At 39.3% G+C, this 66,342-nt stretch overlaps 3 protein-coding genes across 3 annotated transcripts; all 3 read left to right on the top strand.

The window, feature by feature from the left end:
• The first annotated feature begins 16,194 nt into the window (after positions 1-16,194).
• On the top strand, positions 16,195-19,938 carry LOC109035273 (uncharacterized). Its single transcript, XM_019048846.2, has one exon. The coding sequence runs from the start codon at positions 16,571-16,573 to the stop codon at positions 17,531-17,533; it is 963 nt and encodes a 320-aa protein (XP_018904391.2). The 5' UTR covers positions 16,195-16,570; the 3' UTR covers positions 17,534-19,938.
• A 21,000-nt stretch (positions 19,939-40,938) lies between these two features.
• LOC109035272 (uncharacterized) lies at positions 40,939-47,023 on the top strand. The gene is made up of 4 exons (XM_019048844.2): positions 40,939-41,593; positions 44,156-44,212; positions 44,784-44,966; positions 45,875-47,023. Exons 1-4 carry the CDS (start codon positions 41,524-41,526, stop codon positions 45,922-45,924), a joined length of 360 nt encoding a protein of 119 aa, XP_018904389.2. The 5' UTR covers positions 40,939-41,523; the 3' UTR covers positions 45,925-47,023.
• Positions 47,024-58,330: 11,307 nt separating this feature from the next.
• On the top strand, positions 58,331-63,079 carry LOC109033303 (uncharacterized). The gene is made up of 2 exons (XM_019045867.2): positions 58,331-60,322; positions 62,778-63,079. The coding sequence occupies exons 1-2, from the start codon at positions 58,352-58,354 to the stop codon at positions 62,862-62,864; spliced, it is 2,058 nt and encodes a 685-aa protein (XP_018901412.2). The 5' UTR covers positions 58,331-58,351; the 3' UTR covers positions 62,865-63,079.
• Positions 63,080-66,342: the final 3,263 nt, after the last annotated feature.

The raw sequence follows: 66,342 nt of genomic DNA, 5'->3' as shown, positions 1-66,342 counted from the left end.
AAGCAAACCCTCATTCTATCGAGACATTATACATTTCCATCTAAAAATGTCGTGAGCAATTGTTGTTTGTATTTACATGTGGACCAATTAACTTTCGGTCTCAATTGGCCAAAACGCGTGAACGTGAACAACTAGAAAAAACAGGAAGATATTTGATTTAATACTCAAATACTAATTCACAGCGTTTAAATTTTCTTATATATGCTGAAATATTTCATTATAATCAGTTTTTCGTGTGACGGATGAGGGAATACTACTCAACCAAGGTTGCTTTTTAACACAAAAATGCAGTGCTTTACAAGAATAAGACTGTTAAATTTCTATTTGTGCCTAATCTACTACATTTTGTGCGTAATTAGAAGAAAAATTATTGAAATTTTCAGTCAGAAAGGCCCAATAATTTTCTAAAGGAAGTAAATTTCGCGGGTAAAAATTTTCGATGTTGAAATTTAGCCACGCCCTTTTGTCTTAAAAACGATGAGTTGTCCCAAAAAATCGATCTTTAATTAAGGCAAATACAAGAAAAGATCGTTCAATACAAAAAACAAGCCAAAATAGGACAAGAAGCTTGCGATGGAACTGCGAGCACGGAGAGGATGCATTTAGAGGTACCAATGGCGAGGCGTGAATGATCTATTATCGATATTTCTCCATTTGAAGCTGTGGTAAAGAATCGATTATTAAGGTGTCCGTTGCGAACACCCTGTTTATCGATCCTTTTCTTTAGGTTTAAATGGCAGATCAATCGGTATATCGTGAAACACGCCACGCTACAAGGTGCATAGGCAGGGTGCATCCTGAATTGGAAATGGTGCTCTCCAATGAGTGCACCAGTCACTATTCATGTTCTGTGGATGTCTGTGTTGCATTTACAAAAATTGAAGGCGCTCCTTTATATTTATCGAAACGTCGAGTATAAGAGCGTCAAACTATACTTGGACGTTTTGCAAAATTTTTCGTCTGAGGAACGACGAGTTGTAGATGGTATTAATTTCTGAGACATCTTGATGGACCAAGAGAAATCAATTATTTTTTTTATATTTTTTTATCGTCATCTTACATGGTAATATTTCCCCACTCCTCAAATCACTGGGGCAAAAAACACATCGGATCTAGAGTCCAGACTCTTAAAAACGTTGACAAGAAAAAATACTCTTGATTCAATCGGATTTTTGCTTGAATCAAAACGAAATCTGCTTAAATTAAGAGGCTTGGTTCTTGATTTAAGCTAGATTCTGATTGAATCAAGAGTACTTTTTCTTGTCGATGTTTTTAAGAGTCCGGACTCTAGATCCAATGTGTTTTTTTTCCAGTGATTGCATAAGCGAGCAACATCATTATTAAGTGTTACGTGGGTAGCACAAAAATGTTCGAGTGATAGGGAAATATTTACACGTGGACATTTTAAAACGTTGAAGTACAGTTACGCCCTTTCGTCTGGAAAACAACGAGTCGAGAGTGATAATAACTTCACGACCCATCATGTCTCGTGCGAGAGAATTTTGTTGTTTTTTGAGCGCAACTTTTCACGTGACCCTCGAAAAGCGCAGCATTAGACGGGCTATAGGGATCACCTCAAATTTCTGTTATTTCCTCACACCGACGATTTCCTGCAAAGGGTGCTTCCTTTGTCGCGCTGCTTTGGGAGCACAACAAAATAACAAATCAACGGAACGAACACTCCTCATTTTACGTTAGACTAAATAAATCTCAAGAATGCGGTGAGGGGGTGAAGCGCGCGTTTTAATGTTAATAACGTGCACACTTGACGTCTCGTTATTTATTCGATGTATTGTTTTCAACTGCTTCAAGAACTCTCTTGCCCTGCTTGAACTTTCGAGACGAGGGCTCGGAGAATACCAACCACACGACATGACGCTCACTCGAGCAGGTTTTGAAGACAAATTCGCGGGAATTCGCCACATTCCCGCCAATGTTGCCAAGTTGTAAGATACAATTTGGATACGTCACATGGGTTGAAATGAGGACAAGTGATGATTTTCAGCACAATCTGGCAACAATGCCGCTCGCGTTAAGACAGGGATATTTACGGAGGTTCTATCAGTTGCATTTATAGACTAATTTTGTGGCTATACGTCATATCCGTGGCTAAAGTGCGAAACCGTGTATCTTCATTGAATTGTTTCTAGATATCTGTTTTTTGTTATTTTTTTCAAAATGATTTTTATTTTTTTTATTTGTTTATCAAAAAACGCAGCAATATCCTAATTATTAATTTTGTGATCGTATTTCTTAGCATATGAAATTTCCACAAACGTAAAGTGGTATGTTGAATGGAACAGCGTAAAATGCAGGTGAGCTGGCTTTTGTTAAATCCGTTACATTCGTTGAATATCAGATTGTTCTTACGAGACAGATCCACTCCAAGCAAGATATTTTAAAATTTTCAAGCCCAGTTTCTCTATTTCTCTCCGTTTCTCTTTCTCTCCTAAAATCTTTTCTCCTAACAGTTTAAAAGAACACCTTCAATTTTGCTTGTATGGGCAAATCATTATTACCCAATCATTTGAATGAAAAATGTACCTAAAATGACTAGATATTGAGGAAGCCCATAGTACCGTGGCATGATTTGCGATAAATCGATTGATCTGCCATTTAAACCTTTGGAAAAGAATCGATAAACAGGGTGTTCGCAACGAACACCTTAATAATCGATTCTTTACCACATCTTATAATGGCGAAATATTGATAATGGATCATTCACGCCGCGCCACTGGAGGCCTAGAAAGAGAGGCCAGGAACCGAATTAATCAAAAAGAATAAAAAACGCACATGAGATTGATCAAAGTAAAAAGAAAAAATTAGTTGTAGAAAGAGACGTTCGCTAAGAAGAGCAAAATGACCGCACGATAAGCGATTCATTAATTCGCAGCGCGTTAGTGACCTACTGTGTGTAGGAGGATGCAGAATTGCGTCTTCCGGATTTGAAGGCGTTCCAGAGCTTTGTTTCATAACGTGCGAGGACCTTCTGAAATTCACGCAACACTCAATTTGATATGCCAGACTGCCCAGGATTACCTCACTCTTTTTGTTATTTTTTGGAAGCTTGGAGCATACATATAGTTATAAATGATGGTGGAAAGGGGAGGAGAGTTGTCATTAAACAATTTTTTTTTATATTAATATACCAAGGTAAAGTTTTTGCTTTTGTTTGAACTTATAAACTTCACTATTTGGAACGTATTCTAAGAACTACTTACAAAGTAAAAAATGTGTGCCGATGAATCCATAAGAATTAATAACAGCCGTCGTTTTAAATTCTTACAAACAGTTAGAGTCCGCGCCAACTCCAATGAATTTACGCTTTTTTAGTCAACAACAGAAATCCGCCATCTTGCTTCTCTCAGATTATTTCTCGTCAGATTATCTTCTGTCGTGGTGTGGAAGTGCGGAAATTTATTTGGCGTGTACTTTATGACCATAATAATTGAGCATGAAAAAAAAACCCATGAAAAATTATTATGACAATTTGAGAAACCTTTTCGGTTTCTTGTTTACAGATAAATGCATGTAATCCGTAGTGTAAAGAAAACGATGTGAGAAAATCGACCAAAAACCCTAGATCTCCCTCCTCTATGAAAATTTCTGACTTTACCTCTGTTTTGGAAATGGCGCTTGTCAGAAATACTTAGTGGTTCCTAATTGTAAAATGAAGTTCAATATTAAGTTAGAAACCGATTGGGTTTCTTAAATGAAAAGAAAACACGGGAAGAACTTACGCAATGTCTGACCAATTTCGTTCAAATTTTGTAGTTTCCCAAACGAAAGATCATAACTCCATCCCAAGGTTATAAAATTGACTCAAACAGTTTAAATTTTTACAAGAATTTACCAGACCAATTTTTCTCTAAAATCTTCTTGATTTTTACATGGTACCACAAGGAAAATCAGTGAAATGTCAGTTAGAAAAGCTGAAAATTCTTCCGGTCAAAATTTAATTTGGACGTATTTTTGTGAAACGGAACTTAGTGCATTAGGACATGAGCGCTGGGACCCATAAGAATATATGCATACCAGGGCTCACTTCATAATGCACATAGCTCCGTTTGACAGAAATACGTCCATTTGTGTGAGAAAATTTGGCAACATTGAAATTAAGCTACGTTCTTTCGTGATGGTCGCATTCTGAATGCGACCAATGAGAGGCCCAATTTGATGGCTCAATTTGATCGTGTAACTGGACCTTGAGAGAAACGATAATTTAAGTGATGAATCAGAAATGTGTGAAGCTGCATCTTTCTTTCAACGATTCATTGACCAAGATTCATCCAGAATGCGTAATTTGGGAGCCGAATAGAAACGGTGCATAGCGGCGTAATCCCGTTCAAATGTGGTGACGTCACCCTACAATGCCCCCTTTTCCGAAGTTGGCGGTCAGGTTCAAGTTCATTAAGCACCCGGAACTCGCAACTGTCACGGGCCAATTTCCGATGGGTGCCAGGATGCTCCTTCCGCTAGTGGTCGATCACAGTTGCGAGTCGGTTGGATTCACGTTATGGTTGTGATTCGACTAGACTAAACATAACACGGTTAGAAATCAGAGTAAAATCCAGAGTGTGCTTCACTCCGTGATATGCATGAAACGTGCATTTTACCACGAGAAGAGTGTCAAGTGTTTCCAAGTTTTCAATGCATGCATATTAAGGTGGCCCACAAAAAATGAATTTCGGAAATTTATAGCCGTAACCCCCTAAATCGGTTACAGCATGTTCAAAAACACGGAAAATGAAAATTGGGGTCAATCGGACAAAATTAACCCGACGCGCAGTTGCCATTTATCCCTGCAAACATACCGAATTTTTACTGTTTTCAGTAATTTTTCGCTCCCAAAAAATGAAGTCGGAGGGGTCTGCAAATTAAACAGATGGCAAAATTAGTTCATAAACTACACCCTAGTGAAGTTTTGGTTATTCCAATATCACCTCTCTAGAGTTTAGACCGAAAAAAAAAAAAAAAAAAAAACTCAGGAGCCATCGAAAAAGTGCGCTAAAACACGGTGATTATACCATGAGTATCTTCTTTGAAAAGTTGGACCACGTAAAATGTTGTTTCGTGGTGGAATAGTTGCATTGGCGCCTACAAACCTAACAGGGATACTTCACTCATTGCGCAATGCATGCAGTATCCCTGTTAGGTTTGTAGGCGCCAATGCAACTATTCCACCACGAAAGTATTGCACAGTATCCAATGTAATTGAAGGCGCACTAACGTATGAAACTTGACTGTTACCGTCAACCACTGTTTGCCAAGTGGTAACTTCACGCCGAGTAAAACATTTTACGTGGTCCAACTTTTCAAAGAAGATACTCATGGTATAATCACCGTGTTTTAGCGCACTTTTTCGATGGTTCCTGAGTTTTTTTTTGTTTTTTTTTTCGGTCTCAACTCTAGAGAGGTGATATTGGAATAACCAAAACTTCACTAGGGTGTAGTTTATGAACTAATTTTGCCATCTGTTTAATTTGCAGACCCCTCCGACTTTATTTTTTGGGAGCGAAAAATTACTGAAAACAGTACAAATTCGGTATTTTTGCAGGGATAAATGGCAACTGCGCGTCGGGTTAATTTTGTCCGATTGACCCCAAATTTCATTTTCCGTGTTTTTGAACATGCTGTAACCGATTTAGGGGGTTACGGCTATAAATTTCCGAAATTCATTTTTTGTGGGCCACCCTAATGCATATGTTGGAGGTAGATAGTCAAATCAGGCATTTTATCGAATGCCTAGGCAAATAGTCAAATATTCTCATTTATACTGAAATTCTGATTACTTTACTAACTGTAGACAAAATAATACTCTGATCATGTGAGAAGGAATTCTCTGAAGACATGTGCATCATGCAATGATAAATTAGTTGTTTTTAGTCCTGGATTGCACATGCATCCCAAAATACACAGCATTTAATAAAATAAACATATTTGGACAGTTGAAGAAATGTGAGGAGCATTTTTGAACGGGAAATGCAATACCAGTCTGTACTTTTATGGATTTTCACTTTTTAAATATTGGAGATTCAGGAGGTCTTTGTGAAAACATAAGAAACCTCGGAACCTCTGAAAATTTGACTATCTGCCTGGGCATTTTATCAAATGCCTGATTTGACTATTTGCCTTTGACCCATATACCAAGTGTTCAGTCAAGGGCTAAAAAAGGGTGTGGCAAAAAAGTGGACTATAAAATTGTGTATCAACGAAAAGAAATACTATTATAGGTCAGCATTTTAAGTCAGTATTATAGATTAACAGAGCGTTCCTGGAATCTAGGGTGGAAGAGATTTTAAAAAAATCGAGAAGCACGTTCATACTTGAAAAACGAAGAATGTGAGAGTACAAGCACAAGAGAATGATGATCATAGAAATTTTGTGATTTCAGTCATTTTGAAAATACTCTCTAGATTTCTGGCACCTTGTCACTAATAGGGGAGAACTGTAGGAAAATTAAATGCTGCGGCGGCGCACCGAATCGGCTGATCTGCCTTCAATTTGGAAGGTATGCAATATTAGCTACATCGGAGTACGAATAGTTATCTCAGAGAATTCCTTGCACCTTGTCGCGTATGTATGAGAGGTCAAAGGCTATTATTACATGTTGTGATGGGTGAGGAGTTACTAAACCAGAAATTACACCGCATTTGAACGTATTTCATGATCATTTGTGGAAAGAAAGATCGTAGCTAATATACAGGACCAAATCTAATGGGAAATTGAATAAATTATTTCCCAGGTGTGAATTATTCCATTTGTAAATTTTGGTCACTGTGCTCTACGCGGAATGTTGATGTGAATCAATTCATTTTGATGTTCGGTTTTCAGCTCTGTTTACTGGCACACCTTGAACGGGAGTACGATTTAAAATTCGTTACCTCCATAACGAGCAAATGGTTACTTCTATTTTCATTTGGGGTCCGTTGTCCTCAGATTTTCTTTCTCATCTAAGTTCATGGCTCCTTTGAGACGGACTATCGAAAAGAGACCGGCAGGTTAATGCATCGTTGCCGTTGTACGAACTTCCGCTTAAAAATCAATTTTCGAGGGTTTGGTCCTTACGCCTTCTTCAAATAATCTGTTCAATTTCGATTCTTCGGGTCCTAGTATAATTCTGATATGCCACGATAGACAAAAAATCTAGCCCGCCAAATAATAAGAAAAATGATATATATATATATATATATATATATATATATATATATAATAATATTTCTGGTTCTCCCCGGTAGGAAGCAGCTTTGCTGACACGCTCAGGGGATTCTCGTCAAAGGCAGGACCTTTACGAAACCGGAAGAGAACCGTTTAAACTCCGAAGTTTTCAATCTCCTCGTCAGCGTGGATTCGCGAAAGGGCGAGAAAATAAAAATCAATTAGCTAAAGGGTTCGCGGGAGTGCTGGCGGCGCGCGGCAGGGAATTTGTGCTCGGCGACCGAAAGTTAATCATCGAGTGTTGATTAAAAATCAAGGCGGAGAAGAAATTAATTTGCTGTTTACATTAGAGTGGAATCGGGTGGAAAAAAAACAGAGGAAACGAATTATCCTCCGTCGGCGATACTTTGTCGCGCTCCATAAAGACCAGCCACCTCGCGGCGTACAGTGGAACGAGTCTTCGGAAGAAGTCGCACATGAAATTTTTGACAACAATTCTACCGTGCTAAGGAAGAACGCCGTATGAGCCTTCAGACGTTGCCAAGTTTCCTTCGATAAAAGTCGAATTTACTGGGCAAATCACGAATATTTTTTCTCAAAATTTTCACACAATTTTGTACGCAATTTAATCTAAAATAACTGTAAATTTCAAGGAAAAATATGCATGAATGTCGTCAAAAATATGTGTTTTATCCAGGGAAATTTGGCAGCTCTCGAATGTTCATACGGCGTTCTTCCATAGCATGGCAGAATTGTGGGATTTTATGTTTCTCTCGTCACAATTTTAATTTTAAGGGGTGATTTTTTAGAAAATTTTACGTAAAACCAATGAAACTACTTTTTAAACATCAAAATTACATATTCATGAAGATATACACGTTTGAGATTTTTTAAATCATATTCGTCCTTTTCCATTGACTCGATCCACTGCGCGTCGCGTCGAGAGCACAGGTATCCTTTATCGGGTGACCAATAGCGCGGATGGCTGCCCTCGCGTCGATGCCAAACATACTGCAGCGTTACAGATGAAAGCAATGGTAGCTATTTTGCAAGTTGGCAATACTCATTTTCTTCCATCAAAACCCATTAAAAATATCGATTTTAGGTGAGGCAAGCTGCCTCACCGAGAATCGATTGTTTTACCAGTGCTCCCATTCTCCGGAACTAGTACCGAATTTCGGAACTTTTGAGATTTTTCTGAATCTTTCCCGGAACTTTTGATATTCCCGTAATGTTCCGGATCTTTTCCATTTTCCGGAACTTTTTCGAAACTTTTGACAAAATTCAAAAAGAGTCCCGGAACTTTTTCGAAACTTTTGACAAAATTCAAAAAGAGTCCCGGAACTTTTGATTTTCCCGTAATGTTTCCCGTGATGTCTTTTACATTTTCCGAAACTTTCTCGAAACTTTTGACAACATTTAAAAAGAATCCTAGAACTTTTTATGGTCATGGAGAGGGAGAATTTGGTACAAAAAAGTGTCGAATCCGGGAACTTTTGACGATCATGGAAAGGGAGCACTGTGTTTTTTATACATTTGAATGGAGGAAAAACTGTCTTGCAACGAAAACCCTAATAAGCGATTCTTTACCAAAGCTCCAAATGGAGAAATATCGATAATCGATCATTCATGCATCGCCACTGATATCAATGTCATTCGATTCATATCGATTTCGCCTAAAATGTTGGCCACGTGATTCCTCTGAATGGATGAAAACAAGACAAACCCATTGGATCCGAATGGAAGTACAGACCAGTGGCGTGGCGTGAATTGCGATGTATCGATTGTTATTCCATTTAAACCTATGGAAAAGGATCGATAGATAGGATGTTCGCAGCGAACACCTTAATAATCGATTCTTTACCATAGGTTTAAATGGCACAACAATCGATAGATCGCAATTCACGCCACGCCACTGGTACAGCCATGTTTTGTTTATTTCCACGAAATACATTTTAGCACACACTTCGAAAAATGTGCAAAAACGTTTAAGTGTATTGTTTCACTTTTTCCTTCCCGCCAACGAAAGTGCGAAAGTTTATACCTATTTCATGCATGTTGTCTAGATGGAAAGCGCGGTGATTTTACAGCTCGCATGAATTATTTCACTTCAGTAAGATGGACATTAATTTTAGGCATAACAATGATAACCTGCCACTCGTAATTTCATAACACTACGAACAGCTCTTTAACTGTATGAACATTCTGCATTAAATTCGAAAGAAATATGATCGGTACAAAAAATGTATATTAATATCACGTCCCCGATGTGTGGCTGTGAATTTCCTCCTATAGTTTTCCCCTTACCTTACAATCGTTATGAATTCAAACTTAATACTTGTAAAATTTACACGTGACTCAATGATGCTCCATAGAATTTTCCGCATAGCCGTTTTCCGCCGTTTTTTATTAATTTTTTTTATTATTATTGTCATGATTCAACCAGGAAGTTATTGAAAAAATAATTGGCAAGAAATTCATTTCATTCAAAGTTGACTTTTTTAGGCGATTATCTCTTTAAAACATACAAGTCTTTCAAAAAGTATTGTTGACAGTCTTTTTCACTGGGGTGATATGACGTCTAGTGGATTATCGTAATAAAATAGTATTGACCAAAAGCTTCAAAACTGACAGCCGTAACCCAAGATGGAGGACATTAAAAAAGTACCCTATAAATGTAAGTGAGAATCGTAACTAATACGTCCTTTCATTATTTCACGAACTTTAAAATGCACTTGCATAGCATTGAGCAAACGTTCCAGTCGGTCGATTACGATATACATTTTGTTATCATTTCCTTCTATTTCGACTTATCTTTAAAATATCCTTTTCACTCTAGTCCAAAGGATGACGTTGGGAAAAATTTGGACAAGAGATTCTGTGCGGTTAAAAAACACCAGTCTTAAACCAACATTAATATTCACCATGATACTACCCTGCGTCGTATCATGTGCGGTTCATATTCAAGACCAAACAACACCGGACAGAGCTATTCCCTTTTTGACGAAGGTATGTTTATCAACAAAGAATCATTCCAATCATCAGCTATTCCATATCATTAATTTCAGATCGGATTTCCATTCCAATGCATTAATCAATCAGCTACATTTGAACTCAATCCCCACCCTTCACGTAGATCATGTGCAGGGGTTAAAAACTTTCTTCGTAAATAGACAACCGAAAAGTATACTTTTTGTTTTGGATGATTTCAGCAGCATCTTGAATTTAATTTTGAGCACTCAGCACTTTGGAAAAAAAGCGCAGAATTTTAGTGAAAGTTCAAAAAAAATTCACCCAACAAGTGATCCAAGTTATAAGAGTCAGTCGTCAACATTACTCAATTATTGCATTTTTCCTGGAGGAAACGAAAGCGGCATAATACGGGATCCCAAACGATCATGCGACATACATCTATTAACCTCTGAACACGATCTAAAAGAAGATTCAGTCCTTTCAGATAATACTTTCAGTCATGTCCGTGGTTTATACACAAACAACGTATGGAATTTCGAAAATTATCTAATATTTTTTCTACACACAACAGAATGTCAATACTCTAGCTTTGCTCTAAAACAAGTGAGAGATATTTTTGAGTCAGACTCAATAAATTTCGAGTTGAGATTTGTATTCAAATTCATGTGGCGGATGTTCAAAGGCCACAAGATTTTGATTTGCATAAATACGGCATGTTACCATTACGAACCCTTTTACGAGAAAATTCAAAAGTACGATGGGGTATATGACAAAGTTTTCTTCGATTTTTCATGGTACTCAATGAATGGGAAAAGGTTGACCATCTCCTTAGGGGACCTTTTCGATTCCGTTTTACCAAACGATTCCTGCTCTATCATCTATTTTTGGTTTTATGAAGCTGCTGAAGAATTGACTCGCCAGCGAAATGGAACTTTTGCCAGGTTAGATCCCGAAACTTTTGGTTTTTCACTGATACAAGAAACTCAAGACTTTGAAGTAGGATTAAAGTACGGCGCTGATTTGGTTGGCACCAGTCCCGAATTACAAGCTCGGTTTAATCTTGAGGACTTTGATGTACTTACGCCTATTGAATCATGTCATCTAATTGTTAGGGTTCCTCGCAAAGACTTTGTGCCTCAGTACATCGCAGTATTCCATTGCTTCTCACCTGTTCTTTGGATGTTCGTGCTTGGAACACTGATCCTTTTTACCTTAATTCACAGCTTCAGTGCTAAAGTTGAAGGAGAATATTTCCCTACCTTATATCCAGAGTCAGAACGGAGTTCTTTTTCGACTTTTCTAAGCATCATCAGATATATTTTGGGCATCGGTCAACCGCGAATCGTCCTGATTAAATTATGGTCCGGGAAAATGCTATTCTTTATCTTTGTATTCTCAATGCTCATTTTAACAACCCTCTTTCAGAGCGGGATGGTCACTCTGTTGAGTGTTAGAATTCGTTACGCTGAAATTGACTCTCTAAAAGATTTGGAAGAATCAGATTTGATGGTGGAATCCTGGAATCCGGAGGCAGATGTACAGGTATTAAGTAGTGACCCACAATTCAATTGGATTAAAGAAAAATTAACGTGTGGCATTGAGTCGAGGTGCCAGGACCTTGACTGCGATTTCTTGTTGTCGGTCGATTTTTTGAATTCGAGTAGTTCTCTCATCGACACAAACGAAACACGTTCTCATCTTTCGGGTAACGATAAATTCCTGGCGGAGAGAGAGATTGCTGAAATATTTAGAACCCGCGCCTACTTAGCAAGAGTCTCGGCTGAATTCGCCAAATATAACAACATGATATTTTATGATGTATCTGCCGGTCGTGAATACGAATCCCATGATGTCGCCGAGAGCATAATGAGCTATCCGATTCTGTATCTCACCGTAAAACACTCAATTTATCTGAGGGACATCAATGATATCGTGTCGCGTTTCTTAGAGGCAGGTGTGATCTATTCCAGGGCAGGCATGGTCACTTCCAAAGAGGACGTGTTCATAGCAGACTCGAAGGATATTTTAAGGGATAACTTTCTAGCAACTGAGAATAAGGGGAGTGGGGAAAAGCCGCGACCATTTTCCCTTACGGATCTGAAGTTAGCCTTTATCTTGCTCAGCGCGGGATTGACAATTAGTGTCGGTTGTTTCATCATTGAGCTTATGCGGAACGTGTGAATTTAGAAAATCCGCATTTCATCAGATTGTCGCACAGCGGATCGAGTCAATAGGAAAGGTCGGACAAAATTTTAAAAACTTTAAAAGCTTGTAATTACGTTTATACAGCAATTGGAGATTATGAAAGTAATTTCATTGGTTCCCTCGTAAAATTTCCTTCTAGATACACCCCTTCAAATTTAAAATGTGACGAATTAAACATCAACATTTGCACTTTTAGTCAAACATTTTATGTCCGACCTCTCAAATTGACTCGATTCACTGTGCGTTGTTTCCAAAAACGTGAATACTTTTGAATGTTACCAAATTTCTCAGCACATTTTTTTTTTTTTACCGAAAGAATCCTCGTGCATTTTGAACTGAAAAGTTCACCAATTTTTCTTCAGATCTTATGTAAATATTGGACAAATTTTGCATAAAAATTGCACATGTATATTTTTGTAAAAAATTGAATTGTTTAAGTGAATTTACCAACCTTGGAATGGGATTATGTTCCGCCTTTCAAGAAACGGTGAAACGAGTCTTCTGTACAAAAAAAGATATTGATCAATGATTAGATTCTTAAGCATTGAAATGCCTCAAAAATCACAATGAGTGCATCGAAAAAAACTGAAATCCCCCCCCCCCTTCACGCACAGATAAAATGACACATTTTCAAATTGTTTGCATCTACAGGAATTTTCCTCCTTGTTGACAACTAAGTTCGTCCAGAATGAGGTGTAAGAACTCTTAACCTAAAAGAACAATCACTCCCGCAAATTATTTCCATTTTTTTTACTCGTAAAGTCCAAATCATAGTAATAAGCAAAATACTATGGTCTAAATACACCAATTTATTAGTCTATAGTTCTTGCAAAATGTAAATATTTTCATTGTAAAGCAAAATGTATTATTGTCCCATGTTGTTAATACCTCCCCCTAGTATCCTGGCTAGATATTAAATGTTGTAATAGTCCAAGTGTATGTGTGTCGCAGGCAAATAGGCAAACCAGGATCTTTATCAAATGCCCAGGCAACTAGTCAAATATTCATCTGACTTTGATCGAAATTCTGATTTTTTTGCTAATTTTAGACAAAATAATTCATTAATCGTGTAAGAAAGAAATCTATGTAAAAGTACGTAATAAAGAGTAGTATTTTAAACGGGCCTTAGTTCCTGGACGAACATTTTTGTTGGAATTTACAGCATGTCATTAAACATAGATTTTCTAAAATATCAATATTTAAATTTATGAAGAGCATTTGAAGAGGAGGAAACAAAGAGAATCCAAGTAAGACTAAGTAGATCCAATGAGTCGTTTTCACTGAAATCTTGAAAACTCGTGAGCGTTACGTCATTAATGTACAAAAGTTCATAGACTGTCAAAATCTGATCATCTGTTTGGGAATGTGATATACCTAATTCCTACTTTGGTCCATGGCTTGCTAAATATGTATTAAAATATGTTGAAATAATTATTTTTCTACAAGAAGATATATTGAATAGAAAATTTTAGAAAAATCCAAATACTTGAAAGTATTTTTCTGCTTGCCTTTTCATACAAAAATATAGGTTTGACTTCCTCGAGCTGATTTTTTTTTTCTTTTTTCCCCCGAAAATACGACTTTTTAACGACTTGAATGCGCACCCTGGTATACACGCGATGCATGAATTATCCTGCAGATTTGCAAGGCGCTAAACTATGCGATGCGCGCACCGAGCTGTACGCGTAATGCATGAAGTATCCTGCAGTCTTGTAAGGCGCCACTATTCGTCGCTAAACCACGCGATGCGCGCACCGAGCTGTACGCGCAACGTATGAAGTATCCTGCAGTCTTGTAAGGCGCTACTAGGTGTGCGTATCGCGCCATGCGCGCCAGCCCCGCGTCACCCGCACTGTGTTTGATGCGATCATTCAAACTTGCGGCGTCAGCGGTTTTTACCTTATAATTTTAAAGTTTTTGTAAAGGTCGTTGGAATTTTTGTCGTTTCAAATGATGAAACATTATATAAAACTCTAATAATAATCTTAAATAAAAGCATGCAAGTAAAGTGACTTTTGAAGGATCATTTGGACTACATCTCGCAATTTGGAACTATAATTTCTGCCTCACTTTAAAAACAACGTATGTATCACTAGTTTCCCTGTAGATGTATATGTTTTTCTACGGACGAGTCAGAAATTGTAGTAGTTTCGACTTGCCAAACGTAGTCCATTAAAAGACGATTCTCCTAGCAGTAGATTAAATGGAGTACATTTTGCAATTTGAAACTATAAATTCTAGCCCGGTTTGAAAACAACGTACGTGCCATTAGTTTCCCTATGCTTGTAAGTGTTTTTCAAGAAGAGCCAGAATTTATAGTTCCAAATTGCAAAATGTAGTCCAAATAGCAGTATCCTAACTTCATCGTGACTGGATCTTATTCCCGTAGACTATAATAGATCGTGCAACCAGACACAAAACAACGGTCACCAAATTATTTTCTATCGCGCCGAAATCTGGGCTCATGCTCGTCCGGTGTCTCCGGCGTTGGGCGTCGCGATCGACGGGCACCGGACGAGGATCCGAGCTAATTTTCCAGGCGCCGAGCATGAAACTGGATTTCGCGCCCCGTCGCGCGCCCGCCCGCCCGAGATTTCAGGGACATCACCACCGACCGCCGTAGCAATCGCACTTGCCTCGCGTGGGAAAAGGGATGCTCATCAGGATCCAACCACCAGCCCGACCGTCCGCGCTTGCCCACTACGCAGCAAATCTACCTCAAGAAAAAGAGAAAAATGCCGGGTAAATAAGGAAATTCGCAATGGAGAATATTGGCCCGGATAAATGTATTCTTCTTCTTCTTCTACCTTTTGACTAGGGCCGTGATCCTGCTTTTCTAGCCTCTAAATTAATAAATAAACATGACAAATATGATACTAAATAAATAAATAAATATGAATAATTAAAAATAAATCTGACAAATAACATATGATGGTGATGAGAGAGGCGGCGGGTTAATTCTCCGGGGATGAAAGGCAGCTCTGTGCCCATTTCTTGGGCGGTCGTCCGGGTTGCCTTTGGCTATGAGGTTGTCCTACCATACAAATCTTGGCAAGCCTTTCCCCGTCTATCCTCTCAACATGTTCCGACCACATTTTCCGCAATTTGGAAACTTTAAACGCTTTTAATTCCGTTAATACAAATTTTTGAGGTTCTAAAGGTGGTTCCGTTTGTCTCCTCATGAAATTTTCTTCTATGAGCTCCCATCGAAATTTAAAATGTGACGAAATAAACATCAACATTTCCAGTGTTGTCGAAATTTTCATGTCCGACCTGCCACTTTAGTTGACTCGATCCGCTATGTGCCCTACTCTGCCGTGCTATGGAAGAACGTCGTATGAGCCCTCAGACATTGCCACATTTCCTTGAATATAAACCAAATTTCCTCGAAAAATTCTAAATATTTTTCTTCAAATTTTTCAGACAATTTTATTCGCAATATAATTTAAAAGGTCTAAAAATTCCAAAGAAAAATTTGCACAATTTCCGTCAAAAATACATGTTTTATCCAGGAAAATTTGACAACCCGCGAATGTTCATACGACGTTCTTCTCTTAGCACGGCAGTACTGCACAGCAAATCTCCCTCAAGAAATGGAGAAAAATACCGGATAAAGAATGAAATTGAAACTGTAGAATTTGCACTGCCAAATTTGTTCCTCTATCTAAAACAGTGCTTCTTGAGCTTTTTACGCTGCATCATGTTCTAATTTGTTGCTGTAATTCGGGAAATTGTAAAAAATACAACCTATCCGATTCCGCTCTCAGTCCACTCTATCTTATGACCATTATCGGACAGTCATCAAGTATCGAAGAGCACAAGGTGACTGTGAGAAAATAAGGCACTGGAAAAGAAAGACAAATAACCGGCAGAACAAAAGGAGTAACTCAGGAGAAAAACGGGGATTTTAACCGAATTACGTCATGAACAAAGAGGGGGCAGGAGTTAATTAGGCGCCTCCGATTTGGGCGATTTAAGCGCGAACATGCTCAATGCAGAGCCAGCAGAGAGCCGGTGGCCGAGTCCTTCGTCCTTTTGCCAAATCTCCGCGAAAAATTTATTGAAATGCTGGAAAATTCAATTAATGTTCGCCTAATCGGCAGCGCGGCGGTGGGGCGCCGCGCCGCCAGCGAGAAAGCGTGTCACAAGTTCTAGCTCTCCGATCAGCCGTGTCTTCAAAACACCGATTATTATAAATATAGGTGGCTAGCGGTTGCCGTAACCAGTTCGAATAATGGCCGCTCGTGCCGAGCACGCCATTCGCTGGTCAGTGTGCGTGGCTTTGTTTTTCGTCAACTACTGCGACCTGTGGAAATGCGCCGTCATCTGCCACGAGATCCGTCCCTCGACCCTCGAGCGGGTCAAACGGGACAGCCTCGAAGGGACGCTCAAGAACTACACCATCCACAGCCGCAACCCCCGCAGCAACCATGACCTCTCGCGCTTCGTCCAGCCCACCTCCAACTTCCGGCACTTCTCCGACCTCAAAGGTGTCCCCAGCCAGCACGCCGTCTCTAGGCGCGACACCCAGCCCCACGACCTAGAGACCGCCGCCTCCCACAAGAAGTCCAAGTCCAAGAAGTACAAAAAGGGAGGCGGCAAGAAGTACAAGAAGGAACACCACTCGAAGCACGGCAAGAAGAGTGACAAGGGCTACAAGAAGAAGCACCACCACGATAAAGGCGAGCACGAGAAACACGGCAAGGAGGAACACTCCGGTTTCTACAAGAAAGAGAGCGGGCACAAGAAGAAACATCACGACTCCGGCAAGAAGTACGGGGCGCACCACAAGGGCGAGAAGGGGCACAAGGGCGCCAAGTACGGGGAGTCGGGCGGCCACAAGAAGGGCCACAAGACGAAGGGCTACCACAACAAGTTCCACAAGGACGAGTACCACAAGGAGCACAAGTTCTACGACGACTTCCACAAGGGCGGACACCACTCGAAGCACGGCGCGCATCACTCGAAGCACGGGAAGAAGGCCGGCAAGCACAAGAAGGGCGGACACCACAAGTCGGCCTACCACGACGATCACTACGGGAAGAAGGGCCACCACGACAAGGGCCACTACGACAAGCACCACAAGGGCCACAAGTACAAGAAGGGCCACGACGAGTACCATTCGCACCACAACGACTACAGCAAGAAGTCCGGGCACAAGGAGGGCAAGAAGTACGGCTACAAGAAGAAGCATTAGATCCTGCAAAAGCACTGTGATAAGAACCACGAGTTTAAAATCGGAATCAAAGAACAGTGTGGCGATTCCAACGAAGCTTTCGGCCACAATATTAACGGTGCCAGTATTTAGTAGTTCAGCGTGAGCCTCGGTGGTATTATACTGATAATTTGAATATTGTGGCTGCTAACTGCATTTGGTCTAATCTTACGACTTCTGGTGCGATCATTACGATGAGAGAAACGGTCAAAGGAAGAAATTCGACCAAAAGTCAGGTGACGGATAGTGTAATGGATTCGCGACATTGTGGACTTCTAAGCGTGCTCGTACCAGCTGCGGGCGTGAAATATCTCTGTGCATTTTTACGAGTTCTTTCTCCCGTTGAAAGTGTCATAAAAGCCAAGATCGCGGACTCAAACCCCCGGAGTGCCTTAAACGGACCGTGTGAAGTGAACGTTGAAGTGTCGGCCGGTGACACACGTGGTCCGTCCGTGATAAAATGACTGCCTTACGACGGAATTTCGATGAGGTTTTCTTTGTAAGAAAAGTGTTAACTGTATTGCTGCCGTGCTAAGGAAAAACGCCGTATGAACATTCGAGAGTTGCCAGATTTTCTCTCATAAGATGTTTATGTTTGTGGAAAAATATAGATTTTTCTCCTTGATATTTTCAGGAACTTTATAAGAAAGTGCAAACAAAATTAAATGAAAATTGAAAGAAAAATATTGACAAGTTTACCAAGAAATTCGTGTTTTGTCAAAAGAAATTTGGCAACGTCTGAAGGTTTATACTGCGTTTTCCCCTAACACGACAGATTAGCTTTCCTCTTTGTTTCTTTTGGTTCAGAGGATCATTCACTCCATATTAAGGAAAATTTGTGTATAAACGTACATTCGAGAGGAAGTCACAGAACATGCGTTTACATGTTAGGAACAAGTCGATGGCCGAAGTGTGAAACCACGTATCTCCGTTCCAGACTTCTTGTCAGACTTTATTTTTTCTTTGGAAAACTGGTTAACTTAATTTCTCGAAAACCTCCTTGATTTTTCTTCTCTATTCGCAGAATATTCCGTAGAAATGTCAGCTTATCGTTAACTTGTTTCTCCTCGGAAAAATAAAATTAGAGCAGATATTTTGAAGCATTGCAATGGACTTACGTGCTTTCGCACTTCAGCCATCGAAGCTTTGAATGAATTTGGAAGAAAAATAGTGGATACTAGGTTCCTGGCCACGTTCGAACTTCAGGAGGTCTGATGTGCAGCCCCGAACGTTTGGCCGTGTTGATTATAATTCTGATAGACCTTACTAATCGAACATTTCATAAAAATTCTCCACGTCTTATGCTCGGTGGTTACTAGATTACTTAGATTTCAAATCAATATAGCCAGGAATCTGGTAGTCCTGCGTTTACTCTTTCTCTACGTGAATGGGTGTTTGAACATCGGACGCAAACCTGTAGTTTGTTAGACTTTGGAAAACTGGGTTTGAAACCCAAAAGCGTACTTTACGTTTCATTGATCCAGTTGTATTTTCAAAAGTTGATTTTAGGTAAACTGATGTTAGCTTTGGAGGAGGAGGGGGTGTTCAAATTTTTGAAACCTATCTCTTCGGGAACTTTCCGACTGCTTTCTTGGCAAAATGTTTCGGCTAAAATGAATGCTCCCATTCTTTTAAAGTTCCTATATTTAGGTATGTCTTTGTCTATAGCTATCATCAAAAGTTTGACAGCAAACCAATTTAAAATTTAGAGTATATCCATAAATGAGTTTATTTATTTTCCTAATTAAATATCGTCACATATAGCAAACTTACCAAAGATCACTTTTTTTACCACGTTCTCAGCTTTTTAACAGTGAGATTTCTTAGGTTTCGATCATTTTTTTATCATCTCTCATAAATTGAAACTAATTTAAATAGTCGCTAAACTAGTTTCATTCTCATTGGTTTTTTATAAAATATAAATTTATTGCAGTCCCTTTTTAGTGTTCAGTAATAACAAAATAACAAATTTTCGACTTCCATAGCCTCTTCATTTTTTGACGCTCTGAAGATCATCATTCGAAATATTCACTGGCTTCATAAATTGTATGAGATGGAAGTGGCTCAATAGCATGACATTTTTAGACCCAAAATTTTATTCTCTAAAACAAAAAGTCATCACAACACTTACGAACAATGACTTTATATGACATTTTATTCTTTACGGAAAATTTTACTTATCAATGATAGACTAAAAACTTAGTCATTTTCAAACCAATTCTAATCTTACCCTATGTAAATACTGCTTTGAATGTAAATATGACTATTTATTTGTGGATAACTACAGGAATCAACTACAACATATTTTGTAAATATTTGTAATTATAATTTTTGATTAATTTCACCCATGACCCGATGTTATAAATACATTGTCATTCTGTATGTGATGTTGTACGTTATTAAATTGATTCATTCTTTCAGTCCTCCTTTGCAGCTCCTGAGAAATTTCAATTTCAGCGCCTGCTTCCCAAGCAGCACAATGCAGCAAAAATACTGAAATAATTATGAAATTCATTGCGATGAAATTGCAATTTTTTACCATGAAATGCCATATTTGCGCATGATCTGGTCAGTAAATGCCAATTTTAAACGATCAGTAAAATGAACTCCGTGTGAGAGAGGTAGGCAATGTTCAATGGAAAAAAATTCAACTCATCCAAATTTTATTGCGATAAATTTCAACAAAAAGAGCCCCTTCAATCAGTGAATAGGCAACAAACACGACACACCGAGACGCTAGCGATTATTTTACCATGTAATTGTACTTTATTGCAACCTGTGCTGCTTGGAATAAGTTGCAGACCTTTATTAAATAGATCGTTCCTCAGTAAGATTTTGCAAGTGATACAATGATGCCAATGATTTTTTAATAAATCAATCCCCAAGTTCAAAATTAAAACCCTCACGATTGAGACTGAAATGGAGGAGCTTTTAAAAAATTCCCATTTTGACACCGCAGAGCCTGCACTTATTTGCAACTCTCATAATACACCCAGTTTAATTTTGAATGCGCGCAGAAATATGCCTTTTGGTACTCTTTCTTCGGCCGAAACAAAGAGATCGTCTTTATACTAAGGAGCAGTTTTGCATCAAGATTCAGTCAAGACGAGTCGTGTTATGTTGTTCCTTGCAAAATTGTACACAGGAATAGTAATAGGTCAAATCGAAAATTTCTTACTTCTTTTCTAACTTGATTTGATTTTTTTTTTTTTTTTTGTGCGCCAAGGCGTAAGTCAATTGCAACGACTCTGAATTGCCGGAAGCGCTTTATTTTTACCAATTTTTTTTACTAATTCCTTTGGGAGACAATATTACCAAAATGACTAAAAAATGTCACTTACCTTTTATATATCCATGATACTTGCCCATCGTACTTCCATAACGTAGATATCAGAGGCCACGATGAAGTGTTTGACATTAGAATTTAGACACTAAAGTATTTAAAAGTTTTTTAGTTAAGTCTCAAGAAAAAAGCCTAAAAGTACCAATTTTCTGATCAGCAAACATGCGGGTACAATCTTCTTTATAAAATGCGATTCGGTATAGACCGTTGATAATATAAATCCCGTTTGTCGGGCGAGAATATGGGCAGAATTGGAGCTTAAAATCCAATATTCAAGTTATTAAGTCTAGCACGATGACCATTAAACTAAAAAATTATAAAATTTGTCCATATTTGATGAGAAATATTTTCAGGGCCAACTTGATAGAACTGGCTATAATTTCCACGCTAAATAAATCCGATCGAATCATGAGTGGAGTTCATGACTGGACCCTTTCCGAGGCTCAGTAATTCGTCACTTTTCGGCCAAACTATCACATGTGCCACGCGACGTTTAAAAATTTCCGCCGCCATTTTATTTCTTTACAGAGAAATTGTTCAACGAGGCTGTCCGAGAATTTCAATGAATTTTCTTTGTGCTGCCGACAAAATTCAGTGAAATTTTCAAACAGATTCAACTAATTTTTCTGTAATAAAATGAAATGGTGGCGGAAATATTTAAACCATGGCGCTTGTGATACTTTAGCCGAAATGTGACGAATTAGCGTAGATCCACAAACAGGCACCACCTCATTTATACTAGTGATCTCTTTTCATTCTCAAGCTCTTGAGGATGCAAAATAATTATGAGCTTTGGAAACTCTTCGATGAGTTACATGGGGTATTACGTTGGTTGGTTTTCAAAGGAAAAATTTAAGTATGAAAGAAAATATGCAACGTCGCAAACGGAGATACCTGGTTCCGAATTTTGGCCATCAATAGAAGCTTTGTCAGCATCCTGTAGTGTCTGACGTGATAGTGAAGAGAGCAGTAAGTGCATGCTGGGATGAACCTCGAGACACATAAAAGCATGTGCTAATCATGGCTCATACCGTAATGCACTTGCTGCTCTCTTCGCTATCGCGGCAGGCGTGATACTGCACAGTGGCGTGGCGTGAATTGCGATACATCGATTGTAATGTCAATTAAACCCATGGTAAAGAATCGATTATCAAGGTGTTCGCTGCGAACACCCTGTTAGTCGATCCTTTTCCATAGGTTTAAATGGCAGAACAATTGATACATCGCAATTCACGCCACGTCACTGATACTGCAGTTGAGTCGTGCAATATACGGCTACGGTGAAGCTTGGAGCTATGTGACCAGGAGGTCCCGGGTTCGATTCTCGGTCAGGTTGTGCGAACTCCAAACTCGGTGGTTTCAAGCGAGAGTTTTCTGGAGACAGTTATTGCGGAGAGGTGACTGAAGAATGGATAAGACCCAGTACAAGCATTGATTAGCTCCTGTGGATACTTTAAATAAGCCGAACTCCGACTTTCAAATAACTTTGAAAGTACATCCAGAGTGAAAATTGCAAAACAATTCGCTCTCGGATTTGAAATGTTCACTCTAAACTTTATTTTTGAGTTATTGCAAACCGTTTCTTGGTCTTTTATGCGCTTGTGTCTAGCGTATCACAAAATAATGGGAATATTGGAAATTTTTGAAAAAAAATCTAAACATATAGAAATCATCAATTGCCTGTCGTACTGTTTCCAAAAGAGCCAATTATCGTTTCTCAAACGTTAAGTTCCTCTGAGACCACGAGAGGTACATTGCATGAGGAAGCTCTAAATGTCAAAGGAACAACTTTGAATGCGATCGTAAGTCCACGGGATCGTATATCGATGGCCAAAGTGGGAAACCGCCCAGTAAGCTCCATTGCAATGTTTCTAAAATACTGCTCCTATTTTATATTTTCTAGCAAAGAAAAGCCAATTTTATCGCTTGAAATTTATACAGAATATTTTGCTATCATAAAAGGAAAATCAAGGTTCTTTTTCAAAAAATTACGTTGACTAATTTTTCAAGGAAAAAATTAAGTATGACAGGAAGTCTGCAATGTCACAAACGGAGATACGTGGTTTCGCGCACACTGGAAAAAAAGTCGCTTGGATCTAGAGTCCAGACTCTTAAAAACATTGACGAGAAAAAATAATCTTGATTCAATCAGACTTTTTGCTTGATTCCAAAGGAATTCCGTTTAAATCAAGAATGGCGCTTGGCTCTTCAATTCAAGAAAAAGTCGGATTGAATCAAGAGTATTTTTTCTTGTCAGTGTTATTAAGAGTCTGGACTCTAAATCCGAGCGACTTTTTTTCCAGTGCACTTTGGCGATCGAAATCATCCTTAAATTTTAAGTGACACTCATATTCCAGTGTGTGTAGTGTCTCCAATCTTGATTCAGTCTCATCTACGGGAATCAAAGACGAAAAAATAAAAGCTGAATCATGTCGCTTGTGCAAAACCCAACGATTTGCGCTTTGTTCGAAATAATGCACAAATCGTTTCAAAAGGATGTGTAATCACTCGACGGTGCGTACACCTGTCTCATATCCCCAACACTCGTCGGTTGAGCGTAAATTCAACATCTCCCGCTATTTTTCGCGAAACGGAGCGAGACGGGGAAAACGTGGTCTAACCTCACAAGGTGGCAATACACAATACATTTTCCGCATACTCGCGTCGTGAACTGCCAAGCTAAGGAAGAACGCCGTATGTGCATTCGAGAGTTGCCAAATTTCCACATGTAAAAAAAGCGATTCACAAGAAAGTTGTGTACAGTTTTTCTTGAAATTTTGAGTTTTTTTTTTTTTATTAAAGTGTGTATAAAGTTGTCTGAAAGATTTGAAGAGAAATATCCAACAGTTTTCTTGAAAATTCGTATTTTATCGGAGGAAATTTGGCAATGCCTAGTGGCTCGTACATCGTTCCTCCGTAACATGGCAGTGAAGGGGGTGAATGGTTTTATCATTGAAAGGAGGTGGTGCTATTCATCGAACGCTTTGCAGGTGTTTTAAAATTCTTTGCATCCAGGACCCATTACACCCACGCGGAGTGGAAAATTGTTTAATAGCGATTGTTCTGTGTATCAATTTTCCTCGGAGTTTTTCCGGCTCTAGCGACTGTTGAAGTTGCTCCTCTGAAGTAGGGGCATATCTCTATTTCCACGTGAGCCACGGAAATCATGGAGTTATATGGAGAACAGGGTTCACGAGGAAATTGATATACACCCTTACGTCAAAGGAGCGAGGATTGTTGGAGCGATTACTGGCTTCGGTGGGTCTCTGGCCTGCGGAAGCATTGACCTGTGACTGGCGAATGCGCACGGTCTCGAGACAATGATCTGGATCAGATCCGACTGGATACGAAACCATCCCGAGCAGACATTGGCAAATTTATATTTTGTGGTGAAGCATCTCCAGTCTTTAATACTGCCATTCTAAGGGAAAACGCCCTATGAACCTTCTGGCGTTGCCAAATTTTCTTGAACAAAACATTAATTTCCTTGTGAACTTACGAATATTTTTCTTCCAATTTTTCAGATAATTTTTTTTTTGCGATTTAATCTACATTATCTGAAAATTTTATGGAAAATTATTCCTGACTTTTCTCAATAATAAACATTTTATTGGAAGAAATTTGGCAACTCTTCAATGTTCATATGGCGTTTCTCCTTAGTACGGCAGAATAGCACATTGGAGCTTGGAACTTGTTTTCAACATATTTCTGGAAATAATATTGTGTTTCAGAGACGGTTTTTGAAGACGAGGGAAAAAACGCAAACATCTCAGCAAAAGACAGTCTTAAAGTCATTTTTTCATAACCTTAAACATATGTGCAGGAGGAATGAGAAATTATTTTCAATGAAATCGAAAATTCGCTTCTTTACATCTGTAAAAAAAACCACTTCTTTACATCTGTGTGTTAAGTCAGCATTTTTTTTCGTTGAGGAACAGCACATCTGGTTTTGATCAATTGAAGTAGACATATGCGTTACTTTATCATATTTTTTTTTACTTACATTCGGTTCTTTTTCGATGCTGTTCGCAAGAGACTTAAAATATGATTAGAAAAAGTTCGAAGTTTGTTATGTATCAGTAATTTCCCCCATTTCAAAAACCCTTACACGTCTTTAGCATATTGCTCAGCGGCGATAACTCATGCGCGACCTGATTTCCTTTTAATCCGAATGCTGACGGCACGCAGCGCGCAGCATCTAATCACCGGAGCATCGCGTGTTGCCTATCCTCGCAGGAGCCTTGAAAACTCTCCCCGCGAAACGCGGGCGAATCGAGCGAGAGCCGACAGCGATCGAACCCCCGATCCCGTTGAAAATTCGATGGCGAACACAATTACTGCGCGCTGCTGCGTCTCGGGCGAAGCTACACCTTCCGATTGGAAAATTATGCAAAGCGATATTAAATATTCAGCCGACACTTATTTGTAAGATTTCTCGGTGATTTATTTGAGACCGTTACGAGTGCAGCCCGGAGAGTATGACTCGACTCCCTTCGTTAAAAAAACCACCCCATCTCGACGCCCGCTTTCGCTCTTCCCCCCCCCCTCCCCCCAGTTCTTATTCAGCGGGTCGATTATTAAATCTATATCGAACGACCTTCATCAATGCTGCTTTCCTAAGGAAGAACGCAGTATGAGCCTTCAGGAGTTGCCAAATCTCACTCGGCAAATCAAGAATTTTCCGGAAAATTTATAAATAAATATCCTCCGATTTTCCAGAAAATTTTGCTCGTAATTTGATCTAAAGTGTCAGAAAATTTCAATATTCATAACTTTCTTCAAAATGAATGGTTTTTGAGAGGCAATTTGGCAACATTCGAAGGCTCATACGGCGTTTTTCCTTATCCTGGATTTCTATCATTCAATGCTATTTATCGATCAAAATCATACGATAGGAAAACTGTGATCGACCCACAAAGCCCCTCACTAAGATCGATCAACGCGGCGCGGGGATGTCTGTGGACTAGTCTGCTGTACTAAAAAAGAACGCCGTATGAACCTCCAAACTTTGCCAAACCTTTGAAAAATATAAAATTTTCGGGAAACTTGTGAATATTTTCCCCTAAATTTTTTCAGATAATTTTATTTGCGATCGGATTGAAAGTATGTGTAAATTTCAAGAAACAATATTTACACCGCTACTCAAAAATCAGCTGGGCCATGCCAGGGTGTTTACCTTCAATGAAAACCGGAAAATGTCAGAAAATTTGATGTAATCAGAAAAATAGGTTACACGGAGAGAAAAACCTCGTGCGTGGGACCCGAAGTTTAGGTTATCTGGATCTCTGAAGTTTTCAGATTGAGCACCTGAACACTTAAGGTCTAGCTGTCGAGGTTCGGATCACACATCTGAAACTTCAGTTCTCACATCTGAAGTACTTCGGTTTTCACATCCGAAAAACTTCGGTTCTCACATCTGAAGTACTTCAGATGTAAGAACTGAAGTTTCAGACGTCAGACCTGAACTTCGGCAGCTAGACCTTAAGTTTTCAGATGCTCAATCCGAAAGCTTCAGAGATCCATATGACCTAAACTTCGGGTCCCACGCACGAAGGTTTTTTCTCCGTGTATAGATTAGGAAATTCCGGGTGGGTCAAATAGTGTTCAACCACAACCAGTTCAGTACATGCTAAAGCGATTCAATCAATGATCAGTAATTATAAATGTGATGTATTCAATTAGTTGATTATACTTAATTTAATTCATTCAATGCTTTGGTTTTTAAAATCGAACGATTGTCAGTTTATTCGCTCCAAAAAGCAGGAAATTCCACTTAAAATATAAAAAAAAATCAGGAAAATCCAAAAATGAAATTAATTCAAGTAATTAAATGTTTTGGTTTTTAAAATCAATCAAGTGTCAGTTTAATTGCTTGAAAAAGTAGGATACTCCCTTTAAGATATTAGGAAAAAATCAGGAAAATATATACCAAATTAAATTTTTGTTTACACCCTGGAGGCTACTCGCTTACGTTAAAGATTGCTAAAATCAGGATAACGGTAGAAGATGGGATCTTACAATATTTATTTGTTTTTAGGCAGGAATAATTTTAATGAGTGAACGCAAACTCAGAAAAATATTCTTTACTTTATATTCTACAGATTTGTATCGTCTTTATTTTGCACAGTTTTTGTATCACAGCACGATTTGGTGGCAATCCTACTCAAAATATTAGTTACCAAAGAGGGTTTGTAACCAAATGTTTTGGGAAAACTCGAATTTTTCGCATTTTCTATGTGCTGCTTAATGTACTGATATCATCATTTTCCAGTCAAAAATCCGTGTCTAGCCGTGTGCAAAGCATTCCAACGTTGCTAATCTCGAGCTCGCAGTTTGCAATGCTCGGAAGTGGTGTCCCTACGCAAAATGCATGAAGTATCCTGCATTCTTGTAAGGCGCTACTATGTTTTGTGCGCGATGCACGAAGTATCCTACAGTCTTGTAAGGCGCTACTATGCGTTATGCGCCGCACTGGCCGCACTGTCTTTAACGCAGTGACACAATTCTTCAAACTTGCAGCGTCAGCGGTTACCTACTTAGCATTTTGAAGTATTTTTATTGTTTGCTTGGATTATTTTCGTTTAAAATGATACAATATTACAAAAAATCCAACTGATTTTCGTGGTGTTGTTGAGTTATCTTGAAAAAAAAATGCAATATTTCTAGTAAATTCTGCAACTTTCGAATGCATTTAAGCTCCTTCGTTTAGAAAACCATAAACCTATACCTAGATGCGAGATGGGAAACTTCAAAGTTTATTCTATAAATTTGGACGACTTCGAGAAAGTTTGAAGGACTAGCAGTACTAGCCTCAGTTTGATGAAATTCTGATTGAATTTTGAATTCAGCTGACTCTGAAATTTTTATCGGAGGAAATTTGGGAACTGTTGAACGTACATGTGACGTTTCTTCTCAGCTCGGCAGTAACCAAGACATAATTTAAATTCGACGTACGCAATAGGGACAGCTCTGTTAAAATCAAAAGAAACGTCGATTGAATACTCCAATTTTTGAGGGCGGGTTTTGGGTAAGTGACGGGTATTTCTGTGACAAATCGGCATCGCAAGATCGCCAGCAACTGTTGAATAGATTTTTTCCTCATACTTCAAATAGCTGGAAATTGATTTTTCAATGAAATTATTTATTTTCACGTCACAATCGAATAAACTTTCACTCCATCACATTAAGGTAAAGTAGATAGGTAACAGTATTTTATTTTTACCCGATGTATTAGCCCTATAAAATGAGTAAAATTAGGCGATACAATTTTACAAAAAATATCAATTTTTAGTGATTTATCCAAAATTTAGAACTATCTTCTGGCACATTTAGTGGAGGCGACTTTTAAAAAAAGTTTCAGTTTTAATGGCTAAAAATATGCTGAAAATTCTACTATACACTTTTTTGTGGTTGAGATGTTTATAGAGAACATGACCTCATGATGATGTGTTTACTGAATCGTTGGGAGAAGACTTACATTTGCTGTACTCATTATTTTACATTCAATGACTTGAAGCTTATCGAGTCGCAAATTCATCTCTATCCCCAAGGGGGTTAGCTCTCACATACCATCCAGTAGCGTGGCGTGAATTGCGATATATCGATGGTTATGTAATTTAAACCTATGGTAAAGAATCGATTATTAAGGTGTTCGCTCCGAACGCCCTGTTTATCGATCCTTTTCCATAGGTTTAAATGGCATAACAATCGATAGATCGCAATTCACGCCACGCCACTGAAACCATCGAAGTCCTCTCCCCCTTAACAACCACCGCTTTGTCCTTGGCGACATGCGTTTCAGCCCATCAAATGGGCTACATTTTGCATTAAAGAACTACAATTTTGGCTCATTTTAGGAGCAACGTACATCGTCATCTACGGGCCAAAGTATGACAAGCGGCATGCGACGTTTAACATTTTCCCCCGCCAATTTATTTTTGCACAGATAAATTGTCGGTTGAATCTGTGTAGAAATTTCACTGAATTTCATCGGCAGCACAAATGAAAGTCAGTGAAATTTTCGGACAGCTGCGTTGAAAAATGTTTCTGAAAAAATAAAATGAAATTTTGAAACGTCGCGTCACATGGCGTTTGTGAAACTTTTGCCGGAAGGTGATGCTATGTCATTAGTTTCTCTCTGCAGGTATGTACTTTCACGGACATAGGTCAACAATTTTAGTTGCCTGTTGCAAATTGATGTCTAATTTCGGGTTGTCTGGCCGGGAATGTGACAACACCGGATACCGAGCTCCCCACCTACGGCACGCAGTGGATCGAGTTAATCAGAAAGGTCAGACATGACATTTTTGAATACAACTGCAACTTTTGATGTTCATTTCGTCATGTTTCGAATTTCAAATGGTGCTTGGAGAGAAAAAATTCACGAGGAGACCTATGGAACCTTTTTTAAGACGTCAAAGTTTTGTATAAACAGAGTTATAAACTTTTAAACTTTCCAAATTTTGCGTCGCACAGTGGATCGAGTCAATCAGAATGGTCAGACATGAAACTTTTGACTGAAACTGCAAATTTTGATGTTCATTTCGTCATGTTTCAAATAACAAGGGTTGGTTCTGAAAGGAAATTTCACGAGGCAACCAATGGTACCACTTTTAGAACCTTAAAGTCCTGTGCAAACGGAGTTATAAGCGTTTAAAGTTTCCAAATTTTGTCCGACCTCTCCCACTGACTGGATCCACTGTGCGGCATCCTGAGGCTCCTCCTTCTATCCGATTGTAGTACTCTCAGTGTCTTCGTCAATACGGTTTCGATTGTGTCGGGTCCTGGGTGACGTCACGGATCCAGATCGTTCATCTGCCGCGGGCCCCAAAGGAAAAACCGCATAACTACTTGCAGTTTACCTCAGAAATACGTTGTTTTGACTCAGCCGGATCCTCCGGCTTGTGCTCGTCTGCCGCTGAGGCAGTGGTCAAAAACCGCATAACTACCCTTAGTTTCTCTCAGAAATACGTTGTTTTGACTCCGGCTTGTGCTCGTCTGCCCCTGAAGCAGGGGTCAAAAACCGCATAACTACCCTTAGTTTTTCTCAGAAATACGTTGTTTTGACTCAGTCGGATATTCCGGCTTGTGCTCGTCTGCCGCTGAGACTGGGGTCATAAACCGCAGATTTACTCAGTATGTTTATTGGCAGATACGTGGTTTTTGTTTCGCGGGGGAGCCAGGGGTCGGGGTCGGGGTATATAAGCGCCCCGGCGACCGTGACTCCGCATTTCAAGGTGAAGTCGGTGACCGGATCCCGTGCTGTGCGCTCCCGTCATGTTTTTCCAGCCCACCGCTGTCGCCGTCCTCCTTGTAGGTAGGTTCGCCTTCGTTTAGATAGATTAATGAGGGCTCATAATCAATACTGATAGACAAAGCGATAGAGAGGGAGGATGGAGCAATCTTAAATTGTTAACAATTTTGGAGTGATATTCTGTGTCAAACGATTTCTGAGAGCCTCTCGGATGAACGGAGGCGTTTTCGTCTCTATTTTGATAGATTTATGAAGGCTGATAATCAATACTGATAGACAAAGCGATAGAGAGGGAGGATGGAGCAATCTTAAATTGTTAACAATTTTGGAGTGATATTCTGTGTCAAACGATTTCTGAGAGCCTCTCGGATGAACGGAGGCGTTTTCGTCTCTATTTTGATAGATTTATGAAGGCTGATAATCAATACTGATAGACAAAGCGATAGAGAGGGAGGATGGAGCAATCTTAAATTGTTAACAATTTTGGAGTGATATTCTGTGTCAAACGATTTCTGAGAGCCTCTCGGATGAACGGAGGCGTTTTCGTCTCTATTTTGATAGATTTATGAAGGCTGATAATCAATACTGATAGACAAAGCGATAGAGAGGGAGGATGGAGCAATCTTAAATTGTTAACAATTTTGGAGTGATATTCTGTGTCAAACGATTTCTGAGAGCCTCTCGGATGAACGGAGGCGTTTTCGTCTCTATTTTGATAGATTTATGAGGGCTGATAATCAATACTGATAGACAAAGCGATAGAGAGGGAGGATGGAGCAATCTTAAATTGTTAACAATTTTGGAGTGATACTCGGTGTCAAACGATTTCTGAGAATCATTTGGATGAACGGAGACGTTTTCATCTTCGTTTAGATAGATTAATGAGGACTGATAATCAATACTGATAGACAAAGCGATAGAGAGGGAGGATGGAGCAATCTTAAATTGTTAACAATTTTGGAGTGATACTCGGTGTCAAACGATTTCTGAGAATCATTTGGATGAACGGAGACGTTTTCATCTTCGTTTAGATAGATTAATGAGGACTGATAATCAATACTGATAGACAAAGCGATAGAGAGGGAGGATGGAGCAATCTTAAATTGTTAACAATTTTGTAGTGATATTCTGTGTCAAACGATTTCTGAGAGCCTCTCGGATGAACGGAGGCGTTTTCGTCTCTATTTTGATAGATTTATGAAGGCTGATAATCAATACTGATAGACAAAGCGATAGAGAGGGAGGATGGAGCAATCTTAAATTGTTAACAATTTTGTAGTGATATTCTGTGTCAAACGATTTCTGAGAGCCTCTCGGATGAACGGAGGCGTTTTCGTCTCTATTTTGATAGATTTATGAAGGCTGATAATCAATACTGATAGACAAAGCGATAGAGAGGGAGGATGGAGCAATCTTAAATTGTTAACAATTTTGGAGTGATATTCTGTGTCAAACGATTTCTGAGAGCCTCTCGGATGAACGGAGGCGTTTTCGTCTCTATTTTGATAGATTTATGAGGGCTGATAATCAATACTGATAGACAAAGCGATAGAGAGGGAGGATGGAGCAATCTTAAATTGTTAACAATTTTGGAGTGATACTCGGTGTCAAACGATTTCTGAGAATCATTTGGATGAACGGAGACGTTTTCATCTTCGTTTAGATAGATTAATGAGGACTGATAATCAATACTGATAGACAAAGCGATAGAGAGGGAGGATGGAGCAATCTTAAATTGTTAACAATTTTGGAGTGATACTCGGTGTCAAACGATTTCTGAGAATCATTTGGATGAACGGAGACGTTTTCATCTTCGTTTAGATAGATTAATGAGGACTGATAATCAATACTGATAGACAAAGCGATAGAGAGGGAGGATGGAGCAATCTTAAATTGTTAACAATTTTGGAGTGATACTCGGTGTCAAACGATTTCTGAGAATCATTTGGATGAACGGAGACGTTTTCATCTTCGTTTAGATAGATTAATGAGGACTGATAATCAATACTGATAGACAAAGCGATAGAGAGGGAGGATGGAGCAATCTTAAATTGTTAACAATTTTGGAGTGATACTCGGTGTCAAACGATTTCTGAGAGGCTTTCGGATGAACGGAGGCGTTTTCGTCTTCATTTTGATAGATTAATGAGGGCTGATAATCAATACTGATAGACAAAGCGATAGAGAGGGAGGATGGAGCAATCTTAAATTGTTAACAATTTTGGAGTGATACTCTGTGTCAAACGATTTCTGAGAGGCTTTCGGATGAACGGAGGCGTTTTCGTCTTCATTTTGATAGATTAATGAGGGCTGATTATTGATAAAGATAGGGGCAAAGCTCTAGACAAAGAAGGTAAAAAAAGGATGGAGCAATCTTACATTGTTAACAATTTTGGAGTGAAATTCTGTGTCAAACGATTTCTGATGAGAGTCTTTTGGATGAACGGAAGCGTTTTCGTCTTTATTTTGTTAGATTAATGAAGGCTGATAATCAATACTGATAGACAAAGCTATAGAGAGGCAAGACAAAGGGAGGATGGAGCAATCTTACATTGTTAACAATTTTAGAGTGATATTCTGTGTCAGACAATTTCTGAGATTCTTTCGGATGATCGGACGCAATTTGACTTAGCACGGGGGCTTTTTTAAGTTACACTGTTAAACATTTCGGAGTGCAATTCTGTCCTAAACTTCGAATGTTACAAATGCGGAGCGGAAAATTGTCTCCCTGCGGAGTGACTTACACTATTGCAAAGCGGAATCTATCCTTTTTCCGGAGTGTCATACGCTTTTATGGTACTAATTTCACTTTGCAGTCATATCACTCGGGGTTTTTAGGCGCTACATAAACTTCGGCACCAAATTTCACTCCTCTTGGGAGACTTTTAAACTGAATGAGGTTTAATCCAATTTTTCGCCCTGATGAATTGAATTGAGGGATTTCCAATTTGCACACCTTCCTGCCGAACGAAAAGTCAGATGAACTTCGATGTTAAACATTTCCTCAACTGGTTTACTGTTACTCTATGTCCACGGCTCTTAAGTCATTTTTTCTAGCAGCGCATTCAAGTCTCTCGCGGTCTTGCAGAGTACCAAATGGTGTTCCAGAGTTAAATACGAAGAATTCATAAGCCAATATTGTGGATTGGAGTAAACTTTTTTTGGCACTCTACCGTTTTGATTGGATGCCGGAGCATCCAAAGTTTGGCAATTCAAATCGGGTTTTTTATGGTAACAACTTCTGAGGGTGATATTTATAGATCATATCACGTGCGTGAGGTTGATTTTAAGAGGTCTTTCTATTTTGAAACCCGAAAAAGAGCAAACTTGTCTTTTGAGAGAATTTAGGAGTTTTGAATTTTTGAAAGGCCAAAATTAATCTGACATGCCCAAATCCATCTTACGTAAAGTAAATCCCTTTTCTAAATTAAAAAAAAAGAGAAAATTTTATCGATTGCAATTTTTAAATCTTGCCGAAATATTTAAATAAAAAACAACGTTTTCAAAATTTGGGGCAGCTTCTCTCCTCGAGCAAAGGTTTTGAAGTCTTTCTCTGACGCGAATAATCATTCGGACGTATTAATGCTAAAAGGAACTATGTTACGCGTAAACCCTATGCACATAGTTCCTTCTGGCATAAATACGTCCATTTACTCCCAAAATATTTTCAAATAATTATGGATTCGTTATATTTTCTTTGGATCTTTCATTGTCTAAAATTATCTCTCCTCGTGGCGAGATAATCCAAAATCCGTTCGTTCACGATAGCTTCGCAACGAGATGAACTTCACTGCGGGACCGTTGATTCAGCATCCAGAACCCGTCATAAATTAATATCTCGGAGTGTTTGACCGGAGCATAAGGCGTCGCAATTATTTTTATGCAAATTTCGCCCTGGAGATCCCTTCCGCCTCGCCATTTTTCTCTTTGCAGCGCAGCTTATCGGTCCAAAACTACGATGCTAAGGAAAAACGTAGTAGGAGCATCCGGATGTTGCCAAACTTCTCCTTGTAGAACATCATGTATTTTTGAGAGAATTTATAAATATTCATCTTGAAATTTTCAGATACTGTAGAGTATAGTTTAAATTAAGTTCTCTGAAAAATTGGGAGGCAATTATCTATAAGGTCCCCCTAAATTCGTAATATACTACAGGAAAGTTGGCAACGTCGGAAGGTTCATATGGTTTTTTTCCTTCGCTAGACAGATAAATACACGGATTCCGATCGCGGCCGAGGTACTGTCGCGCGAAAAACCCAACAGGATATACCGCTGTACTGTGGAAAAGCGTCGTAAGAACCTTCAGACGTTGCCAAATTTCTTTTGATGAGACCCGCATTGTCATGGAAAATTGTTGATACATTTCTGAGAAAATAAATATATTTTAAAGCTGAATTTTATCTAAGGCGCGTTAAAATTTCAAAGACTTTTATTTTTCCAAAAAGGAGTATTTTATTGAAAGAAATTAAGCAACCGAATTTTTGTTCCACGTTTTGTCTCATCACGCCAGTACTGCCGTGCCGAGGAAGACCGCCGTATGAACATTCAAAGGTTGCAAAATTTCCCCCGACAATATATTTATTTTTGAGGAAAGCCATGCATGTATTTCCTTAAAATTCTTGGATTTCTAAGATAGATTGTCAACATAACTTCCTGAAAAATTTGGGAGAAAATATTTACTATTTTCCAAGTAAATCAGTGATTTATAATGAAGGGAACAAAGCAGCGTCTGAAGGCTCATACGGCGGTTTTCCTCAGTATATTCGACTTTTTTTCGAGTAGCGGCAACATCGCACGGATCTGAATATTCAACGCGGTGGCGGCGGGAAAGATAGAAAAAAGAATATTTACCCCCACGCGGGGCGGAGAGGGTGCCCCGCCGGGGTGCAAATGAGTTTGCTCACCCCGGTCCCGGTGTTGGCGCCAAACCGCGCATCGACTCGCGTACTCCCCGCGGGACTTACGCGGTTCTCGCTCATCGGGGCGGCGGGCGCGGAAATTTACATCGCTTCATTAGTCGCAAGTCACGGGAAACGGCGCAGATGTGCAAATATCATTTACAAGCCGCTTAAAATGTTGTTGGTTTAATGCAAGCGCCGGGACCCGGGATCGCCTTTGTGGCCCTGGGAAAACGTGCGCGCTTAAAAATGAATTAAAAGCCCCTTGTCCATTTCCGGAAATGAGCTCTGATGCTCGTAAGGATTCTCGCGCATCAGGGTTCGTTAGACAAGGTATTTACGCGGTTTAACGTCGATAGATTCGGGTTCGGGTATTTCGTGCCGTGGCGATGTTATTTGGACGTGTTTCTGTCTACCGGAACTATGTGCATTAAGACATGAGCCCCGAGACCTATAAGAATACATGCATAACAGGGCTCACGTCATAATGCACATAGTTCCGTTTGGCAGAAATGCGTCCATTTGATCCTCGGAGGAACCTAACTTACCGGAAGGAACCGACTTTTGTCAATGCTCTGAAGTGGTGGGCAAAGAGACATGATTCTGGTAAGGTAAACCAATACTGCCGTGCTAAGGAAGAACGCCGTATGAACCTTCAGACGTTGCCAAGTTTGCTTCGATTAAATATGAAATTACTGGGAAAGTTGATAATATTTTTCTTCTAATTGTTCCGACAATTTTCCTGAAAGAGAGTAGCTGTCACGGAAAAAATTGAATTGCTGATTTAACAATTCAATTGACTACAATATTTTGACATAGATTTCACAAAAAAAAATGCTACTTTTACCACGATTGTAAATTAATTTAACCACGAGGGTGGCTACAGCATCATTTTTTTTTGTAAAATCTTGCTGAGAAATTGAAACATTTCAGTCACTTTTTTCAGCAATCGAATTGTTAAATCAGCAATGTAATTTTTCCCGTGAAGGAACGACTTTGAATACAGCTCTAAGACTACTCCTTCATTTTGAGGCAAACCAAGGCTAAGCAGAGTTGAATCAGAGTCTAATTGCACACAACTCATAACATGGATCCAGTAAAGTACGTTGAACTTCCCCGGAATGTGTGATATCATCTCTTCATTGTCGGGTCCATTGCTCATTGGGCATTAGCGCTGAGATTAGTGTGATTGTTTCCCTGCCCGGTCGGCGATGAGCCAATAATCCCGACTGTCCCGTTTCAATGTCAGCGACGATGTCTAATCCAACATCCAACGACAACATCCGGTGCGGCGCGGCGTCGCGTTTCGATCCGCTTGCGGTCCCGTTGGATTTTCGGTGAGATTTCGTCACCGAACAACGGACGTTGCTCATCGGTGCCAGCAGTGGCATCGCACCGTGATCAAGCTGTGCGGCCCGATCAGGCCCAACGACATCGGTGTCATTTTATTCATAATATTGACGTATTAAAGAAGTGTATGCAGTAGCACGTTGAAAACCAAAGTGGGAAAGCTCTTATCTCAATTACGGTGTTTATAAATTTCCCTTCCTATTTTATTTTCCAAAAGAGAAGCAAGTCAACTATATAGCTTTAAATTTCTAAAGGGTATTTTGCTAATAATTTTGCTAATAAAGAAGAAACCCAGGAACTATTCAGGAAATTACGTTACAGAGTTTTTCAAAGCAAATATTAAGTATGGCAGGAACTGCAGGAAGTCGGAGCTCCGTGGCTCCACACTTTGGCTATCGATGTGCAGGGAAGAAGTCTGCCGTGCTGGGGAAGAACGCCGTATAAGCTTCGGGAGTTGCCAAATTTACTTCGATAAAATAATTATTTTTTAGGAGAGTTTGAATATCTCTCCTTGAAATTTTCTGAATCTTTAGCCGATATTGCAAACAATGTATAAAAAAAAATTGAGAGGAAAAAAGTCATAAGTTTACCAGGAAATTCGCGTTTTATGAAAGGAAATTTGGCAACGCCTGAAGGTTCATGCGACGTTTTTCCCTAGCGCGGCAGAGGTGTGCGTAATCTACAAATCGGACAACTTTATGCAGAAAAGAACCATACTAGCATTCTAACAGCGCAAAGATAGTTCAACTTCAATTTTCACAATCAATTATTTAAAAGCAGAACAGTAAATGAAATCAGGTTACTTTTTTCATTTTATCAACGTTTCCTAGGGTATTCAAACAGACTTTTTTTTGACTTTTCATGTCTTATTCTACAATATAAAATCATAAGAATAAGGCGTAGCGTCTGAGACGCATTCCTATGCTGCGTAATAGAAAATTCTTTAAGAGAAACGCGTAAACGCGAAGCGCTTCGAGTGGGTTGGATCGCGAAGCGGTCTGGGGACGTAGCCCGCGAGTTTCCCTCTAAGATGATAGTAGGTACCCAATCTAAGTAATATTGCAATGCTAGCAGTTTTGAGAGGCGAAATTCTGTCCAATTCGTCATTAATCAAGTATATCAAGGTGGGATTTGCAAAACGCCTTCAACTGGGCGTGTATGCAATGTAGGCAACACTTAAGTGCGAATAGTTGTATCCAGGCGTTATGATGAACGTTGCATCGAATTCATCGGTGCACAAACAACTGAAACAAACTGTTTTTACCGAAATTTGGCAGCGTCGACAACGATTCATACAGCGACTGACCAAGGGCGAACGGAACGGATCTAAGCTTCCGAATTTGAGGGGGTTCCGATATTTTTGGGGATCGCGATGAAGGCTCCAGGCCGGAATCGAGGATTAGTGCTTCACCATCGAGATTGATTATCGAGGAGAAAATAGACCTGTGATGATATTGAAATGTTCATGGTGATATTAGCATGTAATTAATTGGTTTTGTACGTTTGAGGAATTCACTGCATTGATGGCTAGGGTTCTGCAGATCGGCGGAGAAATGACACTCTGCTAGTTTTTCGTTGAATCGTTTGAGTTTTGTCGCTCTTTTAAATCGGCTCTCAACAGATTTTCTTTTTTAAAACGACACCCAAGCCTTAAAACTCGTAAGAGTATATTATTATTTAATCCTTCCAATTTATCTGTACTTCCATCTTCCTATCATTCTCTTTATCCATCCATACATTCATCATCTATCTATCTATCTATCTATCTATCTATCTATCTATCTATCTATCTATCTATCTATCTATCTATCTATCTATCTATCTATCTATCTATCTATCTATCTATCTATCTTTTCACTTGTGCTTTGTAATCTGATTCAGTGACTGGTGCGGTCTTTTTTTTAGCTTCTGTTTCGATTGAATATTTCAGAAATTTCTGACAAATCGTCTTGTTTTTGTTTTGTTGTTATTTAGTTCAGTTTCCTCAGATTTTTTTTCATAATTCATCATCGCATCTGCTTCAGAAATTGATGCACTCCAATTTCAGCCTCTTCCCGATTGAAAATGCCGGAAATATCCGGCAAAACGCATCGAGTATTTTTATGTTAAAATAGCCCTGCTTTCCCAGATCTCAAATATATCATTACCTACACTGAAAGAAAAACTCCGGCCGTGGAAGTCGTACTTAGACATACCGTCCGCGTTTCGGGCCCAGACGCGGAAAGTTCTGGGCGCATCACCCGGAGAATTCGAAGCTACGGCTCCAGCACCCAGAAGTTTCGGCCTCTGAGCCCGGAACGGACGGTTTGTCTATATCGACAGTGTAAGTCAGCAATCACATGACTCGTTTGCGGTGTCCGAAAATCTCCGCCTCTACGTTATCTTTTTAAAGGAGAACAAATTGACATCATTCCTTGAAGTTTTTGCAGAATTTTCAGAGTGAGTAAAAATCACGACGATTTTAAAGAATGGCCGTTGAGTAGTTTTCCGTTAAAAATACAGTATGACAGGAAGTCCGCTACGTCGCAAACCGAGTTATGTGATTGCCGACTTACACCGTCGATATAGCCCGTAGCTTTTTTTCAGTGTATCTACACGTTTAACGTGAACTTCAGACAGATTTTGATTAAAGCTTCTTAATAGATCGTATTCGATAGTGGTTCGATGTATCGTTTGGTTCAAAACAATGGAACATAACCTCAAACCAGGATTTAAGTTGTAAAAGCTGAAAAGGAGAAAATTCCTAATAATTTCACTTTGCATTGGCATTTGGTACTCAAAGGAATACAAAATCTGTCACAAAAGACCCGTTTCCTCAGATTTCTGAATTGACTTTTGAGGCTATGTTTATATTTTGAACCAATCGATATCGATACAATCTCACCCGTTTGATTTATCGAATACGATCTATTCACTTATGTGTTTCAGTATCGATATCCGGCGACGAGGAAACAGGCGACCCGTACGGGAGCGAGTTCGGGGGCGGGGTGGAGGGGCGCGAGGAGGGGGGCGACGACTCGCGGGGGGACAACGACACGCTGACGTCATCCTCGCCGCTGCCGTCCGACCAGCTCATCGGGGGCGACCCGGAGGCAGGCTTCGGGGGCGCTGCCGCCGGGGAGGGGCCCGCCGAGACCGGGAAGGAGGAGGGCGCCCCCCTCGACTGCCCCTGCCCCTGCGCCGAAAAGGGCGCCCCCACCGTCTGCGGACAGACCACCTACGGCCAGACACGCACCTTCAATTCCGAGTGTCATCTCATTTGCTTCAACATGTGCAGCACATCCGTAAGTAAGTATGTTGAGTTTTTCCCTCCGTATACATAGACTGCATCGGCAGCTGGCTGATTATTGAAATTGATGGATAAAGCGAAAGACTTACCGATTAGACAAGATTTAGATAGATTCACCGATAGACGTAAGCGATTACTTACCTCTTGTGTTCATTACAACTACACACGCCTTCACCAAAAGGATCTCTCTATTTTGTCCTTGCCTCCTTTATCTATCTCTTTTGTGTATCAATTTCAATGATCAGCCCGCAGGAGGATCTCAAAAAAAGAATTCCTGCGCAAGACGATGAATTGAGGGGATGAAATTGCATTGTCTCACATTTTGGTCACCTTGTAGTGCTTCAAAGATATAAGCACGACCGAAGAGCTATGACTGGCAAACCAAATTGTCAACATGTAAATGCTATAATCCTCTTCAAACATTTTCAAAATCCACAATTTTATATATGTATGTATGTTTCTCGCATGTTGAGTGAACGTGGTTAGTTTGCATATATCCTAGAATGTTGCAATCTGTGATAATATGAGACCGGGATGTAGTTAATTTGACTTGGTCCTCAGGCAAAAGTATTGATCCTTAGTGAAAAAATGATCATATTAATTTGTTCTTGTTCATTTTTGCTCAGGATATGCTTTGGTCCGAAGTGAAATTTGTCTCCCTCCAGTGCTGGTTAGTGATGGTAAGTAGGACACAATGTTTTTCACCTATCTATGTAGTTATCAAAGGAAGTCACTTAATATCAACCAGTATTGAGCCAACATCACCATTTATATAAAATCGACTAAAGGTAAAAACGCGCGAAAGTGAATAAAAAGTTGAAACCATTAGAACACGACTGTAGGTACGATTGATGCATTAACAGGCGTTACTGGTGGCTGAACTTTGAAAATCCATCCCTTCTAAGTGTAGGGATATCAACTTTTTCCCCCTTTTACTTTTTTACCCTTCGTCGTAAGGGTATTGTTACTCTGTTCAATTCCGCATAAAAGTGATTATTCGAAAAATGATCAAATCTTACATTCTCGGTCAATGAGAGGGCTGACATGGGTCAGTTTCTTTAAATCAAGTTCAAGCTTCCATAAGCTGAGAGGACTTAATAATTCTGGCTACAGTATCTTGTAAAAGAAAGTTCGGACACTATCGGATCCAATTCTGATTGGCTTGCACAATTTCGGCAGTATGAGGCTACGTCAGATGCTGCAAGTAAATTATTTAAAGAGATCGAGTTGGTTGGCTTTTTTATACCTATCGAATGGTAAATTTCAGTGGAATCAGGTGCTCACTAAGACGTGTACACTATGTTTCAAATCAATTTTCTCCCTTAAATTCGAAAAAAAAATGTCAACATTGATCTCAATAGGGCTTGACTCCGCAATTGGGAACTACAATTTCTGGCTCTTCTGTAAATAACATTTATGTGCATAGGGAAACTAATGGTACATACTTTGTTTCTAAATTGAGTCAGAAAGATTCCCATTTGCAAAATGAAGTTCAATCATGGCCAGGTTGGCGACAAGTGCTTAGTGTCTAATGTTGGTAACAATCCCTCCCGTCAAAAGTCGCCGCCATATTTTGGACCCTGAGGGTGTTTACGGAGTGTGATATTCATCTACGTTCTCTCTACTTCGGTATTATGTCAGCTCTATTTTTCATTTGCAGTAACGGCTCAGGCGAGTTTCGTACCCGGGATCGGCTACGGTGGGGTAGGGGTCGGAGGCGTCCCTCCAGTGCGACGTGGCGGTTCGACCCTAGGGCCGGCGGAATGGGCCTGTGACTGTGCCTACTGCCCGGCGATTGACAGACTTCGGCCGGATTACTACCCGATTTGCGCCGAGCGAATGGGCCGACGAACTACCTTCGATAGCTGGTGCCACTTTGACTGTGAGAATCGCTGCTACGAGCACACGAGTAAGTACACAAGTAAGCACACGAGTAAGTACACAAGTAAGCACACGAGTAAGTATACAAGTAAGCACACGAGTAAGGACACATGTAAGCACACCAATAAGTACACAAGTAAGCACACGAGTAAGAACACAAGTTAGAGGACGAGTAAGTACACAAGAAAGCACACGAGTAAGTACACAATATAGAATACATGCAGAAGTTGGTGGCGAGAGAAGGAATGTACATTCCGATGGCAAAAGTGCGAAATCGCGTATCTCTGTCTGCGATTAAACTTCATTTTTTCTGAGGAAAACTAGTCAACTTCCTTATTTTGAAAATTGCGTTGATTTTCCTGCTATGTTGGCAAAATATTTCGTGGAAGTCTCAAGCTGTATACTTGACTTGCTTCTCTTCATAAAATAAAATATCAGCAGAGATTTTAAAACACCGCGACGGAGATACGCGGTTTTGCACTTTAGCCATCGATTTCTACGTTATGGTAAGCAAACAAAGGTCTACTAAAATCCGTTGCAAAGTTGGGCCTTATTGGGGAGAAGTCGTGTCTACTTCTTCTCAGAAACAACGCATGTGCGTCTAGTTTCCCAATTCAGATAGGTGGTTGCACGTATGACCCAGAAATAGAAGTTCATAGCTACATTTCAATGTTGCCGAATTTCCCCTCGTAAATTGCATTTTCACCAGGAAAACCTCGGGGGTTCCTAATTGAAAATTTTGCTGATTTTATTCTCGATCTCATAAGAAAATCAAAAAAAGTTTGGAAAACAATTTCACAGATATATATATTGTAAAAAATGCAATTGTTTGTTGCCAATTTTGCAACCTTGGAATGGTGTTACGTTAATTCGTAGGAGAAACGACGAATTTTAAAACTAAACTTGTAAAAAGTCTAAAATTAAAATTTGAAATAAATTTGGAATGGAGTTACATTCTCCCATCTGGATTACGACGAATTTTAAAAGTAAACTTTTAAAAATTCTGAAATTAAATTTTGAAATACTTTTTTTCTACATATATTAAATACAGAATCAACTCGCTGTGATGGTTAGGGATGGAAAAATGAAAAACTCGGAGAAATTTTGAAACCATGAGTTGGCATCACATCCACCGTCCCGCATGGCCTGCTTTAATTTCGGGAGTGGCTTTTCCACTTACCCACCTGTAAACTGTAAAAGTCGTTGCACTCTTAGAACTTTGTGATGAGAAGCTACCCGAAGTTTTTGCGTCTTAAAACGTCGTCAAAGTCCCATTGACGGGTCAAGTTTGCATCCAGAGATTTACGATTCCGGAAAAATTCCCGTCCTGCATAACCTCCCACCCCCCACCGCACCTTTCAACCCTCCCTCAAGTCTCGCTCGCTGAATTACGTTAAATATGGGCGGCACCAAAAGGGTTTCTTTTCAAGAGTTAACAGTCTCCTGAAAAACGGAGGAGTTTCCTGAAGTTCTCGGTGCATTCGGGCAAGAAACTTTAACATATGGTGATAAATTCAAAAAGATACGCTGCAAAAATCGTCGTTCCCCACACCAAAGAACGTAAATACATTACATTGTTGTCAAATTTCCCCTCGCAAATTCCATTTTTACCAGGGGAATCTTGAGTATTCGTGGCCAAAATTTCACTGATTTATCGTTGGGTATCTTGCAAAAATCAGAAAAATTTTGAGAATGAATTGCGCAGGTACATTCTTAAGAAAAATTGAATTGTTAGAGTCAATTTTGCACCTTTGAATGGGTTTACGTTCCTTTCTACGGAAAACGAAGGAACGTCGTCGGAATATTATACATATACGATCCTGCGCACAGAATACCGCACAAGAAACAAATGTACGGTATCATTGAAAGCGAGCTTGAAAAATTAATTTACCGTAAGTCGAAAATGAATAGACACTCCGAGTTGAGATTATGCACTGTTTGTTCTAGCATGGAAACATGTTACGCGTGGTACGTGGAACTTTCCGGAACTCTTAAAATTAATCTCTATGCGAGGAGTGAAGTTAACAAATTTAATTAGTTTATTTAAGTCAAATAAAAGTTCGACATTGTCTGCTTTGTATTACCCTATGTCAACGAAAATTAATTTCCCGCCTGCGAATTGATTTTCAAAGTTTTCGCCATGTGCACTGCGCTCATGCAGTGTTGACGCGAACTTAGTTTCCGTCGTTCGTACTACATATTTTACCTGCTCATTAACGGGAATGTCGAGGAGGTTTCAATTTCCATCTATAAATACAAGTAATTGTATCGAAGGGGAAAAATGAATTTTCTTCATATGGTTGGATTGTGTATTTAAAATTTTATGTGAAGCAGGTAACACAATATCATAAACAGTTTACATTGAAAATACTCTTTTTTTGTTGTGTAACTCAAAATTTTAATTTAATTGGTCAGTTTTCGAAAGCTTCCCTAATTTTGAAAGACTGGTGCGGACCGTTGATTCAATGCTCCAAGAGCTTGCTGGATTTAATCCTAAAATTACTAAAAGTATAGGCATTTTTTTGCGTACATTTTCGAGGATAGGTGACATTTTAATATCGATCATTGATTACTTGTTTCTTCTTTCCAGAGCAACCGCACATATTTTTATATCGTGGACCCTGCATTGCTGAACCACAATTTCCAGGTAACACCACCTAATTACGTACACTTAGGAAACTGGTTGGCTATCCGTGAAATATTATGACTACGCCCTAGATATATCGACAACTAATAAGTTTCTTCATCATCCCTTTAAGATGAAGACAAAATTTTACCGAATGAGTCCCCCCTCCTACCTCTGATAAGAACTTGTTGCTTCCTACCAAAATAAATTGGTAAACATAATGCAAGAGCCATATTCATTTATTATTCTTAATTCCTAGATAACATTGAGACGAAATTCAAACGCAGTTCACTTAGTTGTTTAATAATTATTTTAGTCAAATATTTACAAAGTACCAAATTCTCATTAAGTCAGAGCAAACTTTTTCGGCTCTACTCTTATTTCACCTAAATAAATACCAATCGACATTATTCCAGAAAAAAATGTGCGATTCCTCTTTGTCATACGAAGTCTTTCTTTCTTAAAAAGTTGTAAGCAAGTTCAATCGTATTGAGATGGAAGAGGTGAGCGATGTTTTAAAAAAAAAATCAATTCGGGTAACAATATCATCTTCACTAAGCAACCATTCTAACTCTAAAACCCTTGATTTCAGGCCCGTATCCAATAGTGCTGGACGTTGATCGGGACGGAAACCTTTGCAAAATTTGCGCGGATCAGTGTCGGAACATTCACGAACCAGTTTGTGCGAGAGGTGCTCTCGGCCAATATTTACCCTTCAAAAGCCGCTGCCATCTTAGGTGTCACAACCAATGCCACTTTTACAGCAGCGAAGCCCGTAAGTCAATTTCGGAATATCAATCCATTTCCCCGTGTTCTGACAAATGAAAAGTGATGGACAGAACACGAGCGATTTCCAAAATCAAGTTCGTCGAACTTGATCTTGAGTTGGTCCTGTTGGTGAACCGAACGACTCAGTGGTCATTATCACACCGGAAAAAAAAACACATTGGATCTAGAGTCCAGACTCTTAAAAACATCGACAAGAAAAAATACTCTTGATTCAATCGGATTTTTGCTTAAAACAAGAACCAAGCCTCTTAATTTGAGCGGATTTCTGTTGATTTAAGCAAAAATCTGATTGAATCAAGAGTAATTTTTCTTGTCAATGTTTTCAAGAGTCTGGAATTTAGATCCAATGTGTTTTTTCCAGTGCATGCTCTTCTCAGTGTCTCTACGAAAATGGACTGATTTTTGCAATTTGGAATTAAGATTTCTGGCTCAGTCTAGGAACAACGTAGGCACCATTAGTTTACGTATAAACATAAGCACTTATGCAGATGAGCCCGAAAGTTCAGTTCTTAATTGCAAAAAGTCAAAATAACGTTAATAAATGGGGAACCGCTTTTTCGGAAAGCACACGACATGCACACAACAAGACCCTTAAATTATTATTGTGAGTAAAAAGATGAATAGGAAGATTACAAAAAGGAATAAAAACTAGAGCACATTCTGAAACAGAGTGTGCGAAGTATACTCTAAAAGGTAGCTATGGGAAGTTGGAAAACACGACAGGCATGAAAAACAAGAGAGAGAACTTAAGAATGAGCCATTAATTCAATATACCTACACTTTAAAAGTACATAATACTGTAAAATGGAGAACCGTTTTTACTTTCAAATATACTCTAATATTTAACGTATTACTTATATTCATATATAATTAATAATATGTTTTTTATTGCAGAATACTACCAAGTACACGATGGAGACTGCCGTTGGATACAAAAGCGCTGAAAAATTTCGGAGCACATCATAACTTATTAATGTTGATCTCGTCATGGAAAGGACTTTTTCATCAGTTTCCATGCCTCTAAACAGAAAGTTGGCCCAAAACTTATGGTGTGTCTACGAGATATCCCCGAAGAAAACGTTCAAAACGTCCCTTTTTATTTGGACTGCATTTTGCAATTTGGAACTGTAAATTCTGGCCCGGTTTAAAAACAACGTATGTGCCATTAGTTTCCCAATGCACGTAAGTGTTTTTTCAAATGAGCCAGAATTTATAGTTCCAAATTGCAAAATACAGTCCATGTGTATCTTTTAGGATTTAGCGGATTTGTACCTATTTGATCTCAAACGTTAAACGTGACTGAAGCTTATTATTTCGAATATCATTCCCGTTTCGATATCTCTATCTAGTCTCCATACAATAATTCTCATTTTAAGATAGACACCTCACGCGTTAGAGACTTGAACGACACATTACAATTAGGAACTACCAATTCTGGCTCAGTTTAAAAACAACGTATATGCCATCTGTTTTCCTATACACTAAATTGATTGCATACAGATGAACCAAAAATTGTAGTTCCTAATTGCGAAATGTAATATAATTATTAAATCAGTCTTTGATGTTCCATGTAATGTTTCAAGTTATTCCAAAGAAAGACCTTATTTAAATTCATATTTTAGGCAAAACGTAATACCCAGTGTAAATTTTATACATTCTGTTACGCTTGGACGTATAAATTGCTTTATCCCTGATTCCAGCGATTAAAATAAGTCAAGCCAGCGTCATCCCTTGAAATGTGTCCTTCGAAAAAAAATTCTTGAAAGGATTGTATTGACTCACAATAAAAGCACTGGGATAGCACTGACTTATTTGTATTTCTGAACAAATGTATTTGAACGAATTAATATCACGAAGACTGCAGTTCAAGATGCCTATTTATTTTAATTGTATTTTAATATGCCGAGAAATTAAGTAGCATTACTTCAGCAATAACTAAAGGTTATCATGCTTCGACCCATGTGGAGAGGGTATTAATTTGTATCTCTAATCTCATTAGTTGCTTTTAGCATGTTCCTTACATTTTCACTGAATTACACAATAAACTGGCTCAAAACTTATGTATTTTTATTTTTTATTTTTATCGTTGAACGTAGCGTATTATGAGTCTATCCTGGTTTCCATGGCAAAAATTCGAGACTTCTCAGGACAATCATTAAACCAACGCGTTAAAAATTTTTTTGAGTGGGGGTGGGGCGAATTTTTTCTCGCTGGCATGGCACTAGCTTTTACCTGAGCTTTAAGGTATTTATTGAAAGGCACGTAGATCAAATAATCTAGCAAAATTTTGAAACTGTATCGCATTTTTGAAATTTCTGCCTTAAAGCAAAATGATCAAACTGAAGATATTGCAAACCTTCTTTCATATCCTAATAAAATATTCCAACCCAATTTAATAGTTGACTTTGTCCTGGGAAAATTGCATCAAATTTTTTTGTCTTTTAGACGATCCCACATGAATTTTCGTAAATTCACGTACATGCATCACACTGTAAAGGTTTTGGATATGCATATTTTCAAATCTATGAATATGTGCATTGATCATTTGGACCATTTTACAAAAAAGGAAGACTTTATCTGATTTATCCATAAAAGTACCCATCTGAATTAGAAAACTTGGGGTTTTTACGGTGTTATCCATGTGAGCCAGAAATAATGGTGCTTTTTTTTTTAAAAAAAAATAGTCTTTCTGGATTGAGTCAATCAGGACTCAAGTCACATTTTAGAAAAAAAATGAGTTATGGAAAGGTTGCAGCTTTACACGAGGCGTACCTTTTCTCCTGTCATATTTTTTGAGCCGGGGATAATATTTTGATCGTGAGAATAGGTGTTGAACTTCATCTCAAACATTAAGTCATATAGGAGAAACCAAAATTTCAATCTCTTTTCCCTAGCGTGGTCTTGATATGTGTCTTGGCTAGTGTCTCCTGAATTAGTCCAAGTAACAACCGCCAAGTTATTGGTGATCGGTTCACAGGATGCCATAATTGTTCCGATGGTTTAGCACTTCAGTTTACTCATTTTTCATACATTATTCGCATTCTGCGTTCACGCACGGGCGAATCAACGTTCGAGCGTTAAACTTGCAATTGTCCCGCACTCGGACCGCAAAAATTGCAAATACTCGCTATTGATTGCAGTCCTGAAAAACCGCGCCAAATATTTCCACACTAGAGAGTACACTGTTGCAAATGGGCCGCATTGCTGAAAGGGTTCACCGCAGAGCCCCGATCAGCCGGAAACAATCCGTGCGTTTCCGTTTCATAGGCAGTATTGCCAAGTTCACCCTTTAATGTGTGCGTTACCTTAATACGCATTTACGTTAGAGTAGCGGCAATATGTCTCCTATTTAATGGGAATCTAGTGGCTCAAGAATAGCAAGTCTGGAAATAGAAATAATATCGAGGAGAGAAAATACGTTAGAGTAGCGGCAATATGTCTCCTATTTAATGGGAATCTAGTGGCTCAAGCATAGTAAGTCTAGAAATAGAAATAATAATAAGAAGAGCGAATTTGCCGATGAAAAGTTTATAAAGAAAGAGTCTTTAGGTTATTTCACATACAGAAGCATGCACGATTTCAGCAACGCTCGATGACGATATACTGGGTTTCAAATTTCCAAATCTTCAATCATCCGTCAGGAAAACTCTGAAATTCACGGGAAAATAATGGTATTGCCGATTTAACAATTTTGTAGTTTAAAAGAGTGTCCTACATGTTTCAATGCAGATTGCACGATAAAAAATGCTAATTTAACCACCCCCGTGATTAAAGTTTCCAATATTGGAAATACATTTGGAATGTGTCGGACATATTATTTAAGGTGATTCGGTGGACGCCATATTTTGTGTCAGAACGGCATGCGATATATCGCATCAATTATTGGTTCCATTTTTTCAGGTACTCGTCATTTTCCTCCAATTTTGAGATCGCAATAAAATTCTGTTGTCAGGAGACTAAAGCACTCACTTACCAATTTTTACAAACAAATTCAACGGAATAAAGGCGTGATTTTTTCAGAGAGAAAACATCGCATTCGATACTCATATCGAAACTGCACTCGAATGCGATATTTTCTCTCTGAAAAAATCACACCTTTATTACGTTGAATTTCTTTGTGAAAATTGGTAAATGAATGCTTTAGTCTCCCGACGACAGAATTGCGATCTCAAAATTCGAGAAAAATGACGAGTAGCTGAAAAAATGGAACCAATTGATGCGATATATCGCATGCCGTTCTGACACAAAATATGGCGTCCATCGAATGACCTTAAAGCAGCAATCCATTTTTCCCGTGTTTTTCACCCGCTCGGCAACGTTGCTTAACATTCAAACGAAGGTCAATAATATTTGGGTGAAGCCTAGTCACGCGGCGGGAGACGCTAAAGTTATGAAATATTTTAAGTATCAATAACATTCCGTTAGGAATCGATTTCACGGTCCGTGTTCAGCCGGGAGCGTCGAACGGTCTACGGCTGAGAGTGAGGTTCTCTCACACTTTTCCGTCGGCGAATTTTTTTAATGAAATTGCTAAATTTCGTCTGAGCATTGTCTAGAGCTAAACCCGCGCCCAGAAGGAAAACTGTGGATATTTCTCGCGAAATGGCCGGCGAACACCGGCCGGTTGGGAACTGGCAGGTTGACCGCTACGCCTAAACTCAGACAGGTGAATGGACTTCCAGACTGGTTAGGAAACCAAACATCACTTTTTTTTAGCCAACTTCGGTGGTGTAGTGATTCAGGCAGTTCTCTGTCAACACTGAGGACCCTGATCTGTTTCCAGTGGTAATGGTTAGTATGGTATGGACGCTTAACGTGGCCGTTCCCAGATGACGATGTCATTCCAACACCCTGCCGGTTCCTGAGAGGAAGGAGAGAGATATGCCCATCTAGAGCAATTAAATCAGTCCCTACTGTTCTTTTCCTCAACTTTCAACCCTGTTCAACATTCAACCCCCTTGTCTTTACAGTTGGCTGAAAAAGCGGTTTTTAATTTTTAAGTCTGTTAATTTTTGGCTACCATTGATTTTGACACACAGCATAGAGTCTTGTCAGTCTCTGGCTTGGATTATTTGTGGGTATTTTTAGTGGATTCGGCCAAAACGTTGCAATTCTATGGCCCAAAAGTATAAAAAAAAAAATATTATAGAAATGATGTGTGGTGAAGTCTAATATGTTTTGCTCATCATTACATATTTGCCTCAATTTTGACAAGTATATCCATTAAGGCTCTCAAAATACAGCCTACTCTGTCCTCTTCCTGGCCATTCTGTTTAGTTCCCTATTCTGCCGGGCCAAGGAAAAACGCCGTATGAGCCTTCAGGCGTTGGCAAATCTTCCTCGATAAATCATGAATTTTCGGGGAAATTTGTAAATATTTTCCTGCGAAATTTTCGGAGGGTTTCGCTCATAATTTGATCTTACGTACCTGAAAATTTTAAAAAAAAAAAAAAAAAATCATTTAGTTCTTCAAAAATGGATATTTCCTGAGAGGCAATTTGGCAACATTTGAATGCTCTTACGGCGCACTATGGTCCACAGACTGGATTTAACGGAACTTTATTCGAAAATGCACTGCACCGTTATAAAAGGTGTTGGATCTTATGTTTTTTGGGTCGCTGATTTCATTTTACATCTTAGTTTAACAAAATATTAACATCCTGACCGAGAAACTTAACCTTAAATGTGATTTCTGGCGCTTTTAAGACTGAAGATTTTTTCCACCCTATTTAGACATGTATAAAAATAATAACAAAAGTGTCTCTCTGTCGAGATCAGACTATTCTCATTTATTTTTAGGCGGTAAATCCGAATATGACCTCCGTTTTGGTCCATCACCCTTAAAATTTCCGGTAAAGCCGATTTTACCCGGAAAAATGGACATTTTTGGTGTTTTTGCGACTGTTGACCTCTGCAACATGTAGGTAAAATTTTTTTCAGGTACTAAATAGTACTAGTTCGATGTATTTTGATCTACTGAGTCCGAAAATGACCTTTGTTTTTTCTTATCACCTCTCTTTTTTCCGAAAAAGCGACTTTTTCCCGGGAAAATGAGCAATTTTGACGTATTTTTGTCATAATTGCAATTCATGTTGATAAATTATACTGGACCCGTGGTAAAGCGATTCTGTCATGTATATTAAGCTGCTAAATCCGAATATGACATAGGTTTTGGTTTATCACCCTCCAGTTCTCCGATGATGCCGATTTTTCCGCGCCTTTTGAGTAAAACCTTTCCCGGACTCTTGTGCTAAAAATACGGTTTAAATTGATTTCGATGTTTGATATATCGATTCTTATGTATTTTGACTTGCTAAACCCAAATATGACCTTAGATTTTTCCTATCACCCCTCATTATCCCGGAAAATTCAATTTTCCTCGGAGAACGAGCTTTTTCGGTATTTTTGCGCCAATTTTCCTATTCTATGGAGCTGTAGCGATTTTCCAAGTTCCTCTTTAGGTCTTCTATGACGTCTTAAGAAACATTTAACCGGAGTTCGACCTCAAATTGCCTCTTACAGACCCCCGTTTTCCTCAGAATACGGAAAATCGTCGGAAAAATACCAAAAAAGCTCGTTTTCCGAGGAAAATTAAATTTTCCGGGATAATGAGGGGTGATAGGAAAAATCTAAGGTCATATTCGGGTTTAGCAAGTCAAAATACATAAGAATCGATATATCAAACATCGAAATCAATTTAAACCGTATTTTTAGCACACTTAGAGTCCGGGAAAGGTTTTACCCAAAAGGCGCGGAAAAATCGGCATTATCGGAGAACTGGAGGGTGATTAACCAAAACCTATTTCATATTCGGATTTAGCAGCTTAATATACATGACAGAATCTCTTTATCACGGGTCCAGTATAATTTATCAACATGAATTGCAATTATGACAAAAATACGTCAAAATTGCTCATTTTCCCGGGAAAAAGTTGCTTTTTCGGAAAAGTGAGAGGTGATAAGAAAATACAAAGGTCATTTTCGGACTCAGTAGTTCAAAATACATCGGAATACTTTTATTTTGTACCTAGAAAAAATTTAACAGTCGCAAAAACGCCAAAAATGCATGGAATATTCCACATTTTGATGTACGGAGGTGCACTCCGAAAAAAATTAATTTCGACCGTTAGTTGCAAAAAGGCGCAATTTAAATTGGCATCATTTTAAAGTCAAGGATATGTTGAACAAGATTTTTCAATCCGCAAAGCATTAACTAGAATTAAAAAAAAGTTAGAGCTTCCTAAAAATTACGAATTTCACTGATTTCTAGCATTTTTTGGCGTATGTTTGGAGCGTTCAAAAGCATACAAATTTCGGTTCAAAATTAATGAAACGGGGTGAAAAGGAAGTCACTTGCTATCAGGTGGATCCACGTTGCCCAAAAATTTACATAGATGAGGCGTAACTCGGTAAAATAAACACCCTGTAACGCACCACCGAATGCAGCTCACAATCAGCTAATGAAGACCTACCGCGCGCTCTGTTGTTAGGGTCCGTCACAATCTTATAAATCATTATTAGTCGATGAAAACTTAGGTGACGATCCATGAGAGTATGTATGATAAAACTGTAGTGCCAAACTTTAATTTTTTCCACCCTCAAAATTTGACTAAAGTTCCGTTAAATAGGGTCTGTGGACCATATGCGGCGCTTCCGTAGCAAGGCAGTATCAGCCGCAGTATTTACGGTCCCATTTACCGCGGATTAATGCAGACTCTACACCATCGATGAACAGGCCATCAGGGACTTTACTGAGAACCGAATTAATATTTTAAGTCATGCCAAGCGATGGGCTAGGGGGGCAAAAGTCAAACGACGAAAAACAGCGATGAAATTGAAGAGACTGAGGAGGGGCAATTTCATGTAAAATTACGATCACTACGACCCACCCAATCACAATCGGCGATCAGTTAATGGGCAATGAGGCATCTTATAGCGTATTGATGAGCTGTGAAGAGATCGAACTCCCCCCCTCCCGCCTGCAAGAACTTCCCACGGAATTTTCATTAGAAAAAACGGCCCCACCCTTGCACCGTTGCGCACACACCTCAGACTACCGCGAAAGGAGCGGCGCTTAATATTTCCCGAGTAATTGCTCAATTATGTCTCAAAGCGAGCGAAAATAAAAAGAACGGCTCCGAAGAATGGTTTTTTGAATTTTATTAATCTCGCAACAGAAAATTAAAAGACCCCTCCCCGGGTAATCCGTCGGGGCTCCAATTACCTCCTCTTTATCCCGGCCCCGACTTTTTTCCCGCGGAATTAGGATCAAAGGTAGATAAATGAACGGGGCTCAAACTTTAATATTAAAATTCTTTTCTTCCCGCATCCTTGAGTGGAGTTCCGTGTTTATTAGGAGACTCGTCTCTCCGAGCCGGGTGCGCAATCTTCGGGGGCACAAATAAACCCTGCCCGCCTCTTAGCGGATCATTAAGTTTCGCTGCAGTTACCTTTGTTTCGTCTCAATCAGGAAGCGCTTCAATCTTTCGACGCGGCTCCTAAAGGCCGTTTAAAAAGTTTGGATTGATAATGAGGGCGTTAAGCGGCTCTAGGTTTTCCTCTCCCCACGCTTTTAATATCATGCGTTCACTTTAAATAAAGTTTCTGGTGCGGACGGTAAGTGTTACCACTTACCTTTCGGAGGGTACTGCCGTGCTAAGGAAGAACGCCGTATGAACATTCAAGAGTTGCCAGATTTCCTTCAATAAAATGTTTACTTTTGAGGAAAGTTATGAATATTTTTCCGTTAAATTTTCAGGAACATTAGGTGAAATTGCGAACAAAATTATCTGACAAATTGGAGGAAAAATATTCATATCTCTCCTGAAATTTCGTAATTTACTAAAGGAAATTTGGCAACGCCTAAAGGTTCACACGGCGTTCTTCCTTAGCACAGCAGAGTACCTACCTTCGTTTCCAGGACGAAGGAACGCAACTATCCGTTCCAGGATTGCAAACTCGAACGACTCAGTTTATTTCAAAAAGGTGCCTGTGAATTTTTTTTTTTTTTTGCAAATTTTTTCTGATTTTTACATGAGATCAGAGGAAAAATCAGGGAAACTTTCAATTACATCTGCTCGTGGTTCTCCTGGTAAAAATGCAATATAGAAGAACTTTGGCAACAATGAAATGTGGTTACGTCCTTTTGTGGGGAAAATTGCGGTGTGAAGTCGATTTCAGCCGATTGGGAAAGTTGAAAAATGCGTTTCGTAGATCGCGACATCGAAAGCTTCCACCAGTACTGTATTTTTCTGAAGGGAAACTAACGATCGGGGTTTTTTTTTTTTAACTTTTCTGTTATATATTTTCACCCATTTAAAAAAAAGTCACACAAAACTGCATCTGAAGAGTTTCCGCGGATTTCCGAAATGACCTCAAATAAAATCATCGAAAATTTCGACGCGATTTTTCCGTTGAGATTTTTATTGAGTCACTGCGATTAGGATCAGAAGCGGACTGGTTCCTCGAAGCGGTCGGGGAGTATTATATTTTCTCCGGAAAACATACAGGTTGCAAAATCTCTACAACCCGGTGATCCTAGGATTGCAAGCTCGCAATGTGCACTGTTCGGAAAATGTGTACACCATGGTACGTTCGACACCAAGGAAATACGACTTTTAGTTTTCAACGACTTGAGCGCGCACCGCACCGACCGTGCGCACCGTGATATAGGCGCAATGCATGAAGTATCCTGCAGGCTTGTAAGGCGCTATACCATCCGCCGCGCGCACCGTGCTGTACGCGCAATGCATGAAGTATCCTGCGGTTTTGTAAGGCGCTACTATGCCTTCCGTGCCATGCGCGCCAGCCCCGCGCCGGTGGCACTGTGTTTGATGCGATTATTCAAACTTACGGCGTCAGCGGTTTTCAACTCATGAATTTGAAGTTTTTGTAAAGTCTGTTGGAATTATTGTCATTTCAAATGATTAAACATTACATAAACCCATCTAATTTTCTTCTCTTCACTTACATATTTTTATAAATAAAAGATTATGTTATGGTATGGATTATATATGGCCATCCGAGGGTAAGAAGCTGGTTAAGAAAAGACTATGAACACAACCCTTCCTTTTTGGCTTTCTCGACAATTCTCGTGAAGGCTAAAATCTACAACGTATCGTAGAGTGAAGGTACACGGACCAAACAACAAGGATCCATCTCAAGATTAAAAAGGCATAATTCTGAACGAGGTCTCTGCTTTGAAGTAATGTTCTCCCGGTTGCATACTAACCTGCACCCTTGGGATCAACCGCGTCGGGCGAAACCCTCTCGCCTGGACGGCTCATCCCTTTGAGATACTCGCTTTTTGCTCTGAAGGGGCGGCGCGGAACATATTTCATCGCTTCGTCCGAGAATGGGAGTTGGAAGCTGCTCCACAATGCCCCGGTGCCCAATACAATCTTGGGCGAATAAACTCGGGGTGGATTCAATTTTTGACCTTACCGCAACGTGACCCCTCCCCCTCTCCTAACCCCCCTCTCCTAACCCCCCCCCTCTCCTAACCCTCCCGCTCCTCCGAAAACCGACGTCCGGAATATTACATTTAAATAAGCTCCCCCTTCCCACCCCGCGGCCGTCATACCCCCCACCGGAGCGTGCGAAAAAAGTCGGCGTTTGAAGTTACCTAATTTAAAGTTGCCGGAACTTGGTAAATTTATGCCATTCCACCGGGGCGGCGCACAGTGGCACGAAAGAGGTCGGAAAAGGAATTTTGAACTGAAATTTTAAATCATTATGTATATTTTATCACGAGTTTAATTTCAAAGGGTGCCTCTGAAAGGAAATTTCCCGAAACAACCAATGGAACTACTCTCAAACTTTCCCGTTTCATATTTTCGAAAATGCGAGCTTCTACAGTTTTCAGATTTTGTTCGACTTCTCCTATTGACTTGGTTCAGTGTGCGGCGGGGCGAGCAATTTTAAGTCGGGTGGTTATCCGCTGCCGCGATAATCGGACGCAACACAAGTTGCTGGAATTTTTTTTTTTTTTACACTGAGGAGAGAATTCTGCAGCTTCATCAAGAACCTGAGGGGATATGTCCAGCTCTTTGATGCTCTGGAAAAAAGATGTATAAATTACTAATATACTGAAAAAAACAATTACAATGACTCATCAAGACTAAAAAACAACAAAACATTAAGCCTGGGACGTTTCGGGGTCGTTTTAACCCCCACCTTGACCAGAAAACAAAAATATGTTATAAGCTCATTTCATTATATCACTAAGTGGGGATCTAGGTGTTTTGGTTGTTATAATTTTCATATATTTTTGTTTCCTGGTCGAAGAGGGGGTTGAAACTACCTCGTAACGTCCCGTACTTTATGCTAGGTGGTTTTTCAGTCCTGGTCACCCGATTGTAATAGAACGAGGCCATATCACTTACGTTTCTAGGGCCGCATTCTATTATGCTTTCTAGCTCCTTCAGCCATCACTTTCGCGAGCGCAAGCTCGCGCGTGCATTTCGGCGACCTCAGAGTATCTACCTTGGAGCGTTATGGTCATCGCAATGACATCTTGGACGTCATCGCTCTTCCGGATGATACCGAGATATATACTCTGAGGGGCCCGCGGCGCGGGGTCGTATCTTCGAGGCAGCGTCTAGTGATTCTAGTGATAGCGCTCTTTTGTATTCCGATTATACCGATCACTCTATATTATACCTCTCTACCATTTGAGTTACGTGAGTTTAGATTATTTTATCCCCCCATTACATAGTGGAGACGTCGGGAAAGGAGCACTGTGTCATCCGTAAAATCCCAGGTTAGTAAGCATTAAGTATTTAATTTTAAGTAGAAAATTTACAGAGTTAGTAGTAATTTTTCGAGCTTCACCAAGTCAAGATTCACGAAAACTATCAGTAATTTTCATTTATTTGATTGTACGAAAACAGTTAGTAATTTTCAAGCTTCACAAAGTTGAAAACAGAAAGCGTTTAGTATTTAATTTTACAACTAAGAAAATCTACAGAGTTAGTAGGAATTTTTCGAGCTTCACCAAGTCAAAATTCACGAAAACCAGATTTAATTTTCATATAATTAATAGTACGAAAACAGTTAGTAATTTTCAAGCTTCACTAAGTTGAAAATAGAAAGCGTTACGTAATTTTCGAAAAATTGATTTTTTTCCCATTCTCAAATTAAGAACTGCTTACGAAACTCTAGGTAATTTTTCACTGCAATCGTCCATCCAGATCTAAAATTTTCATTTGCTTTAAAGTGAAAAATTAGCCGAAGGTTTAAAGTAAGTTTCGTTGGGAGCATTAAATTTTCAGTGAAATTCGATTCACGGATTTTCCTTCGAATTTTCTGGGGCAGCAGAAAATTATTTTCAAAAATTTTGACGAACAATCAAAATTTGAAATTTGTTATCAGTGAAATTATATTCACAAATTTTACTGCTCATCATTTCTGGGGCAGCAGAAAAGAATTAAATTTTTTTTTTAGACAAAAGTCTTGAGAATATTTCATTGAAATTTTTTATTATCAGTCGAATTTAATTCGCAAATCTTACTTTACGTAGTAAATTTTCAAAGCTGCAGATAGCTTCAAATAATTTCTGGGGCAGCAGAAAAACTATTTTTTTTTAAAATTCTGTTTCAAACTTGTGAGCAAGATCAAATCTTTACGAAGTTTAACTTGTGCATACTTCAAAGTTCTGAAATTTGATTTCTTCATTATGACATTTTTTTAAAAAGAAAGTTTAGTTTAAGCGTATCGTTTCCTTGTGCCTATCGCAAATTTGGCGACTTTGTCTCAGATCCATCCTCCCGTGCTGATTCTCGTACGCAGCTGTGATCAAACTTTTCAAGTCACGACGCTGATTGCGCAGAGAATCTGGACGCGCGACGAAATCTGGGATTTCTTTAAGCCTTTTTGCTGATTCTTCTTTCATTGCTTCTATCAGTGTTAGCTAAATTAGTGCCGAGTACGCGGACTTATCTTATTTTTTTTTGCTTAAGTCAAAATTTTCTCTGCTCGTCGGGAAATCGTTCCATAAACATCGCGTCGAGTAAATTAACAGTAAAAGCTGCCTTGTCTACATTGAATTGCGACTTGTGTGAGAGTTACGGGAAGCAACTCAATGAAGGGAATAGCATAATAAACGGAAAAATCTTTTTTTTTTCAAAATTGCGTTTTCAGAGACTCGTCTATGTTTCCAATTGCGTTTGTTGCACCGAGAGCGGTTTCGAAAACGCTGATGCGAGTAAACACCATGCAAAACCGACCGAGTTCATATTCCCTCATATCGGCTTGGGTGAAAACGAGTACGAGGCGGTTGGGTTTGAATGGCAGACCGAACTTGTGCAGGCAGTCCCAGGACCAAGAAACATACTATTAGATGGCATGGAGACCAGAGACAACGGCCGGAAAATGACCCAAGACTGGAACCAAACATTTCAACCTGGTTTACGGGAGCATAATTCCGCGCAGATGGATCCTCGAGGATACAGGGTCTTCCAGGAAATACTGGGACAAAATCGAGAAATTCAAGCTCAGCAACAAGAAATGTTTAAAGCCCAGCTGGAGGTGATGAAAAAGTTGAGCCAATCCATAATAGAATGGAACCGGTTGACAGCAGGATCCAACGGTCCCCGATCAGCAGAAGGACCAATAATTTCAATAAAGGCACCCACCTTCAAAAGACTTTTCAATGGTGAAAGTGACTATGAGATCAGAGACTTTTTGAAAGACTTCGAGACATACTACCGCAACTGTTCGGACAAAGAAAAGAGGGAACAGCTCAGATGCCACCTTGGCAAGAGGGCGGTACTGTATTATGATAACGAAGAAGTATCGTTCATGAATTGTCGATCCTTTGATGAAGTGAAGCAGAGACTGATTGAATACTTCGATGCGGACGACGATGCTTTATCCAAATTCACGGAACGCTCGCAAGGAATGAACGAGGACCCATTGGACTTCGTGCAGACAAAACGGAAGCTGGCGAATCTAGCAAGAGTGACTCAATACACGACTGAGGCGCAGCTGGTTAAGCACATTAAGTTGAGATTGACACCAGAATACCAGGATAAGGTGATGAGCAGCCAACATCTAACAATCAAGCAGTTAATAGAATCATTAAAAAATGCCAGACTTGTTCTCTCCCCTCCAGAAAAATCCGAGGACTCGGTTCTAGCAATAAATAGATCTCCAGAACAAAACTCATCGTTAGATTCCAGGATGAAATCCCAAGAAAACGCCATGGCAACATTAGCGGCAACAGTCGACTTGGCCCGCGCAGAAATGGATACCATGAGAGACAACATAACCAGCGGTTTGGAAAAGCTGTTCAACGAGGCGTCGAGGCAAAGCACATACGGAGTACCGCCGAACCAAGGGCAGTATCAGCCGTACCAAGGGCAGTATCAGCCTTTTCAGCCTTATCAGCCTTATCAAGGGCAGTTACAGTCAAATCAGAGACAATATCAGCCAAGTCAGGGACAGTATCAGCCAATCCGAGGACAGTTTCAGTCAAATCAGGGACAATATCAGCAACAAAGGGCAGGGATGCCCTCCAAGAAAAGAAAATGGACCCGAAACCAAGAAGTTGACGCCCTGCGTGTCTCAGCAAACTCCAGGAATCAGCAAAGTAGATGGAACGGGAACGTGAATCAGGCCGTTTCAAAGGCGCATTCTGCAAATCCTCATCAAAGCCAGTACAAGAATTTCCACCAACAAAACAATGCTGGGGGAACAGTGAAAACAACAGTGAGGGAAAATGAACAGGTTAAGATATTGTCAATCAGTTCTAAAGAGGCTTTGGATCCTTCAAGCAGTACAATAAAATCTCGTAATACTTTTGATACTAAAAATCCTAAAAGCAAATTTCCTGTAAAAAATGAGTGTCATATGTCTTTTGCTGAAAGCGATGTTGGTGCGCGTGGAGTAACAGTGGCCCACGACCCGAAGCGTGCGATTTTTGAAGAAACCGAAAATTCTTTAAAGAATGATTGCAAGAAAGCAAGTAGATACAAGATAGAGAGTAATTTTAGTAATAAGGAAGTGATTTTGGACAAATCGGGTTATGATTTTTCAGATTCAAATAATGTGGATCATGAACCTATTTACATAAGAAGTGTTATTTTTGCACAAGATAATAACGTTGAGCAAGAGGTTCATTCCTTGCCTGATTTTAATGATACGAATTTTGGGTCTAATGCATCTTTGAGCAGTGTTTCAGATAGTTCTGAGAAAATTGGCTTAAACAAAGGAAGTGTCGAGCCCGTTAGGGAGCGTGGAGATCCCGACACGTTCAAGATTTGCAAATCTGAAGAGAGTCCAGCCGCATGTGAAACTCAGGATGGAGATTTTCACAACATACAAATATTCCCTACGGAATTCGTAAGTTCTATTGAAGAAAATGGTAAATATGATCATTTTGATCGGCAAGAAACTAGAATAGAGGCATCAAAACTCGAACACGAGGTCAAAATTTTCACGGTAACAAGCGATGAACTTGAACTTACGCGTGGTTTACGCGTTTCAGGTAAACAAGGTGAGCGCAGCGATTTTCAAAACATTGACGCCGCCAGTCGCGAAGTTTACAAATTCAAGAAAAGGAGTGAGGAAAAGCGAGGCTGCACTACTACGAATTACACGGATGATGCCAAATCGGAGTTCAATAAGAAAGTCGGTTCGAAAATTAATGATTATTTTAATGGATCCAAGATGGATCATGATTTTTCTTGGAGGAGATTGCCTCCCAAGAATTGGAGATTTAGGAGGAAATTCGATCCTAAGGGATAGTATCAATCCAGAATTTTTGGTGTCAAAACGTGTGACTTTCTTATCCTAATGACGATGTTTTATTTTTTTACAGAATACGATAATATATTCTTTGATTTTCAGATTTTTTTTTGTTGGTTTAAATTTTACTCTTCTTAACGGAATTTTCCGAAGGTCGGTGAATCAAGAATTATACATAAAAAAAATGGACCATTTGTTTACTGGAAAGTCCATCTAAAAAAAAAAGAAGAGGTTGCAAAAGTCAGCTTTTAAGGGGATATCTTCAACATTCCTTGATCGTCTTATGTTTGGAGAAAAGATGAATATTTTTTTTTTCCTCCTGGAAAATTTTATTCGTTTTAGCTCCGTCTCTTTTCCTCCTATCTTTCACGGTCCTCTTCGGTTTATTCAGAATGCATGCACATACTTGAGTTTCATTATTAACTTATTTTTATTACTCTTGACTTTTTCATGCTTTTTGTACATGCTTAATAAGTTTGTTGTGTATGTGTTGCATGTACCTGTACATATATGTTGCATTGCACGATTTCTGTAATTGCGCGATCAAGATGAAAAGGCCAAGCTTCTTGATTAACTTTAGGTACATAGAAATTTAGATTTTCAAGTCCCATTTCATCAAAGCAAAAGATTGGGCTAAGTAACGCGGTTCAAATTACAAAATCTAACCGTAGAGCGAATTAATTTCAGTGACCTAAGGTGAATGCTTTCATCAAGTCCTTTTTAGGTCTGTCTCTCATTTTTTTTTAAGTCTTTAAGTTTTCTTTAGTTCTGCTGTTTATGGCAGAAACTCGTTACAGGTTTCGTTCTTCCTGAAAAAAGAGAACGTGGTGGAATCGCTAACGCCCCCGTAATTTAATCTAGGTTATTGTCGACATGGATTAGGCATATTTTTTTTTTTTTCAACCAGAAAGAAGCTATTGCCCTCGTATAAATGTAGTTCCCAAGAATGTTTTTCTTTTTCTCTCAAGAAAAGAAAAGAATGTCGTTATGTGCGCTGCAATTTAGGTTACAGGAGAGTGAGTTCAAAATATTTTTAAACTCTGATATTGAATATTTTCACCTGCCTCAGAATTGTTTTATAAGAATTTTAAGAAGTATGCATTTCTAACTTTTTAGTCTCACAATGTATTTTTACTTCTTTCTAGGAGTCCTGTTTCACTCTTTCTTTACTGTTTTATTTTCTTCATGATTTTCTTCTTAAAGATTTTCTATTTCCATTATATTAAATCAAAAGAATCAGCAAAGTAACGTTGATTAATTTTCATTGTGAATTACGACCGGGAATTAAACTAGAACTACCTAACGTCATTACTAATTTTATAAAATTGATACTTTCTCTTAAAAAAAGGTAAGGATTTTTCCCCTTCCTTGCGGAAATGTTAGGGGTACTTAAGCATAAACGGATTTTTAAACGCGCAGCGGTCGCAGCACGTTATGTGCAGCGTTGTCACATTTTGTTAATCCTGATTATACGACTTTTTCATTTGTTTAATACGTATTTAATTTTATCTGCAATTTTTACTTTTCAAACTTACTTCTTTTTGATAAGTCCTTCCTTATTTGTATCAATTGCGATACTTAAGTAAGCAAGATGGTTCTTGTTTCCTTCAAACAACCGTCAATTTATTAGGAATGATCGTGTTGAGATGAAAATATTCACATATTTATTGTAACAACAAAGAAACCCAGCTTAGTTTTCGGTTTTTTACCTAGAAAAATTTCTTGGTGGAGACGGTGCTACGGCCCCGTATATGAGTGGAAAGTAATTTCTACTAATTATTTATTTTTATTTTAAGAAAAAAACCATCAGGCGCAAGTCAGTTTTCGATATAGAATTGGAAAGTAATTTATTGTTATTTTTACCTATATTACCATTATGTGCAGTAAATTATCGATTACATATTGAATGATAACATAGTAAATGATTATTGCATGAATGATATTCTAGAGTTGTATTCATAAAAATTTAGAATTTTTATACTTTCTACTGAAAATGGGAAATTTTAACCTAGTAATCTAATCATGTGTTTTTTTGTGGGCAACGTTTCAGAAGTCCTGTTCGCAAGGGGAGTTTCCTAATGCCGTCTTGGAATTCGCATCACTGACGAGAAACGCATTTCCAGTCCATGTCGCTTGAATAGTACACGTCGCAGATGACACCCAACCGAAGTGATACTAACTTCACTGCCCATGGCAGGCCGCAGGCCGGCTCATTCCAGTTGGTGCCTGTGGGATTTTGGTCATCCCGGTTCTTCGCTCGGAGCATCTCCCTGGGCTCACAGGCTCATCAGGAAGATATATAAGCTGTCTTCATCCATGGATGGTGACGGTCGACATCCCCCAACATCCCTGGGTAATCTCGCTGCATCAACTTTTCGGCGGAGTCGGGCACGTTCCTCCCGAGGGACTTCTCCCATCATCATCATATCTCCTTGTCGGGAACATCGGGCCGGCGAACAACCAAAGAGGATACTGGGACATCCCGGGGGACACGCTGCTGTCAATTCGAGAGCGATCTGCAAACCTGGCTCATCCTGCATCAACCTCTGGGCGGGATCAGGCGCATTCCTTCCGAGAGGTCGTCGGGGACATCAGGCCGGTGGACATCCGAAGGCATCCTTGGACATCCTAGGGGACACACTGCAATCGCGGCAAGGGCGATCGGTGAACTTTCCGCAACCTAATTGGTGGGTCCTAACATCTTTCCCGCGAGGTCATCGATAGGCAACTCATAGATTTGGCAAACATGCATCCTCACTGTACTGCGAGGCGGCTGAAACTTGGATAACAGCGGATGTTGACGGTGTACATCAACAGCAGCATTGGGCAATGACATGACTACCAGGCGATTTCTGAATCAGCATGAATGCGTTGGACGGACGGTCACGGAAAACTCTTCTCGGCGTTTTGTTATGTTTACCTAGGTTAAGAAAATAACCCGGTGCTGGATAAAAGAGCGTATTTATTTATATTTTGTTTCAGCTCGATTTTTTTTTTTTTTTTTTTAACGAGTACCGGGACGAATCAGGTTAGGGCTGGGGCAGAGGGGCCTCATGGTTCTTTTGGGATGTTGTTGAATGAACAAAAAAGCCATGAAGTTCTTCAAACCAAAGCTCTGATTGGATTCCGATATTTTTGTATTATTTCATTAATTTATTTGAACTTATTTCGTCGATTCTTGTTCCTAATTATATTGTGCATTACAATCGAGGACACCGCACCAAGAACAGCCTATAGGCGTATAGGTCGTTATTACGCCCATCTGCTTTTCGGATTCTACGTACCCTGGACTATGCTGTGGTAGCGATAGAATATAGATAGGTAACGGCTCGAGGTCGAAAAACCTTTTTTTTTCTGAGTTAAGTCAGGCCTCTGGATCGATGGGTGCAAGAACGACCTATAAACGGGCCTATAAGGTGCTAGTTACCCCTTCCTTTACTCACTATCGATATTCTTTCATTTTGCGTTAATCATGCGTGATTAAAATGATTAATACTTCATATTGCGACCAAAATGACTGTCTGGCGTAATAATGGCCTATAAACCGCTTTTTTAAATTAAATAGGTACATTAGAGTATAAACCCAAAATATATCGCAAAATCTACCCCTCATCCTTCAATAGAAGGGTTAGGTCACCCAAAACACCAAAACAGGGTACCTGCATAGAAAAGTCTGCGCAGTACATCAAAAACAAAACTTTAAATGCGCGTTTTTCTTATATATAGGCTGTTCTTGGTGCGGTGTCCTCAATTGAAATAGCCTCCTGACACGCTGGGCTTGTCGATTTCCTTTGGCATTTTTGCGGTGGTGAATGCATAGCTGAAGTGGTTTCGTGGTGGTTTTTGTGGTTGTTTTTTATATACGAGGATTAAAAATAAACAAGTGGTACGGAATATAACAAAAGAATATGAACTATGCAAATCGATAATCCGGGTATCGGAACTTGGCTGTTTTGAAAACGCCTTCAAATGCGGCGTGATACCGCACGCATTCCGGAGAGCTCAAATAGTTGTATCATTGCGCCTTAAGAATGTGACGGAAGAATACAATTATTATGTAGAGTGTGAAACCTCACATGAATGTGATTCAGATACGACGAGCATTTGCAACCATCTAAAGTTGTTGGCAGAGAGCATTTCTATGGTGAAAAACAAATTAATTGCCAAAAATTGCGCAAAGACATACACGCTGGGCTTGTCAATTTCCTTTGACATTTTTGCAGAGGTGCATGCATAGCTAAAATGCGCTCCAGCCAGAAGTGTATTCAGCTCATGAGTAGTTTTTATAGGAGGATTGATAACAAACAAATGGTAGGAAATAAAACATAATAATAAGAACTTTGCAAAACGATAATCCGGGTATCGGAACTTGGCTGTTTTGAAAACGCCTTCAAATGCGGCGTGATACCTCACGCATTCCGGAGAGCTCAAATAGTTGTATCATTGCGCCTTAAGAATGTGACGGAAGAATACAATTATTATGTAGAGTGTGAAACCTCACATGAATGTGATTCAGATACGACGAGCATTTGCAACCATCTAAAGTTGTTGGCAGAGAGCATTTCTATGGTGGAAAACAAATTAATTGCCAAAAATTGCGCAAAGACATACACGCTGGGCTTGTCAATTTCCTTTGACATTTTTGCAGAGGTGCATGCATAGCTAAAATGCGCTCCAGCCAGAAGTGTATTCAGCTCATGAGTAGTTTTTATAGGAGGATTGATAACAAACAAATGGTAGGAAATAAAACATAATAATAAGAACTTTGCAAAACGATAATCCGGGTATCGGAACTTGGCTGTTTTGAAAACGCCTTCAAATGCGGCGTGATACCTCACGCATTCCGGAGAGCTCAAATAGTTGTATCATTGCGCCTTAAGAATGTGACGGAAGAATACAATTATTATGTAGAGTGTGAAACCTCACATGAATGTGATTCAGATACGACGAGCATTTGCAACCATCTAAAGTTGTTGGCAGAGAGCATTTCTATGGTGAAAAACAAATTAATTGCCAAAAATTGATCAAAGACATATATGTTTTAGGCTCGTTTTCCCAAAACAGGATTTGAAGTGTTTTTCCTTTTTTCAGAATCCCGAGTTTTTAATTGAAACGTGGTTGAAATGGAACCTCGCAAAGAGGAAAGGCTCTTGATGAGGCCAATGGTGAATTTGTTGATACGGCATCGACAATTTTACAATGATCAGCGTTTGTACATACCCATTCGTGTGGGTGATAAAAATGCAAATCTTGCATCATATGTTCGCCTAATCTTGGTAAAAATGCAAATTGCCAGAGTAAATTTAGCAACCTTGAAATGTGGTTACGTCCTTTCGCGAGAAGAACACCACAATTTGCTGTATTCGGACTCATCGTAGCTCGGGGTGCATTTAATCAGAAATGAGGAACGAACGTAACTCCACGTCAAGGTTGCAAAATTGAGTCATATAATTCATTTTTACGAAATTATACCTGTGCAACTTACGTTCAATAATTGTCGAATTTTTGTATGCGACCAGGAGAAAAATCAAGAGGAATTTCAATTCGATATTCCCGAGATTTTCCTAGCAAAAATTCAATTTGTGAGGGAAAATTTAGCTACATCAAAATGTAGG

The sequence above is a fragment of the Bemisia tabaci genome, chromosome 7 (genome assembly GCF_918797505.1).
Source record: "Bemisia tabaci chromosome 7, PGI_BMITA_v3".
In the NCBI taxonomy this organism is placed as follows: Eukaryota; Metazoa; Arthropoda; class Insecta; order Hemiptera; family Aleyrodidae; genus Bemisia; species Bemisia tabaci.
The sequence above is the reverse complement of the archived record's forward strand: the minus strand, read 5'-3'. Positions and strand labels throughout refer to the sequence as shown.

Excerpts from the sequence above, each read along its gene's own strand:
- LOC109035273 (XM_019048846.2), top strand. The coding sequence starts at position 16,571 with ATGGCCGCTCGTGCCGAGCACGCCATTCGCTGGTCAGTGTGCGTGGCT.
- LOC109035272 (XM_019048844.2), top strand. The coding sequence starts at position 41,524 with ATGGGCCGACGAACTACCTTCGATAGCTGGTGCCACTTTGACTGTGAG. Across the intron at positions 41,594-44,155 it reads TCGCTGCTACGAGCACACGA|AGCAACCGCACATATTTTTA; the intron begins GTAAGTACACAA and ends TCTTCTTTCCAG. Across the intron at positions 44,967-45,874 it reads CTTTTACAGCAGCGAAGCCC|AATACTACCAAGTACACGAT; the intron begins GTAAGTCAATTT and ends TTTTTATTGCAG.
- LOC109033303 (XM_019045867.2), top strand. The coding sequence starts at position 58,352 with ATGACCCAAGACTGGAACCAAACATTTCAACCTGGTTTACGGGAGCAT. Across the intron at positions 60,323-62,777 it reads AAATATTCCCTACGGAATTC|AAGTCCTGTTCGCAAGGGGA; the intron begins GTAAGTTCTATT and ends GCAACGTTTCAG.